The sequence below is a fragment of the Podarcis raffonei genome, chromosome 1 (assembly GCF_027172205.1).
Source record: "Podarcis raffonei isolate rPodRaf1 chromosome 1, rPodRaf1.pri, whole genome shotgun sequence".
Classification (NCBI taxonomy): Eukaryota; Metazoa; Chordata; class Lepidosauria; order Squamata; family Lacertidae; genus Podarcis; species Podarcis raffonei.
Genome location: NC_070602.1, coordinates 44,591,590 through 44,663,050, shown reverse-complemented (window position 1 = coordinate 44,663,050; position 71,461 = coordinate 44,591,590). Strand labels below are relative to the sequence as shown.

At 42.7% G+C, this 71,461-nt stretch overlaps 3 protein-coding genes and 1 long non-coding RNA gene across 6 annotated transcripts in view; 3 read left to right on the top strand and 1 right to left on the bottom strand.

Annotated features, from left to right (window-relative positions):
* The window catches only part of LOC128411401 (cytosolic phospholipase A2 delta-like), a 26,240-nt gene extending 13,449 nt beyond the window's left edge, over positions 1–12,791 (top strand). For all 3 annotated transcript variants that reach the window (XM_053383726.1, XM_053383729.1, XM_053383727.1), the window contains 7 exons: positions 728–845; positions 2,154–2,291; positions 2,875–2,982; positions 7,709–7,900; positions 9,183–9,349; positions 10,895–11,081; positions 11,244–12,791. In XM_053383726.1, the coding sequence (XP_053239701.1) occupies positions 728–845; positions 2,154–2,291; positions 2,875–2,982; positions 7,709–7,900; positions 9,183–9,349; positions 10,895–11,081; positions 11,244–11,476 (1,143 nt within the window). In that variant the 3' untranslated portion in view covers positions 11,477–12,791. The remainder of the gene's footprint in view (positions 1–727; positions 846–2,153; positions 2,292–2,874; positions 2,983–7,708; positions 7,901–9,182; positions 9,350–10,894; positions 11,082–11,243) is intronic.
* Positions 12,792–15,226: 2,435 nt separating this feature from the next.
* On the bottom strand, positions 15,227–17,461 carry LOC128411444 (uncharacterized). Its single transcript, XR_008329815.1, has 2 exons — positions 17,026–17,461; positions 15,227–15,758 (listed from the first exon to the last, which is right to left on the bottom strand). It is a non-coding gene; the product is annotated as an uncharacterized LOC128411444 (long non-coding RNA).
* A 17,697-nt stretch (positions 17,462–35,158) lies between these two features.
* On the top strand, positions 35,159–51,128 carry LOC128402938 (cytosolic phospholipase A2 epsilon-like). Its single transcript, XM_053367404.1, has 9 exons — positions 35,159–35,239; positions 42,289–42,420; positions 44,607–44,647; positions 44,921–44,963; positions 45,910–45,973; positions 47,275–47,438; positions 49,413–49,493; positions 50,329–50,366; positions 50,987–51,128. Exons 1-9 carry the CDS (start codon positions 35,159–35,161, stop codon positions 51,126–51,128), a joined length of 786 nt encoding a protein of 261 aa, XP_053223379.1.
* A 6,635-nt stretch (positions 51,129–57,763) lies between these two features.
* On the top strand, positions 57,764–70,807 carry LOC128411417 (cytosolic phospholipase A2 epsilon-like). Its single transcript, XM_053383738.1, has 9 exons — positions 57,764–57,894; positions 60,179–60,401; positions 61,057–61,171; positions 62,043–62,180; positions 63,040–63,147; positions 64,937–65,134; positions 68,229–68,395; positions 69,034–69,220; positions 70,431–70,807. Exons 1-9 carry the CDS (start codon positions 57,776–57,778, stop codon positions 70,649–70,651), a joined length of 1,476 nt encoding a protein of 491 aa, XP_053239713.1. The 5' UTR covers positions 57,764–57,775; the 3' UTR covers positions 70,652–70,807.
* The last annotated feature ends 654 nt before the right edge of the window (positions 70,808–71,461 follow it).

Sequence of the window (71,461 nt, the reverse complement as noted above, 5' to 3'; positions counted from 1 at the left end):
TGCAATATAATAATCCAAAGAAACAAACCATTTTGATAAAACTAGATGAAGTCCTGGTTTTTTGAAAGAGCCATCAGCAGCCTAGTTTCATTCTTTGGAAATTTTGCAGGACCCCCTTTGTTCCATATATTCACTCATCTATTTCATTCATACAGTTTATAACTGATTACATTAAACTAGTGATATTGTAAGGGTAACAAAAGGGATGCGGGTGGCTCTGTGGTGTAAACCACTGAGCCTTGGGCTTGCCGATCGGAAGGTCAGGGGTTCGAATCCCCGCAAAGGGGTGAGCTCCCGTTGCTCTGTCCCAGCTCCTGCCAACTTAGCAGTTCGAAAGCACGTCAAAGTGCAAGTAGATAAATAGGTACTGCTCCAGTGCAAGGTACACGGTGTTTCTGTGCGCTGCTCTGGTTTTGCCAGAAGCAGCTTAGTCATGTTGGCCACATGACCCGGAAGAACTGTCTGTGGACAGACGTCGGCTCCCTCGGCCAGTAAAGCAAGATGAGTGCTGCAACTCCAGAGGTGTTCGCGACTGGACTTAACTGTCAGGGGTCCATTACCTTTACCTTTAAGGGTAATAAAAGCACAAGTATGAAGCACTTAAGAGTATATTCACACAATTTTCAGAGATTTGTTTTGCAAAACCATATCTGATTTGTTGCAGTACGTGGCACACTCTTCTGAGCTCCAAGTCCTTTGCTTGCTTTCTGTTTTTCCTCCTTATTAGGTCAATGATTTCAAACTATCTGATCAGCAACAGGCTGTGAATCAAGGGCAGAATCCCCTACCCCTCTATTTAGCCCTTAATGTGAAAGAAAACCATATTTCTACTTTTGATTTCAAAGGTAATTCTTATAAAATTGTAATTGCAGTAGAGAATGGCAGGTGCAAATGTCAGCAATTTTTCTTAGCCTATTCTCCTGTGCAAGCTTTACTATGTAGCAATAATGGGCCAGAAGGGAAATTTCAGAACATCCTTAGGGGTTATTTGATCTGTAGGTAATTTACCTTGCATATTAATTATACAGGTCTATATGACAGTAACTGAAGCAGAGATTAGCATGTATGTGCCAGGTTTGGGGCCTGCTCAAGGACACTAAAGTTGCTTATAGACAGCGGCTTAATATTGCTAATGGGTCCTTGAGATATTGCAAATAGCTTAATGGCAGCAGGTTGTTGTTCTTGTTTTTTAAATGGCCATCTGTTTCCCAAGAAGGGAAAATCCAGATTAAATTGCAGGGGGTGGGGAATATTTGCTGGCATTTTGATGCCAACACCATTATGTAGATGCTACAAAAAAAAAACACCAGCCTGGAAGCGTCCAAAGTGTGAGTAAGTATGTGTGCAGAACTGGAGATTCCTTGTATGTTTCATTGCTGCAAATATGAAATGATCACTTTAAAACTGCACAGTAATTTGTTTCATTGATTGTTGTAAGCACAGCAAATAAACTGGGCTGTTAGTGCAGTTTCTTTACATAGGTATAAATGACTCATTTAGATGATGGCGATGATAATTAATTTTGTATGTGCTGTAAACTGCCCGGCCAGTCTGGGCGGCTTACTGCACAAATTAAAAATGGTAAAACACAAGAAATTTAAAACTTCCCTAAACAGGGCTGCCTTCAGATGTCTTCTAAAAGCCGTATGGTTGTTTATTTCCTTCACATCTGGTGGGAGGGCATTCCACAAGGCGGGTGCCACCACCAAGCAGGCCCTCTGCCTGGTTCCCTGTAATCTCACTTCTCGCAGTGAGGGAACCACCAGAAGGGCCTTGGAGCTGGACCTCAGCGTCTGGGTTGAATGATGGTCTTGGACCATTGAGCCATGTGCTTGTTTGATGGCTTTGGTGAAGTAACTCTCCTCTTTCAGCTTCACTTCCCCATCAATAAAATGAAAGTAAAAGTGACCTCACTTGTTGTTTCTTGTGAAAATGAACGAGATATGGAAATAATTGTATCCCACAGATCATTTATCAATATTACACAATGCATTTCCCCCTCCATGCTCCTTGGAGGAAAGGTAGAATGATAAACACAATGCATACACAAATTAGTATATTCTCATAGGAGGTTTTAGATGCAGAATTATTATGTTACCATGCTTCCATCAGCAATAAGATAGCAAGTATGCTTGTTGATTGTCTGTACACAGAATGGTGTGAATTCTCCCCCTATGAAGTTGGTTTTCTGAAATACGGTGCATTCATCCATTCAGAAGATTTTGGAAGTGAATTCTTCATGGGACGGCTAATGAAGAAAAACCTAGAGTCCCGGATCTGTTATTTAGAAGGTAATTGTATTAATTTCCTGTAAAGTGGCATGTTACTGTCTTGAAAGCTGTTGTGAACTGGATTTGCAATTACTAAGTTCATCAACCAGATTTGTAGGTTAGCTACCATAATTTGTGGGAAATGATTTTGAGGTGTAGGCTAGCCCAAGACAATTATGTGCCTGATGCTGCAATTTTATCACACCCAACATCAGCTGCCTGAGGAGGCCACCTCACTTTAAATATTCTCTAATTCCTTTTCCTTGGATAGATGTATTTGTTTTTCTCTTTTGTATTTTCTTTTGTTGTGATTATGTATGTATTTTAACTTGTATTGAATAAAATTATCTATAAAAAGAAAAAAGAAAAATATAAAATGCTTTTCTGTTGCAATACGTATGAATAAACAAATGTGTGTTTATGAGCAAATAGTACAGCCATTATCTAGCAGCACATGAAGTCCTAATATTTCAAAAGACCTAAATAAGGCAGGAGGAGTAATTAATTACTATTGAAGTTTTGATTAATGATAAACAGCTGAATGCGAAAGGATGGACTATGCAAAGAAGAACTGATCTTTCCCTAAATATGCTTGACTTTACAGCGTTGTGGAGCAATATTCTTGCTGTGAATCTGCTTGATGTCTGGAATAAGTTGAGCAGTACAGATGAATCTTGGCAGAAACTTATCAGAAGCAAAATAAGAAACATTGGTAGGAATTTTGTTGTTAGCTTAAAATAATGTGTACATAACAGCACACATATTCTCGTAAATAAGCCCTGCAGATGTAGCCTAGATGGTTTGCCTCCATTCACATGAACATAGTGATGGCCAGTGTGCAGTTCAGAAACTGGAAGAGATTTAAGGCAGCACAGTGCTATTATCTACACCAGTGGCGTAGCGTGGGGGGTGCAGGGGGGCCGGCCGCAGCGGGCGCAACATCGGGGGGCGCGCGCTCGCACTCGCAGCTCTCTGCCCCTACCTGGCTCACTCACTCTCTCTCAGCGCTGTCACAGATTTCGCAAAAATTTCGCTATTGTCACACGGATCCTCCTCCTAGCCAATCAGGAAGTGGGATCCACTTCCTCATTGGCCGAAAGGCGAATGCATGCAATTGGCTGAGCTGCCGAGCAGGAGGCGGGAGGACTCGAGGAGACGCGGGGAACTGAGTAGAAGCCGCCGCTGCAGGTAAGTCTCTCTGCATTGAAAGGGGGCACACTGGTCATTCTGCAATGAAAGGGGGCACGCTGGTCTCTCTGCATTGAAAGGGGGCACGCTGGTCATTCTGCATGTTGAGCTGACCAGATGGATTGAAGTTTGGTTGGTTCAACAGTGACGAGACAGATTTTGATCCATATGTAGCTGCTCCAGCTCAACATAAGTTGATGTAAGCCCGTGGGTCTAGCAACCTTTAATTTATTTATTATTATTTTTTGCTGAAAGAGTAAGGCAATAGGCATGAAGGTGAATAAAGATTATGTTAAGAGTAAAGAAATGGTTATACAATGAAGGGGTGCTAAAAGTGCAGCAAGGCAAGAAAGTGATTTTCTTTTTTTAGAATTTTAGCAGAATACTACACCTATATCATGCCATACAAAAAAGAATCTGGTGCACAAAGCAGGAAAAGGAGAAAGATAGAGACAGAGCAACAAGCTAAGTTAGCTGGAAGCCTTCACCGGTTTTTGGTGAGTACTGCTGAAATTACAGCAGGACCATCAGCAGCACCACAGGAGACTCATAATCCTGATCCTGTGTCGGTGGACATTCCTGTTCCTGCATTAGAAGCAGAGACCGTTTCATCTAAGGATGTTTATACTCAGCCAAATCTGCCAGAAAATATTGACCAAAAAGTTTTTACTGATATTGGCTATTGGCCTGAAACCATGGATGAAACCTTGAAAACTGAACTAGTCAGGCGAGGGACAGAGGAGCTGCAGAATAAGGATGCATGGTTTCCAAGAGACAGTAATGGCAGGTCATTTTCCAAGGATTGGTTCTACATACATTTGGGGAATGGTGAGACTATGTTAAGGACATTGTTGGTGTTTTCTCCTGTAAACAATGCTGCATATTGCTTTCCTTGCATGCTTTTTCAGAAGGCTAAAGGGAAAAGTTCATTTGGAAAGTCAAGTGGATTTAATGCATGGAGAAAGTTAAGCCTTAGATTACTAGAGCATGAGCGCAGTTCATATCACTTGAGTGCATTTACAATGTGGAAAGAATTAGAAATGCGGCTGCATAAACAGGAGACTATTGATGCTGCTGCCCAGCTTGCACAGCAGAGGTCATTTGAAAAATGGAAGGCAATCTTAGTCAGAATACTTGATTCTGTTCTGTATCTAGCAAGGCAAACCTTACCCTTACGTGGTCACTCTGAAGATTTAAATACAGATGGTAACTGTGGAAATTTCTTAGAAACTTTCAAGTTACTCGCCAAATATGACCCAGTTGCCAAACAACATCTTCACAGAGTACAACGCACAGATGGTTACAATATGTCCTATCTTTCTTCACAGAGCCAGAATGAGTTTATTAGCATGCTCGGCGATCACATTCGAACAGTCATCTTTCAAAATATGATAAAGGCCAAGTATTTTGCTATAATGTTTGATAGCACTCCTGATATTTCACACACTGACCAAATGTCCCAAGTGATTCGATATGTGCATATTGAAGATTCAGGAGTCCATGTGACAGAGTCTTTCATTGACTTTATTCAGTTATATGGGAAATCAGCTGATGTCATTACAAAACAAATTTGTGACAAGTTGCAAGCTGATGGCCTTAAACTAGAGCATTGCTATGGCCAGGGATACAACAATGCTGCGATTATGGCTGGACACATTAGTGGTGTACAAAAATGTATTTTGGATATGAATCCCAAAGCAATGTTTGTGCCATGTAACAATCACTCACTCAATCTTGCTGGGATGCATGCAGTTGGTGTTGGGACAAAGTCTGTTACTTTCTTTGGCACTGTGGAAAAGGTGTATGCATTTTTCTCAAGCTCCACCCACAGGTGGGATATCCTTAAGAAACATGTACCAATTCGTGTAAAGCGATCGTGTAACACAAGATGGAGTTCAAAGCATGAAGCTGTATGGGTACTTGCTGAACACACTGAGAAAATAATAGACGCTTTGGAAGCGTTGAGAGATGGGCCGGAAGAAACCTCTGAAACCAGGGGTGATGCAGGAAGTCTTTTAGTTTGCATAATGACATATGTTTTTTTCTCTTTCTTGCATTTTTGGAACCCAGTACTAACCGAAGTAAATGATACTCAGATCTACCTGCAGCAAGAAGGACTTGCGCTTGATCAATGCGTGCATAAGTTAAAAGCATTGGCTTTATTTTGTCATGAAAAACGTGATAGTCTAGTGCACGGGTGTCAAACACAAGGCCCGCGGGCCGAATCCGGCCCGCCAGACCTCGTCATGTGGCCCGTGTAGCCGCCGCCGGCCGCCAGCCTTCACCTTTTATTCTCGCTTTTTTTTTTGACACAAGAAAGCCGCCTCTTCAGCGCATGCGCGGCAGCCTACAAGCCAGAGAACGTCTGCCCTCTAGCGGTGCCGGCCATTCTACACAGGAAACCTCCACTTTACATGCATTCAGGAAACCTCCACTTGTTTTTATATTGAGCGCATGCCATCCTGTGATGTGACAGATCCAACGGCTGCCTGAACAACCGGCCCTTTGAGGGTGACCAAACTGCTGATGCGGCCCCCCGATGAATTTGAGTTTGACACCTCTGGTCTAGTGTCAAAGGCAACTGAGAAAGCTCTGCAGGTATGCAAAACCTATTGCATACCTACAGAGAGAAGAGTTGGAAGACGCAAGAAGATGGATGGTGAGAACAGTTGCGATGCTGGCTTGACCTTAATAGAGGAAACAAGCAGAGAACAACTGGAAGCAATTGATCAGCTTCAGGCAGAAATTAAAAAACGTACTACGCAGATGAATACGCTTCACCAGTGATTTGCTTTTTTGCAAATCCAAACGTTGGATACTGGAAAAGATGATTTTATTAAGAAACAAATTCAGCACACGTGTGCTCAGTACACAGAATTGAATGCTGCATCTATGCTCACCGAAATAACTCGACTTCGGCACCACATTATCTTGTATAAGGAGGTCAATCCTGATGAGCAGGTTGCAAACTGGTCAGCTTTAGATTTGCTTCGCTGGGTGTATAAGTGGAAGCTGCAAGAAAGTTTAACTAACTTTGTTGTCACATTAAGAATCTTTCTTACTATCACTGTTTCTACAGCGAGATGTGAAAGAAGTTTCTCTAAACTTAAACTAATTAAAACATATCAGAGATCTACAATGAGCCAAGAAAGACTGAGTAATCTAGCAATACTGTCCACTGAGAGAGACTTTAATGTAGATTTCAATTCTGTTGTTGAAAAATTTGCCCTAATTAAAAGCAGGCGAATTTAAATTAATCTGTATATACAGATTGATATCTTGCACTTCTATTAAAGAATTACAATTAGAGGTACAGGATTGAGGAAGTTGGCTCCATCTAGCCCAGTCTTGGATCATCTCCAGGGTATGGTTCCATTTTGATGTTTAGTTTTTGTTCTTGATAATTTTTGTCGTTTACGATGGTTGTGAGACGACATATAATAGCATGGCCCATGCTAGGTTACTACATTTGTAGATTTGTATTCATAGACCTGCTGAAAATGTGGAGAATGTGTAATGCATGTTCGCACTCAATAAAGTGTTTGAAAATAAACTTGTATTTAGATGCATTTTACTTTAATTACATCAGTATTTTCATAACAAACAATACATGTGCTTAGGGGGTAAGGGTTTCTTTAACTAATCTAGTGGAAGAGACTCGAGTGCTAAAATCCACGGGTTAGGGGGCGCAAATTACTTGCCTTGCCCCGGGTGCTGACAACCCACGCTACGCCACTGATCTACACTAACACAAAGCACTGTGGCGAAGAGATAAGACAGCACGTATTTGGGCGTGTGCACACACTTGCATGAACACACATGCTGGGGTGGTGTGGAAGGCCACCTGTGGAAAGTTATGAAATGGTCCATGAAAGCTTACACTGTAACAAATTGGTTAGTTTTCAAGGTGCCACAATATTATTTGTTGCTTTCACTAGAAGTGAGCGATATCTAGGTGTTAGCGAATGTAGATTAAAAATCCCTGTTAAAGGAACATTAAGGGAATTTCCCACTTTTTTGGTATCTAAATGGGGTTACCTGTATCTGTTCCAGGCATGTGTATTTGACAGTGTGTCATTATTCATAAACAATGCCATATATCTACTTTAAATTGTGCAGAGGAAGACAATTACATGATTTTTGAATAAGCCTTTTCATAGACATTTGCTGTTATGCTATAGTGGCATAAAGTAGCAACACGGACTGCTTCCTCCCCCTCCAATCCCCTTCTCTTCCTTTCCCTTATTCAGAGAGAAATCAAATTCCACCAGAAAGCTCTACTTACTTGGGGACCTCTTGGATGAGTCCTGATGGGAAGCTCTTTCAGATTATAAGAAATATTTTAACTGATCGTCCATTGCACCATCACATCCATAACTTCCTCAATGGTTTCCATATGCATAAAGACTATTACCAGGAGAGTCAGTTCTCTACATGGAAAGGTAACTATGTCTACTTAGACGTATAACCTATTGAATTCAGTTGGGCTTTCTCCAAACCAAAGGATTAGGATTACAGTTCTTTCTAAATAAAAGAAAACAACCCCACCAAAAATAATCATCATACCCTAGGGCTTTTTAGTGCTGATAATTTATTTACTAAGTTAATAAAATTGCTATCCCACCCTTCATCTGAAAGGACATTGCTGACACACTAACTATTAAATTCTTCTTTAGAACCTACAAACTTATATCTTCCCATAACTGGGCCTGGGATACTGGACAATAGGTGAAAATGTGGGTTTACTGTGAACATAGTGACTTTGATTTTACTTATAAACATATGCAAGTGTTGAACAGAGCTCATTTATCACTGTCTCTCTCTTGTCAGTTACAGAAAGGTAGCCGTGTTGGTCTGCCATAGTCAAAACAAAAATTTTTTTTCCTTCCAGTAGCACCTTAAAGACCAACTAAGTTAGTTCTTGGTATGAGCTTTCGTGTGCATGCACACTTCTGAAGAAGTGTATCTGAAGAAGTGTGCATGCACACGAAAGCTCATACCAAGAACTAACTTAGTTGGTCTTTAAGGTGCTACTGGAAGGAAAAAAATTTTTTGTTCTCTCTTGTCAAGTTGTCTTGCCTTCCTTAGACCTGGAGTGCTGTTTCAAGAACACATTTCATTTTATACACTTTTCTTCTTTTTAAATGGACACATGCAATGTTCTGAATATATACCTAAATATGAAAAATGTGAACATGATAAAAGTGTGTTCACCAACATATGTGTCAGATAGCAAACTTTATCAGCAAGATGGGATTGGCTGGAACACCAACTTGAATGTACGTTCTGATAAACACAAGTGTGCTGCCATGTAATGTGTGGCAGAGCCCTGAATTCTGAATGGTGTTTGGAGCCATAGACTGACTCCTTGAAAGTTCCAGGCTCAGGCAGAGGACTGGCTTCAAATAGAACTTCAAATGGAAATGTAGAGTTGTAAGGGACCCTAAGAGCCACCTAGACCAGTCCCATGACAGATGGCCACCAAACCTCTGCTTAGAAACCTCCGATGAAGAAGAGTCTACCACCTTCTGAAGGAGTCCATTCTACAGTCGAACAGCTCTTACTCTTAGAAAGTTCTTCCTGGTGTTTAGTTAGAATCTCCTTTCTTGTAACTTGAAGCCATTGGTTTGGGTCCCATATCTGAAAAGTTTTGTGAAAGACAATGGATGATAAAAATCAGATTAGATTACTAGATGGATTTTTATTGTATAATTTGCATTTCAGACAGCCGACTGGACCAGTTTCCTAATCAACTGACACCATCAGAAGAAGGTATCTGCCTGGTCGATGCTGCCTATTTCATCAATACTAGCTGTCCCCCCCTCTTGAGAAAGGAGCGGAAAGTAGATGTCATCTTATCATTTGATTACTCTCTGGACAACCCTTTCCAGGTCAGTGTTAAGGTATTCTTCTGCAAACAGTTTGCTCACAGTAGAGGAAAGAGGAACTCTCTCCTACCCTCCATGCCAGGGTCCCAATACAGATTCCTCCCCCCTCTCAAAAAAATCCTTCCCATTGTGAAAAAAGTGCAGTTTAGTATTTTGGTGATGCTTTGATTTGCAGCTGTCAATACACATTATGTTGTAATAGGCACTTTGCGGGAGTGGGGTGTTGATTACATAAAATCTTGAAGGTTTTGATTCTGTAAACCACCCTGAGATCCCTGGGTATAGGGCTGTATATAAATTCAATCAATAGATAGATAAATAGATAGATAGGAAATGGTACCGTTTTATATCCATCATCGCCATCATCCAACTGCACCAAACATAATCAAAGCCAATCATACACTAAATAATATGTGCGTTCCCTCAGACAAAATACCTTCGAACCAATGTAGTAATGGCTAAGGACCTAGAAACAAAGGAGGGCAAGACATGTCACAGAAGATGTCATTTCAATGGGTACTGTTTCTCTCGTGCTTGCCAAAATTTTCCATTCTACACAGCTATTAAAAGTAAAGCTCATTCCAGTCATTCCAAGCTATGGCCACTTGAGTTTCAATCGAATGAGGAGAAACTTGACAACATGAAACTGAACAAAAGTGTATCTGCTTTTTGACTTGTGAACAAAGCTACAATTGTGGATTTTCATTGGAAAACAGTTCTTATATCAGGTGTTTCAAAAAGAATTCTCTGTAGAACGTAGAGCAGAAATTAGTCGTAAACAACCCTCTAGATGGAGTATTAAAAAAAGTAGCCAGGTATTTTTTTCTTTATTGTTGCTCAGCTCCCACACTCTTTCTTTCTCTGTGACTAGGCACTTGTAGGCTATTTTATTTTAAATGTTTATCAGCATCATCGTTCAAACATACCCTTAGAATTGTGGCAAAGGATGGTCAAAATGGCCTGAATCCAGTTTGTGTCTCCAATAAATGTCTGCATGGATGTTTTTTTAAAGGCAAAATCTGCACTCTTTAAAAATGTTATTGATCCACACGCTTATGATGTGGTCTGAGAGCTTTCTGGTTCCTTTTTCTTTTAAAAAACATTTTCTAGCTGCTTGAAGCCTCATTGGGACATTGTACAGAAAAAAGATGGCTGCCCCCATAAGTACATTGGGGCAACCATCTTTTCCTTGGTGCAATTACACAGGGTCACGGCAGGGACTTTTTACGCAAAACATTTCAATGAGGACAGCAAGAGTAGCTGCTCCAATCAGCTAGAAATAATTTAGAAAGCCCTGCAACTATCTCGGTGTTGTTGTTTTTTTTAAAGAAAGTGAACCATACTCAGAAAGGTTCATAGACATGTAGCCAAATCCATATGTCTACATTATGCTCTGAGCATGATCCATTGGAATGTGGACTGCAGAGCTTAGCTCCAAATGGTGGAGTGATTTGAAATCCTCCCCCAACCCTAATTACGGCTACATAATTTAATGCCTGCTGATTTAAAGGACAGCCTTTAAAGTTACCCTAATTTCTTGTGCTACAGTCTATAGAACAAACCAGCGAATACTGCTTGGAGCAGGGAATTCCTTTTCCCAGGATTTCATTGAGTGAGGAAGACAAGAAAAATCCAAGAGAATGTTACCTATTTGTGGACGAGGAGAATAACAAATCCCCCATTGTGCTTCATTTCCCGCTTGTGAACGATACATTCCAGAAATTTAAAGAACCAGGTACATTTCACTTTCAACGTGCAATATTTTGTCTCAAAACAAAACAAAGGCAAGGTAACAGTAGGGGAGAGATGAGCAAATGATTGAATGAGGTCTGAACATGTTCCCAGATCTCCTAAACGATTTAACGGGGGCATATTTGTTTGTTTGTTTTATTTTCAGGTGTGGAACGTAGGCAAACCGAGATGGCAGAAGGCAGAGTCCCGCTATCTGGCTATTGCTCACCGTACCAGCTGATGAACTTTACATACACTAAGAAAGACTTTGACAAACTCCTGAAACTGACTGACTATAACATCCAGAATAGCAGAGACTTTATTCTTCAGGCTCTCTCCATCGCCATAGAATGGAAAAAATGTGGCCGGAAATGTGCCCAGCCATGTGACTCTTCTTAGGATCCCTTGCCTGCTTTTACCAGCAATGTATGGCTTCCTCCTCCTAGTAGATCATCAAGCCTTTTGCTTTGCAGAGGAGGAGGATTGGCAGGTCAATGGAGTTCAACCCCCAAACAGATGAAGGTTACTATCCTGTACACATTTATTAGAGAGAGCAAGTCATATTAAACTCAGCAGGCCTCACTTCTGAGCTAACATCCTTAGGACTTTCACTGTAAGAAATCTAAAAATGGCGATGCCTTGCTTCTTATCTTTACTTGTCCTTCAAGCACTTAAATCAGGTATATGGAGGCTGTGGACCTCGAGATGTAGATTGACTCCCACCAGCCACAGCCAGCAGGACTAATGCAAAGGACGATGGGAGTCTTAGTCCTGCAACATCAGGATAGTCGCAGGCTCCCCATCCCTGACATTTGAAAGGGATGGGAGAAAAGAGACCAGGGTAAAAGATACCAGCAAATGCCAAAATCAGGAATATTGTAGGGTCAGACACCCAGTGTCAGAACTTGGGGTTACTTTTTTGCTTAATAAATTGAGTACAGTGGTACCTCAGGTTACAGACGCTTCAGGTTATAGACTCCGCTAACCCAGAAATAGTACCTCGGGTTAAGAACTTTGATTCAGGATGAGAACAGAAATTGTGCGGCGGCAGCAGAGGGAGGCCCCATTAGCTAAAGTGGTGCTTCAGGTTAAGAACAGTTTCAGGTTAAGAACGGACCTCCAGAACAAATTAAGTTCTTAACCCGAGGTACTACGGTAATGATGATTGTTGTCATAAGCTATATGTGACATGAGCTTTGACTTGAGGGGAAATTTAAAGTGTGTGACATAGTTCAAATGTGTCCATCAAAAACCAACAACCGAGATGCTAGCCTTGTACTGGTAAGTTAGGACCAATTCTCAACGCTTTCTGGGTGTGGCAGCCACACTCCTTGAAGCCAAGCCAAACTTGATAGTGGGAGCCCTGCCTCTTTAAAGGAATATTTGCTGTTGTCACAGAATATATGATCCGAGGGCCAAACGACATGGGCTGTTAATGAAGTGATATGCCCCTGAGTGCAGGATTCTACTTGCAGAAGTTGTAAGTGTGGGTCCCTTATCAGGAATGGCACCTTAGCAAGGAGAGGGTGCTTTAGTCCTTTGCCTCCTACTATGGTCACAATCTGGATCACACCCCTCCCTCCCCACCCCGACAACTTTAGTTTACATGGGATTAAAAAAAATCCCATTGGAGTTAATTGGAACTTCTTCTCCAAGCAAATTGCAGGAATGCCCCTCTACCCTCTGATCCAGATTGGGACAACAATGGTGTACAAAAGGCTAACACACACACATATACACACAACAACAACAACAAAAACAAACCCCTAACCACCCCAGGAGCCCTGTCATGATTGGGGGGAGGGGGAGGGGGAACATGCTATCTTCTTTGATAAGAAAAATCTTTCAATAAATGGCAAATGACTTAATGAATGTCATGTCTTTTTTGGCCCTGATCTTCAAAGGAAATGGAGCACTCAAATCCTTCCCCAACACCCTCGGATTGCCTACACTGTGGGAAGAATAGGGTTTCTGCCATCTTCCATGTACAGATGTACCACAGTTAAAGAAACACACCTGCTGTTATCCTGTTTCCCGTGGGAGTCTTATTCAGGTTGTGATTGTGTGTGAAGCTGATCTGTGAGGGTTTCTACATGAGAAAGGAGCATGAATGCAACAAGGTCACTATTCTCTCTAGCTCATGTAATTGGTGTGACCACCACAGACATTCTAATGGGGGAAAGCCCTGTAAATCAGGCTTGTTCTAAACTTCTTGCAACATTAGAGTGGCCTGAAGTAATAGGGCTGGAAATATTATTACTATTACTATTACTATTATTATTAATTTATATTACTTACATCCTGCCCATGAGACTGGGTTGCCCTAGCTACTCGTGAGTGGCATCCAACATAATAAAACAGCAGCAACACGTCAAACATTTAAAATTCCCGATACAGGGCTGCCTTCAGATATCTTCTGAAAGTTGTGTAGTTGTTCATCTGTTTGAAATTGGGAGGGCATTCCAAAGGGCGGGTGCCACTACTGAGATGGCCCTTGGCCTGGTTTCTGGCAGTAGTCACACCTTCGAACAGTAGCAGGATAGTGGTTTTCTGCATGTGGATTCAGCCAGCTACATATTGTTTTGCACACTCCAATTTCCGATTGGGAAGAGACTCTTACACTTTCTCACGGTTCAGTTTCCTTGGAATGGTCAATGGGAACGATGGGGTCTTTAGGGTACATGGTTTTATTTACACATATATACCACTAAAGCATAGGTTGGAGGGCTCACAGCATTAAAACTCCAACAGATCTTCTTTTCCCCATTAGTTTTCCAGGAGAGTCCCATGCCACCATTTTGAGTTCAGCACAGAGGCATGCAAGCCTATGTGTCTCCAGCTTCCAGCATCAGCCAAAACTCTCCCACACAATTTCCCCCTTGGCCTACTGTTCCCTATTTTAGGATGATGTGGCCTCCAGCTGGGTGAGGGGGGCTTAGAGAATGCATACCCTCTTCCTGAAAAGCACCATCACTTAGTTGCCACTATGGCAACCTAGCTCAGTCTTTGTGGTGCTGATGAGAGCACTTAACTTGCCAGCTATGTCCATTACCTTACAAAGAGAGCCAGTGTGGTGTAGTGGTTAAGAGCGGTAGACTCGTAATCTGGTGAACGGGATTCGCGTCTCCGCTCCTCCACATGCAGCTGCTGGGTGACCTTGGGCTAGTCACACTTCTTTGAAGTCTCTCAGCCCCACTCACCTCACAGAGTGTTTGTTGTGGGGGAGGAAGGGAAAGGAGAATGTTAGCCGCTTTGAGACTCCTTAGGGTAGTGATAAAGCGGGATATCAAATCCAAACTCCTCCTTTTCTTCTCTTCAAAGAGACTAGTCTGACCAGTTTGGCATATTTCCTCTCATAGATTCTAACTTCACATACACAAAATCAGATTTGGAAGGGACGAAAAATTTGGAAGGGATGCATCCAGACTGACTCCGTCCTCAATAACTTGTAACAACACCCAATAAACTGTTGCATGGGAATATTCCAAATGCAGCAGTCAAATGCAGGGGACCCTCATCCTGAAATGTTGTGTGTGGAACACTCAGTCCTGCCACTCTCTGTCATCTCTCTTTGATCTTTTTTTTGGTGGCTTGTCACCCCATATATTCTGCTGAGTTTGTAGATTTCGAGATTAGAGCAACTTTGTGTAAACAGAAACGCCCAACCACCTTATTCCGAATCATATATTCATAACAACTGTGTTAAACCTAAAGACACTGGGAAGTCCTGTAGACAAACATCATTGAAATCCACTGCATGCACTGTGTTATTTTTACATAACACCCATTCATTTCAGCGGGGTGTAATAAACATTGCTTCTCAGAGGATTATGCCCTTAAGTGCAACCACTACTTCAGTAGAATACAATCTGCTATTAACTTGGTTATTTTTTTCACTGTGAGATATGGGATCCTCATAACAGAGGGTCCTGGTTGTGCTCGGGACCCAAGAGCTCACCTGACAGGGTTAAAATGGTGGTGGTGGGGGAAAGGAGAGGAAGTCCTGGCCATTCCCCTGGGATCACGCCAGGTGGTTTTAGCCAATAGCCAGTAGGTGGCATAATCCCAGGGGCTTTAAAAATGGTGCAGCCATTGTTGTGACGTGGGGTTTGTGATTTCAGCTCTATTGACATAATATGCTGGAGACAGTTCTGTAGTAACACTTCTTTATTAAAGCAAACAAGACTGAGACCTGAGGAGGGGAGAGCTACATTTATAGGGACAGGGAACTAGCTAGAAAGGATACATTTTGGAGGGAACAATATCAGGCAATCACAGTCCTGCCTTTTGGAGGAAACCAGTAAGACAGAGGATCCAAATACAGCAGCTTAAATGAACCAATAGTAGCTGTACCCTCTGGAACCAAAAGGCAGTTACTTTACCCTAATGCAAATACAGACAATAATAATACAGATATAAAATCCTTTGACTCAATACACAACACCCCTCCCCCCCTAGTGAGCACCGCAGACGTAATCTCTCAGGTACTGTGGGGTCCTACAACTTCTACTTGATCTCCTGACAACAGGTGTTGCCGGTTCTGGATTGGATGTTACCTGTGGTAGGGGGGGTGCTATAGGGGTTTCGTCAGGAACAGATGGAGTCCCAGACATCGCAGGGTCCCCTACCTGTACCTCGTCATCCTGAGGACTAGCAGACCCTGGTTCATTTGCTGAAGCCCCTGGTGACTGCACTTCTGGGCCATTTTCACTCTGGTCTTGCAGCTCTGCGTCGTTAGCCAGGGATGAATTATCTGACCCCTCCCTGCTGAGCGCCCGGCGCCTCAGCTGATCTATATGTCTCTTCCAAACTTGCCCATTTTCCAAGGTCACATAATAGGACACAGGTGCACTAGTCCGGGTGACCACACCAGCCACCCACCGCGAACCTCGTGAATAGTTCCTCACCCAGACCAGATCTTCAGGGGCGAGATACCTTGTTGTGTCAGCCTCAGCCTGGGGGGTTGCTCTTGAATTACGGTTTGGCATTTTATCGGGGTGGACATAATCCAGCACCGTTACCAGTCTTCTACCCAAGAGCAGCTCAGCTGGCGACTTGCCCGTCGCAGTACATGGCGTCGCGTGCTGCAAAAATAACATTCGCGCGATGCGAGCTGACCAGTTACCCTCCATTAAGTGCGCAATGGATTCTTTGGCTGTTCTTACCATGCGCTCAGCCTGCCCATTGGAGGATGGGTGAAAGGGCGCGGATGTGACCCCTCTTATGAAGTTATCAGCCAAGAATGCCCTGAATTCTTGGGATACAAAAGCTGCCCCATTATCTGATACAATGGTCTCAGGTAACCCGTGGGTTGCAAACAGCTGCCTCAACACCTTGATTACGGCAGCTGATGCCATGCTAGGGACCATCGCCACTTCTAACCATTTGGAATATGCATTGACGATAACCAAAAAGACCTTCCCCTGGAATGGCCCAGCAATATCTAAGTGCAGCCGGCTCCAGGGAGATCTGGACTGCTCCCACCAGTGAACTGGTGCTCTGGCCACTTCTGGCCGCACCTCTTGGCATGCCTTGCATGTTCGTACCCATTGTTCTATGTTCTGGTCCATTCCAGGCCTCCACACATAACATCCGGCTAGCGACTTCATCCTGACCATTCCCGGGTGTCCCATGTGAAGCGTCTGAAGAACCCTGTTTCTCAGTGGTGCTGGGATGATCACCCTATCTCCCCACAGGAGACAACCCTTATGCATGGACAACTCGTGCTGCCTTGTCGCATAAGGCCTGAATTTGTCTTCATGCGGACCACCTGGCCACCCCCTCCCCACCCAAATGAGCACACGGGAGAGAACAGCATCTTTCCTCGTTTTCTCAGCTATATCAGTAGCCGTTACAGGAGCCCCCGGAAGTGTTTCCAACATCATTATGTGCTCTGCTGGAGCAGGATCCACATTGCTCCCGCCAGGAAGAGGCAATCGACTCAGCACATCAGCGTGGCACAACCGTTTCCCCGGCACATGGGTCAAGGTGTACTGGAACCCGTTCAGGAATATAGACCAACGCAACATTCTGGGGGAGAGAATTTGTGGCGTTTGTTTGTTCGGGTTGAAGAACCCTAACAGTGGTTTGTGGTCCGTTTCAATGGAGAAATGGCGACCATACACATAATCATGGAACTTTTTGATTCCTGCCACAATTGCAAGCGCCTCTTTGTCAATTTGAGCATAGTTGCGCTCCGTGGGCGACAACGTACGGGAATAGAAAGAGATGGGCTTTTCCGACCCATCCGGTTCCCTATGACTCAGCACCGCCCCCAGGCCGTATTGAGAGGCATCACATGCCAGGACCAGCGGCTTCGACTCATCATAATGAGCAAGGACGCTCCTGCTACTCAGCATTCCTCGCAAGGAGTCAAAAGCCTTCTGCTGCCCCGCCCCCATCGCCACACATTCTTTTTCTGCAACAGTCGATGTAATGGTTCAGCTACCGAAGCTTTCTGGGGTAAGAACGAATGATAAAAGTTAATAAGTCCCAGGAATGACTGCAACTCCGTCTTGTTCTGTGGTCGTGGTGCCTCGATGATGGCCTTAATCTTAGCATCTGTGGGGTGGATGCCTGATGCATCAATTTTAAACCCCAAGAAATCCACAGTTGGCACCCCAAAACTGCATTTTTCCTTTTTCAGTTGCAACCCCACCTCCTTGAACTTGAGCAACACTGCACGGACACGCGCAACCAGTTCCTGTGGGTCTTTTCCAGCGATCAAAACGTCATCAAAAAATGGCAAGACCCCCGGCAGACCTCTTAACAGGCGTTCCATGAGCCCTTGAAAAATCCCTGGGGCCACACAAACTCCAAATTGTAATCTGTTAACTCTGAACGCCCCTTTATGTGTGACAATAGTCTGTGCTTCCGCTGATTGTGGGGTTACTGGCAGCTGTTGGTAAGCTTGTGCCAGGTCAATTTTGGCGAACACCTTGCCCCCAGCCAGTTTAGCCAACAGATGTGATACGACTGGAATGGGGTATGAGTTTCCCCTGAGTGCCTTATTGATAGTACATTTGTAATCTGCACAGATCCTGACTTCCCCATTTGCTTTAAGGGGCGTAACGATTGGAGTCTCCCACTTAGCAGAGTCCACGGGTGAGAGAACTCCCTGCTTGACCAATTTATCCAGCTCTGCTTCGATCTTGGGTTGCAGTGCAAATGGCACTCGCCTTGATTTGAGTCGGATTGGGGCCACCCCAGGGTCCAATTCGAAGTCAACTGGGGGCCCTTTATAACAACCCAGTTTTCCATTAAAGAGACCAGCAAATTCTTTGCATAATGCCGCGCTCATCTCAGGGCAGGTTTGGATTGAATTAAGCCCTGATATACTCAGTCCCAGGGCGGGGAACCAGTCAGTGCCCAGGAGACTGGGGCGACTGCCCTTCATAATCACCAGTTTGAGTACCGCCTGTTTGTCCCGGAACTGTACTCTCACGGCACACATCCCCATGACATGGATGCGGCCCGCTGAGTATGACTGCAAAGTTGCCGGGAAGGGCGCCAGAGGGGGCAACTTACCCCTGGGGAAGAATGTCCTCGCGGTCTGGTCCGACACGATAGTGAATCCAGATCCGGAGTCCACCTCCATATTGCACAGCTGACCCTCAATCTTCACCTTGACGTGTGCCTTGCTTTGCGCTGGAAACTGCACGACCCTCCCGTTGATCTCCGTTACGTAGTGGCAGTCCTTTAGAACATGGTTTGCCGTGGACAGTCTGCGATGCTCCAGTCTAGGTGCTCCTGTCGCTCCCAACGCCACCGATCTACAGACCCTGGCGATGTGACCTGTCTTCCCACACGTCCGGCACATAGCATCCCAGAAACGACAACTCTTCCGCTCATGGTTTCCGCCACAACCAGGGCACCTGCCTCGGTGATCTTTGTGCACTGTGCAGGCCTGACGCACTGACTCGACCCCACGGACTGGGCTTTGGCTCGAAGTAGCCTCTAGCTCGTCCATGGCATGCGCAACTTCTATCTGTGGCTTAGGGGCCTTGCGACTGGCATCAAGCTCCTCTCTTTCATAATTCTCCGTGGTGGTGGCCTCCTTCAAGGCTGAAGCAAGGGTAACCTCTTCTTTAGCCACGATGCGTCTTCTGGCTTTCTTGCTGCTCAGACCACCGATAAACCGATCCAGGAGAGTCTCTTCCAGATCTTGGAAGTCGCAGTGCTGAGCGAGCTTCTGCAGTTCAGCTAGGAATGCAGATACAGACTCCCCAGCACGCTGCTGCCTCTTATGAAACTCCAACCGCCGGGCCATCTTGGTCTCAGTAGGCGCCAAATGGCTTGTCAGGCAGGCAAGAATATCTTTGAGAGGTGTCTCACTTAGCTTCGCTGGAGCAAGCAATGCCTTGGCCAGCTTGAAGGTCTCAGTGTGGAGTTTGGAACTGACAGGGTTAAAACTCCGTGGTGTCCTGTATCTGGGAGGAGCTTGACGCAGGGAAGTGCGTCACAGTGTGTGTCTGCATTCAGTCTTGCTTTCGATTCTGACTGAGACACAGCTCAGCTCAAGCCTCAGAGAGGCTGCGTGTGTGCTTTTGGAGCACGGAGAAATGTCGGAAGTTTCTGACGGATTTATTGCTTTGTAAATAAATGCTTCTAGAGATAAGAACCGAACTGTCTCTGGACTTGCTTTATCCCTCATCTCACACGGACGCAGGACCGCTGCTACTCTGCTCTCCTGCCAGGTCAGCTCCCAAGCAGAGCCCACGCAGGGAAGCCTGACTGGACGCAGGATTTATTTCCGCAAAGGTTATGGAAGTTACGTGTTTCCTGACAAGTGTGAGAAGGGAGGAAGGCTGCCAGTGGTGAGTTGCTGTGATCTCCTGCCAGGAAGGGCAGTGGGAGATGCTGGAGAGAAGAGTCAAAGGCCAAGAAGGGCGGCTGCTGCAAAGGTCCAGCTTGCTGGCAAACTTGTGAGTACGCTGAAGCCCCGGGGGGAGGAAGATGGCTGCTGCACAGGCACAGCAGAGCCAAGACAGCTACCCCGGTGAGAGGCTGAATGGGGCCAACTGGGAGGCCTGGTCAAGAAGAGCAAGGGGGTGGTTTGTGGCCACAGGGCTCTGGAGTCCAGTCCAGAAGGAGCCGGCCCCACCCATGCAAGCTACTGCTCTGCTGAGTGAGAGAGAGCAGAGACAGCTCTGCATGTTGAATGCAAGTGTGGACGCTTTGCTGTTGCCCCACCTGGAGGGCGTTAAATCGGCTCAGGCCTCCTGGCAGGTGCTGAGGAGTCTGTGCGAAAGCTCAGCAGGAGCCAAGGGCCGGGAGGAAGCCGAGGGCCAAGGGAGCAAGCCTCAGGCCGGAGAGAGAGCCAGACCAGAGGGGGCTGGAAGCCCAGAAGGGGCTGAGGGATGCCCAGAAAGCCCAGTGGGGGCTGGGACTGTGTTGGGGAGCTGTTTCAATGCTTCGACACGTCTGTGTGATGGACTGTGTGCTGGAGAGAGGCTGAGAGCTGTGAAAGAGGGCACAGGCTGCACCCCAAGAAGGAGTGGGGGGGCAGGCCAGGCAGGCCATTCCAAGAGCTCTGAGAAAGCCAAAAGCTCAGAAAGTTGTTTGTGCTCTGAGACGACGTCCAACAGCGCTGGGAAGCATCCGCTAGAGGCCCAGGCTGCCAAGGACACCGGCCGGCGTGGAATGTCAACAAAGCAGGTTCCCAAGGCCAGTTCCCAGCAAAGACGTGGGAAAGCAGCAGGCCAGGAGAAAAACAAGGCGTCTTATCACCTCACAGCTGCGATGGTGTCTCTGAGAAAAGGCAAAAGCCTCAGTCGGGGGGAGGCTGTGGCCATGGCAACCGATGGGAGTGCGAGCAACGCCATGGCATCTTTGGAAAACAGCCAGAGACACTCTTTATCTCTTGTTATCGACTCAGGCACATCGCATTGCCTAGTGACCTCTAGAGGGCTCCTGAGGAACTGCAAGACAGTTAAAACTGGACGTTATGTCACCTTAGCAGATGGGTCTCAAAGACCACTGACTGAATCTGGGTTTCTTTATTGTTCTTTTATAGATCATTGGGTGCAAGCTTATGTGGTTCCAGAGCTTGCCCACTCTCTTTTAAGTGTGCCAGCTCTTATGGCTGCTGGGTTCGATGTTCTGTTCTCTAACAATGTGTGTTCCTTCTACAGGGATGGGAAGAAGATCTACAGTGTCGAGAGAAAAGACAGGCTCTTTCTGGTGGAGATGCCCATTGAAAATGGGACTGGTGGGATGGGGCTGGTGGAAAATGGGGCTAGTGGAGAGTCCATTGAAGACGCCCAAGGGCAGTGTGCTAATGTCCCACCACACCATGATTGTATACACTTATGGCACAGGAGATTTGGGCACGTAGGGTGGTCATATGTGAGGAAAGCCACAGGCAACACAATTGGATGTAGGTTCAAGGTATGTGACAAATACCTAGATTGTCAAGCCTGTAAGCAATCGAAGGTCACAACATGCACATACCCCAGGTCAGAGAGGAGAACCAGTAAACCCTTTGAACTTGTGCATGCAGATTTGTCGGGCCCCATGCCGACACCTTCTTTAGCTGGATCTAAATGGGTTCTGGTTCTGGTTGACGATTTTTCGAAACATGCTTGGGTCTTTTCGCTTAAACTGAAATCAGAGGCAGCTGCACTGATCAGGGATTGGATCACAGAGGTAGAGCTACGGTTCTCTACCAGGGTGATTTCCTTTCAATCTGATCACGGGGGGGAGTTCACAGGTTCTGCGCTGCAATCGTTTTTCAGGCAGAAGGGTATCAGTCATCGACTGACGGCCCCCCACTCTCCGCAACAGAATCGGGTTGCAGAGAGAAAATTTCGGACACTACAGGAATCAGCGAATGCTATGTTGGCAGACTCGGGTTTGCCACAGCGCTTTTGGGCTGAGAGTTATAAGACAGCATGTTTTCTGCAGAACAGGGTGTTCAATTCAAGTGTAGGAGACACACCGTACTTTCTGCTTCATGGGAAGCAACCAAAAGTGCATTTTCTGCGCACTTTTGGGTCTCAGGCTTGGGTTCTCATTCCCAAGGCCATGCGCAGAAAGGGTGAGCCAAGGTCTAGGAAGATGATCTTTGTAGGCTATGAGCCGGGTTCAAAGGCGTGGCGTTTCGCATACCCTACTGGCAACCAGTCCAAGCTGCTTATTAGCGGCAGTGCTGAGTTTTGCGAGCAGAGTGGGTGGAAGCGTCTTCACGGGAATCCGGATGTTCTGTTAGACTCAGATGAGGAAGAGGGGGAGGACGAGGCTGAACCTGTTGCTGAGGTGCACAGTCCACAGCCACAGAATCCAGAGCCGGGATCTCCAAGGGAGAGGCTCCGTATCTCTCCAAAAGGGAGTCCCAGGACCCCTCCACAGGTCTCTGTCAAGTCTGAGCTAAGGAGTGAACCATCCTCGCCAGCAGAACCAGCTGTTCGCCCTAAACGGCGCAGCAGGTCAGAGGGGGATGTTTCTGCCACAGAGGATAGTAGGGTTGATCCAGGTGAATCAGGCGCAGTTCCAGAACTCACGCTGAGGAGGTCAGCAAGATCAACCAAAGGGAAGCCACCTGAAAGGTATGAAGCCACGAGTGTCTGGGTTGGTGTGGCTAGATGTGAACCTGAATCCTTTGAGGATGTTCAGAAGTTGCCTCGGGAAGAAGCCAGCAAATGGCATGAGGCGATGCAGAAGGAGATGAACTCAATGGAGTCTCTTGGTGTATTCTCACTCACACAGCTGCCGGTCAATAAGCAAGCTGTTAGTTGCAGATGGGTTTACCGACTTAAACCCACAGAAGCAGGAGAACCACAGTATAAAGCGAGGTTAGTGGCCCGAGGATTCACACAGAGGAAGGGTGTCCACTTCACAGAGGTCTATGCACCGACCTCGAGAGCGGAGACTTTGAGAACGCTTTTGGCGATAGCAGCACAGAGAGGTTGGAAGGTGAAACATTTTGATGTAGATGTCGCCTACCTGAACTCAGATCTCCAGGAGGAGTTGTACATGCTTCCTCCTCCAGGGTTTGAAGTCAGTGAGCCAGGCGTCGTGTGGCGATTGCACAAATCCATCTATGGATTACGCCAATCTGCCAGGAATTGGAATATGTGCCTACATGAAGCCTTAGAAGAGCTAGGTTTTAAGAGATCTCTTGCAGACAGTTGTCTTTACATTAGAGATTCAGGCTTGCAACAGCAAGTGGTTCAGGTGTTTGTTGATGATATCTTGATCATGGCACAGACAGGTGAACAGGTGGAGAAGTTTGCTAAGGAGCTTGGAAAGCGGTTCAAGCTGAAGCAGCTTGGAGATGTCAAATCCTATCTAGGCGTAGAGATCTCAAGAGCAAGTGATGGAAGCTTTTTGCTTCGCCAGAAAGGTAAGATTGAACAGTTGCTTGAGAAGTTCAGGATGTCTGATTGTGCAGGTGCCAGATCACCCATGGAGGCTGGATACGTGAAGGAGTGTCAGCAAGTAGAACGCGTGGTGTTCGAAAATACTGAACTCTTTCAGTCAGCTCTGGGTAGTCTGTTGTATCTGTCACAGTGGAGCAGACCAGACATAGCGTTTGCTGTCAATCTGCTCAGTAGAGAGGCTTCAAGTCCTAGTGTGCAGGCCTGGAATGGTATTAAGCGGGTGCTACGTTACCTGCAAAATACCAAAGACTTTTGCCTCAAGATGTCAGCTGAGGGTGGTGTCAAGCTGACCGCGTGGGTAGATTCGGATTGGGCTAACCTTGAGGACCGCAAATCAGTGTCAGGCCTAGTGGTGAAGTTTGGGGACTCAGTGATTGGGTGGAGGTCCCGGAAGCAAAGTCTCATAGCGCTTTCATCTACTGAAGCTGAGTTCAGTGCGCTATCAGAGGTTTGCAGAGAACTGGAGTTCTATGTGTGTTTGGTTGAGGAAATCTGTGGAGAGAATTGTCTGCCCGTTGTGGTGCATGAAGACAATCAACCATGCCTCAAATTGGCTGAGACGGGGCAATTCAAGGCGAGGACCAAACATTTGGACATACGGTTCCGGAATGTATGTCAGAGCGTTCATGAGGGGCTAGTTGCTCTGAAATACTGTCCCTCAACCAAGAACCTCGCTGATGGTTTCACAAAACCATTAACCTTCCAGAAGCACGAGGAGTTCTGTGAGGGTCTGTGTATGGGGAAAGCATTGTTGGCTATTGTCCGCAGATGCAGGACAAGAGGGGGTGTGGAGTTTGGAACTGACAGGGTTAAAACTCCGTGGTGTCCTGTATCTGGGAGGAGCTTGACGCAGGGAAGTGCGTCACAGTGTGTGTCTGCATTCAGTCTTGCTTTCGATTCTGACTGAGACACAGCTCAGCTCAAGCCTCAGAGAGGCTGCGTGTGTGCACGGAGAAATGTCGGAAGTTTCTGACGGATTTATTGCTTTGTAAATAAATGCTTCTAGAGATAAGAACCGAACTGTCTCTGGACTTGCTTTATCCCTCATCTCACACGGACGCAGGACCGCTGCTACTCTGCTCTCCTGCCAGGTCAGCTCCCAAGCAGAGCCCACGCAGGGAAGCCTGACTGGACGCAGGATTTATTTCCGCAAACTCAGGCCCACAGTAGCTCAGGAATGTGGCCCTTCTTTTGCTGGCATCGGTGATCCCTGGAGCCACTGCGAAGAACTCGAAGCGTTTGACGTAGTCTTCCCACGTGTGGGGCTCTGATGGCTGGAAGGGCTCCAATACCCTTGGACTCTCCATTGTCCTGTGGGCTGGGTCGTCTTCTCAGCTGGCCAGTGAGTCTTGTTCTTAGCTACAATCCGGACTCTGAGGCAGGGCTGCGTTTAACCGCTCCTCAGCATTCCGGATCCCACCTTCGTCGCCAGTTGTTGTGACGTGGGGTTTGTGATTTCAGCTCTATTGACATAATATGCTGGAGACAGTTCTGTAGTAACACTTCTTTATTAAAGCAAACAAGACTGAGACCTGAGGAGGGGAGAGCTACATTTATAGGGACAGGGAACTAGCTAGAAAGGATACATTTTGGAGGGAACAATATCAGGCAATCACAGTCCTGCCTTTTGGAGGAAACCAATAAGACAGAGGATCCAAATACAGCAGCTTAAATGAACCAATAGTAGCTGTACCCTCTGGAACCAAAAGGCAGTTACTTTACCCTAATGCAAATACAGACAATAATAATACAGATATAAAATCCTTTGACTCAATACACAACAGCCATCACCTGCCCCTCCAGGAACTGAGTATTCTGTTAAAGGAATCTGGGGGTCCTGGATTTCGTCCGAAGTCCGCTTGAGGGGCTAGGGCCATGCTAGGACCACAGGAACCCCGGGGTGAGCTTAGGTTGGTCCTCATTGACCCTCGTTTGGTTTACCCCATCAGACGATCATCCTGAGAGGTGGAGTCAGTTATAGTAGGGAGTCAATGCCTAAGCCAATACCGCTCACGTGATTGTATTTCAATAAAGTTGTGGCCAAAATTTGCCCCAAAACTTAAACTAATGTAAATGTCCGTGTGTATTTATTTTGGGAGTGGGTCTTGTCCCTAGCCTGCTGGAGATTGCCAACTAGTGCAACCAAGGCGGTTTCGGTCCCAATGATACCTGAGTGTCAACTAAAACATACACTGGGTGAATTTTATGAGTTGTATAAATATCTCAGTGTTTTCCCCGATCGCCAAAAATATTCCAGCTAAAATATTTTAATAGGAAAAGAAAATCTACAAAGCACACTTAGTGCAGTTTAGATGTTCTAATGAAGCAGATTCAAAGATTTAGTTGGAAATTATTTTTATCAGGGTGTTTGTAAATACTGTATGATAAAGCACAAACTTTCTAACATTATCTAAATAAAACAAAAGGGCAATGGATAGCTTATTTCAGAAGGCTGTGAAAGCTATGTCTTTATTTCAGTTATACATGCATGCATACTTCCTAGGAACAGTTGCCTTAAAAATAAAAATAAATCAATTGATAACAATTTACAAAGTTCACACTTTGGCTAGTATTGCAACTATTCGTTGTATTGCTAATTAATTGTATACAATTTTAATTGTATTAAAAATTGATTTTTTTTCTGTAGGAAAATACAGCAGAGGAACAATTCTGGCTGTCAGTGTGAATAAAATATATTAATTCTAGACTGCCTGGGATATTCCTTTCATTCAATATTTGCACTAACATAAAAAAACTCCACCCCAATTTCCATGCTGTTCAGTAAAAAACAACAACCACTGATTGTATGCATGCTTGTATTAATTTATTTAAAACCTGTTTCTTTCTCTGAATCAGAAGAAGTGCAATCTCTCCAAACGATCTTCCCACCGTTGACTCCTAGTGGTATCATAAAAAGGAGACTCTTTGTACCTTCACAAATTTTAAAGAAACACATGCCCTCATGATTTCAACATTTAGAATTACTTTGTATATTTTATTCAGACAAGTCAAGAGCTGGTAGGAATCCAGTTTCCGTGGTCCAAGTTCAGAAGAACGCTAAGGGCAACATGCAGATTTCTTTTTAGATACGCTTAATTGCAGTGGTGATTCACGAAAGCTTAGGAATCCAGGAATGAAGGATACCTTCAAACACACCGTATATGAGCAGTGATTTCGTGTTCTTAATGAAGTAACAATGGAAACCTGAGCTATACGAGGCATCCTCTTTTGTGATACTAGACTTGGCACACCAGTTATTCATGTCACTGCAGAATTAGTAGCACACACACATATCCAGGCAGGAATTCTCTGAATTAGTCACACCCAATGGATTAATCAAAGAGCATCTAAATTGCATTAGAAGTAAATGATTGAATAATAGTATCTGTTTTGAAATGGATATGAGTGCTGCCATGCTTAGACATTCACCCGCAGATGGTCCATTTGACTGACTTCTCACCCCACCCTCTTTGGTTTATCACCTGCCTGGTGGTAACAGATGAGCAATGGTGGAGTTTTTTTTAACAGATCTGCCCTGCTCTTGGCTGCATTGGGATTTCTCAGTGGTGAACTCCTTAGTGAAGCCAATTCCAGTGGAGAATGCTGTCAAGTGAACCCAGGTTGTCAAAGGACAAACAGGAGCTCATGTGGTTGTGGTTTCATTTTATTTATTACCCACCCTTTACTGGCAGGTCCCAGCAATCTAAAACCCAGGATTAAAAACAGTGAAAACAGGTTAAACTCACAGCAAAAGGGTGAGCCCTGGCAACACACATGTCAGATGTCAAAGGTCAGAACAAAGGGGTGTGTCTAAGCTCCCACTTGTACATTCTTAGATCACCCATTTCCTGTCCCGATGAGAAAACAAGGTCCTAATGCATGTCCATGCTACATGTGTTGGACCGATGACATGTTGAGACATCCCTGTAGTTGTAATAGTAGCCATAATGTTCTGATCTGCCCCAGAATTAATGTCCTTATAGTGTGAACATCAACGTCCCCCAGTATCGATAGCCTGGGGGTGCTCAATATCATGTCCAAGACCAGCTCCGTACGCTCAGGGTATTGGACAAAGGGAAGGATGGTATGACAACAGAATCCTTAGTGTGTCCCATTGGCTCAGCACAAGGTGCAAACACTCTAGACACGTACCCATCTGGACAGGAAGCAAGGGGGGGGGGAGAGATCAAATTCCTATGGTCCATGGCAAGGCTTTCAAATCTTTCTTGATGCTGGACCAAGTACCTTGGCATACCAGCTGAGGAATACTAACTCCTTGCTGCTCACCCACCGAGGTCTTGGTTATATATGCCAGATCAACCTTATCCATAACTGAGTTGTAGATAGGAGAGATTCGACCCAGTGAGGGCTATGGCTGAAGGAATTTCACTCCCAGCCCCGCTAATACTCTCTTCCTTTCTGCTTCTAACTTCTAAAGCCCAGCTGGTTGCATATCTCTCCTCTACATGCCTTATTTATGCTTGCAAATTTTACTGGATTAAGAGCCCTGTTCAATAAGGTTGGTGGTAACCCTGGGGCTGTTTCACAAATCAGAATTTTAACAGGAAACAGATTTGTTTCATGCTATCATGGTTCATCTCCAAGTCATCAAATATTCAGGTTGTTCTTTTTTGAAAATGTGCAAGTTTTGAGCATGATATCCTTGATTATCTAAGGACTGTTCTAGATGGCCTGTTTAGACCTTTTTAGAGGTAATTCCAATTTGCTTGTACAAAGTTTACATGGTGACTAATGTCTGGGTTTTATTGAGCATCCGTTCTGATTATTTCACAGGGTGGTTAGTTATGTGACAACAAGCATTCATTCTGATTTGCTTATGGTGTATTTTACATGTCTTCTTGTTAATCATATATTTATTCCACACTTTTCAGTCTATTCCCCCCTCACTTTCTTTTTCTTTTTAAAAAATATTATTACAAAGAAAAATACTTTGTGTGTGTGGAGTATGGCCTTATAACATCCCCTACTTTCACATTCCAAAACAGGATAAAACTCACCTAATTAATTAATAACAGAGTTTATGCATTGTAGCAAAGTCTCAAAACCTGAAAAATTATTTCCCCCTCACTTTCCATACAGCAAAACAGCAGGTTGTTTTTTTTGTTTTGTTTAAAGTGGATCTGGTGTTCTGGGGTGACAGGGCACTTTCACTCACTTTAATTGTGCAAATCTAAAATTCTGATGTGGGCATGAATCACTCCTGGAAAGAACTGGCAGTCTGGAAGAGGCATGCTAAGGATGGTACAGGGTAATTGTTTCATAAGCAAAAAACCTGACAGATTTGCCTGGATAGAGAGTGGAATGTAGGAGGAGACTTCCTGGAATTTGTCATGTAAGTGAGGGGTGTAGCTCTGAGTCACTTTTTATACACTTGTTCATCTTCCTTGGCTGGTTCAAAGTCTCTATGTATGCTTCAAGGATCCTTCTCCGTTTTGGACTCTGAGGTCAAAGCACCACCTGCAGTGTACACATCCGAGATTTATATGGGTTCACCAGTCAATATTCTTCTGGTAAGGAAAGTCTTCAACATTAGCTTTATTGTATTGGTTGAGACAAACAAAATAATAATTATTGTGACTGTGATGGAAGAGGGACTGCAAACTCAGTAAGCAAAGTATACCTAACTGTATACATTTATCAATTTTGCATCTCACAGACTGGTAACCAACAGATTTCATGCTTGAAGGGTATTCTTTTTCAAATATGTCAGAACCTACATACTGCAAACAAGGATGGTGTCTGGCAGGCAGGCATCTCAGTGCAGAATCACTGTAGAATTGCTGTGCCTATGTTACAAATCTTTCTATGTTGGTTCTACCACAGGTATGTAATATAGCGTAACTAAAAATAATGTGTTTGTAACTTAGATCCATTGAGATTCTGTTTTGCCTCCTAGGACCCAAACACTAAAACAAATACATATGGAAATGGAGAAGCAAAGAGGAAGTTTTTTGGAACTGAAAATTCATATGGGGCTGAAAGTCAGGTACCAGACAATGTATGTCTTTATTGCATGCCCTAACTTTGTCATTATACCTGATTGAATCTTTTCATATAATCATTCTAGGGCTCTTAATATGTGAGTATAACACACAGTTTTGAGGGGTCAATATCTCAGCTAACAATATATTACCTAACATCCCTCAGGAATTTTATTGTGCAAGTAATTTGGTGTGTTGCCCATTGTTTTGAGGAATCTAGTTTCTACCTACATATCATAAGTATATTGTTGTAAGAAGTATGATCTCCTCCCTTGCTAGCAGGACCACCTGTGAAATAAATGCTGTGTGTGTTACACAAATTCATAGTGGAACGTGCCTGTGATACCACTGATGGCAAAGCTACACAGTGCTCCCATGACCTCTGCCTGCTGTGACTGTAAAACTAGCGGCTCATATTGCCAAAAGGGAACTTAATAGAGGATTCGTAGTCAAGGCAAAGTGCAGAGAAGATCTAAGCCATTTTTATCCTCAACATTTCCACTTTCTTCTTGAGACTTATTGCTAAGTGCTTTTCAAACCTTTTAAAAAGGTTTGTTTTTATGGTTTTTTAAAAATGAAAGCTGGTGTCTGTTAGTGCTCATGATAATGAACTAGATGGACCAATTATTTAATTTGGTATAAAGCACCTTCATACGTGTGTGTGCTTGGGAACCCTGCAAAAAGTTAGGTCCTCTCTCATGCAGAGAGAGCTATCAGCACACAAGTTATACATGTGTGGGCTTGGTGGTGCCTGCAGGCCCACTCAGTCTATGGAAGTTGGGGAGATAGGGGCAGTGGGTGCCAGTGGTGTGCAGTCAGTTGACTAGGGGACTAGGCTAATCACCTAAATGGTCCAAGAGCCCTCCCGCCATCTTCCCAAAGCCCGCCTGGCTTTAGGAAGGAGGTAGCAGGGCTCCAGCATCCTGTCAGAGCCCTGGCATCTCCTTTCCAGTGTCCAGAAAGCTTCTGCCTGGCTTAGGGAGCTGTGATGCTCACATGCACAACGTCAGGGACATCGTGACGTCACCCCCCATTGCCCTCACAAGCTGGCACCTCTGCCCCTGTTTCCCTATGAAACAATTCACCGCACACCACACACTGGTGGGTTCAATCTTTTGAATGGTCTAGAACGTGCTCTAGAATTCTTACTGATTTGAAACTTTGTTAGGGCTTCACCAGACTTTGCTTTGAAATTAGTTTCAGGTTGTATGCAAAAACTCTCTTGGCAGGCCTAATGCTCTGATCTTTTCTTTGCCAAAATCACTGAATGGGGGAAACAGCTGTACAGCAATTCCTCTTTCAAATTATGTTGCTGTAATGCAGCTGACCTGTTTTTTTCCTGGGGTGTGGCCACTGTTGCTTGGAGACAGATTCTAGGAGCCACAAGTGACAGCTGAGTGCAGGGTGGGGACAAAAGGTGGACAAACTATCCCAGAAGGAACATGACATGTCCCGCACCAAAGGTTCTATCCTGCTAACATAGTGCTTTGACTTCACCCCCAGAGGTGCACTCCATTGTCTCTCAAGACAGATGGATGCCAACTATGCTAACTTGTTTGAACATCAAACAAAGGCTAAAATTTGGGTCACATGGTAACTGCAGAAAGAATTCAGCCCATGCAGAAATGCTCGTGCCAAAATTACTTTCATGACCAATTTTCTTCACAGCATTTCCATAGGATTTCTGTTAGTCGTTACTCAATACAAGTGTACACTGTAGACTAATGTTGTTTGCTGGTATCTTTGCGTACTTAGATGGTATCTCCACCTCTGAGCCCAGATAATGTGTTTGGGGCGTAGTATTTGGTATGGGGCTGCTAATTATGGCTGGGAGTTATTCTCAAAATACAATCTGGATACTCATTTGTGTAGGGAAATGAGACCACCCATGATACCTGAGTACAGTAGGAATGAAGAACTGGATTACTTGAATTCATGACAAATCTTTGTTTAAGAAAACATGAACAAAAACTGTTCCTAGATTTTAAAAAAAGTTGAATCATTGTATGTGGCAGCCACATATTGTCCAAATAGGGATTTGTGTTTTAAAGAGATGGGCCCCAACATTGTGAGTGATAGAATAGCATTTCAAAAGGAATGAGTATCAAAAAAAGATGCAGGACACGACACAGCATAGGTTTAAGCACTGAATAATGAATGCAGCTAACTAAGCTCTTTTCTTTTGAGATGTTTATGATAAAGTGGTTGTTGTTAACTCTGCTGTGTTAACAACATTCTTTAGTTGACCTCTTTTGTAATGTTTCGTTCTGAAATATTTTGAAATGGTATTTTAGCTTCCTGTTAATCATGTTGCTTCAAATGTATGCTGGACTTTCTTCAGTGATGTTTTATTGCAGATTGTTTTGTTTGATGTTTTAACATAGGTTTTAAACTGCTTTGAGATTATTTAAAATTAAAAATAGAAAGCAGTATAGAAATGGAATTAATATTAATATTATTGTTAATAATGTAGGCAATATGTTAGGGTGACAATGGAGTGGTGACTAACCATGGCAGTGTAACTGCTAAACAGGACATTAACTGTAACCCTAGTGGACCATTAGATCTATCTGGTTGGTTGTGTCCAACTTTGTGGCCTGCAGGTTGTGTTAACTCAGCTTAAGAGCAGTTTTTTTTATTAGTTACCTGGGGAACAGATGGAGTGTTGAATAAGCTGATAGCCAACTGTAAATTGACACAGAGGACTGGGAAAATAGGCAGGACAAGTTGAATGACTTAATGAACTGCGGTTAATAAAACACATGTAATTACACATGTAATTCAGCATACAAAGAGCATAATGGTTTAGAGAGAAATAACTTCTTTGTCTTTGCTCGGGGAATCTTTAGATGGAAATAATGGGAGAAGAGAGATATCAGGGAACATTTGTTAAGCGTAACATGAAGGAGAACCGTGTTTGTGCCTGTTGGACCTTGCATTTGACCGAGCTCCTCCTCCGGTCGAGTCCTCCGACGTGATAAATGACCTGAGCCTTTGATGAGGCTCCAGGCATGTTCCCCCATTACGCAGAGTATCCAGCACACAGGGAAGGATGAGAAATATGAGCTACATTGGAAAGAGTTTTATTTCTAACTATGCAGACAGAAAAGAAAAATGCATCCTCTCTCTGTGAAAGCAGAGAGGCAACTGGAACAAAGGAACAGGAAACCAGTAATATAAACATCCGTCTCCCGTCTCCTGTGAGACTTCCAACAGTCTGGAATCCCTGGAATGTAAACAGAGTTCTGTGACTCCAAGCACTGCACCAGTGGCACAAACAGAAACCTAACAGTGCCAACTTTCGAAATTCACACTAATCTGAATTTTGCAATGCATTTCTTCACCCAAGCAATGTGTAAAAAAAATGCATTTGCTAAGATAAAAGTATACATAAAAATGCATATGTCTGTAAAAGCAACATGCAAAAAGGCATTATATTAGGAGGAAATATATATGCAAAAATGTGTACAAAATTGCGTATAAAATGTGTATATTAGGAGAAATTAGCACTAGAATGGGAAAGAATCTTAGAGGGGACTTTAAAAAAATCTCAAACTGATGTGGAAATGTGAAGCTCTGAAGATTGGAAAAGCTGAAAAAGTGAAATGGACATATTTTCCCATCCCTAGTTCCATGCTTATATGAGTTTTTGATTAATTTATTGCTTCTGCAAGATTTATACATATATCTGGATATCTGTGTGTAGATTCTTCCTCTTGCTGGATGTGATCTCACAAGTGTAAAACCACCAGAATCTGGAATTGCAAGTGCTGTTTAGTGACAGATAGGGCTTTTATTGGTGTAATAAGGGTTGGTTTAATAAGTTTTGACAGTATTCACCATCTTTTTCAAATAACGTATGGTGCAATGTCAATGTGCTGCATGTACTGTATGCCACTGAAATTGTAGGAGCTTCATTCTGCTCCTGCTCTTGCTGCAGTGCCAGGGCACTTGGCATGGTTTGGCTTGTTATGTTGTCCTAGCTCAGGGTCGTAGTTTGTTTCTTACCACACAAACCACAAGAGGAAACTAATGTTTGTTATTGTCTTGCCGTTTGTGGTTTGTCTGGGGAAGAAGAAGAGTTTGGATTTGATACCCCGCTTTATCACTACCCGAAGGAGTCTCAAAGCAGCTAACATTCTCCTTTTCCCTTCCTCCCCCACAACAAACACTCTGTGGGGTGAGTGGGGCTGAGAGACTTCAGAGAAGTATGACTAGCCCAAGGTCACCCAGCAGCTGCGTGTGGAGGAGCAGGGAATTGAACCCGGTTCCCCAGATTATGAGTCCACTGCTCTTAACCACTACACCACTCTGGCTCTCTGGGAAAACAAATCATGAGCCCTGGTTCGGATGACACAGCAAGCCAGACCATGTCTCATTTTCACAGAAAATATGGTTTTTAGACTTCTTATTTAATTGCAAAAGTACCTCCCTTTTCATTTCTTTACTGAAAAACAGTTATAGGATACTTACCACCAAGGCACTTAATAAGGAAGTCACACAAGTTGCTTGACATCAGAAAAGCTACATGAGAAGAAAGTAATAAGGATTGTGAATGTTGCTAAACCAGCTTTGAAAGTAGTCAATAATGTTTCTAGGTGCTGAAAAAGCATTCCAGAAAATGGAATGGATTTTGTTTTGTTTGTTTCAAGCATTTTCAACTTTAGAGCTCAGTTTTTATTTTTAATGAATAAAAATAATGTAAAACATAATGTAAGAATCCAGCCTAGGACAAGTACAAATCAAAATTACCTTCACAATGTAATTATGTAGTACAATAAGTTCGCACTTAAATGGTTATTAATGTTCAGCTATTCATAATATGAGCAGCTTGAGTAATAAAGACCAACATATTGTACTCTTCAAAGACGCAGATCAATTCATGATCCCATGACTTTGGAGCTCTCTCAGTGATTTCATAGCATTTCTCCAGTGTCAGTGACTGCATGTAAGTGTATATCTCCATTTATTTAGATATTGTCTCCAACTGTGAGCATAACAAATGTGCTCTGGGCATGGGGCTTGGTAGGGGACTGCTGAATGAGTACCTTATACAGCCAATAACCATTCCCAAAGTGTGGACTGCATGTTCCTTTAAAACAGGCAATGGACACGAGCTCAGAACCTGCAATTTCAGAAGGAAGAGCAAGTGCCTGTGTTCAAGTTAATGAGTTTTAAAGAGATGGGGCTCAAATTTCTGAGCGACAGGGTAGCATTTCGAAAAGAACGACTAGTGAAAAGATGTGGGACTCCATCCAGCATAGATTTAAGCATTGGGGAATGGATGTGGCTAATAAAGCTGAGGAAAATATGATGGGATATGATTCTGCTAGTGTGCAGATGTAGGCAACAGGATGGGGAGTAACTGTGGTGATATAAATAAATAAATTTATTAATGTGAATGCCAGACAGGCAGTAAAAACAGGGGGTTGGTTGTGGCTCCAGTGGAACAGTTGTGTACAGCTTTGTGGCTTGCAAGTTGTGTTGACCAAGTTTAAGGGCAGTTCTTTCATTAGGTACATGATCACCTGTTGATTAAACTGGCATCCAATTATAAATTGACACCAAGGCTGGCCCTGGACAAAGTGAACAACTTCAAGAAGTGGGAGCAATAAAAACATATGTAGTTCAGCATTCAAAGAACAACAAAATGACTCTCTCTTTTTTTGCATTGCTTGGGAACTTTTCAGGTCACAATCATGGAAGATGAGAGAAAACATGGCATCTTTGTTGAACCCAACAAGATGGTGAGCCATGTTTGTGATGCAGCTTCAATGAAGGTCAGTGTAATTCTTGAGTGGATCCGGGTGTGGATTTTCAGGTAGAATTATAACTACTATAATTTTCAGTCCCAGATTTCTTCCCTGTGCTCCTTCTCTTTGCATTGTAGTTATAAACACTGTAAGGGAAAACACATGTTAATTTTCTTAGAGGGAAAACACCTTGGGAAGGACAATTAAAACAGGCATATGCATGCTCTGTAGATTGATCATATCATCAATATTGCATGTGGGTTGTGTAGGAAATGTTGTAACTTTTAAGCAGGAAGTTGTAGACCATAATCAATCAGCTACTTGTAGGAATCCTTTGTGTGTGGTGTTCAATGAAAGATGATGCCTGTGGTAACATTTTACATTGCACAAGGCTGGGAAGCCTTAACAAATGCAAGAGTGAAGTCACTGGTTTCAAAACCTTGGAATTTGAGTACTATGCAGTTTGCTTCACCTGCTACATGACTAAGCTCAGGAAGCAGAAATACTTAGTAAAAGATATCCATTCGGGTTCCTTCTATTGTATGTAGAGACCAGTGATCTCAGTTATTCCATGCTGAAAATGTAGAGGAGTTTTCATTTTAATTGATGAAACATTTTAATTGATGAACCCTGCGTTATGTTACATTAATGCCCACTTGGGAGGAAATGGGTGAGATTTATGTTTTCTAATTTTTTCTTTTAAAATTTTAATTAATGGTTTCCTGCTGGGACTAGTATCATGGCATACCCTCCCATTTTTCCCTAACAAAAATCCAGGACATTTCCCACCCACTCGCTGCCTCCAGGCCTTGCCCTTTCAACCAGCCCTCCCCACCCCCACCCCCCTCACCCTCAATGCTTGCCATCTCTGCCTGCCATATGCCCCACTCACCCTTGCCCCCCTGCCTGCTGCATGAAATTGGGGCACCCCAAGATGAAAACAGAACCCAGGGTGTCTTCTAAAAAGTGGGGCCATCCCACTTACAATGGGACACTTGGCAGGTGTGTCATGGCACTTATGGAGGGGGGGACAGGACCTGTACACAAGCCTGGAATGCAGCTGGAGGTTATCAATAAAGGTTAAAATAAATAGAGACTATCTTTGGCAATTATTAGAATTGTTCGTATGAACAAAGGATTGGTACAACTCAAATGGCAATGAGTTGGTTTAAAAAAACACCACAAAACCCACAGCAAATCAGTGTGCTGTGTTTTTGTTTTGTTGCATTTGCGTGTTCAGACCCAGAAACCTTTCCCCTAAATAAATTCACACATGACTCAAAATTTTGGTTTGGTTTTTTGGAATAATTTAGGCCACAACTTTATTGATTACAGAAAGTGACTGGTTGCATAGGCTCTGGTTCGACTAGCTCCCTGCCATGCAAGTAGCGCTGACCCAGGGTTCCAGCATAGGTCAGCCAAGGATGAACACCTGGATAAGCGGAAAGCCGGGAACGGGCTAACTCTACCACCCAAATGTCCCCCTGGACTCAGGCACGGGCACAACCCCCTCTCAGGGGTTGACCAAACCATTGAGTCCCTGGATTCCTTTAATAGAATACATAGGGATGGCGAGAGTGTTCTCCCATCCCTATCACCTGAACCAGAGCCTATCCACAACCTTACAAGTTGTGACGATTTGCTATGCAGCAGGCGAAACCGAAATGGCAACAGCCAATCAGCCAAGTGGGGAAAATTCCTGCCAAGCCCCTGTTCCAATGACAGACAACACACGACGGCATAGCAAGGTCAAGTAAAAACCCCTAAAAGTAGGGAGAGGTGGGTGGGTGTTCCGAATGCACGCACTGAAAGAGGAAGCTCTGGGTCACGTGCATGGGCATAAATAGGTCCCTTGAACCGTTTGGACTGCGTCCCATTGGCCAGATTGCACCCAGCTTCGAGGGACCTACCAATCGGGTGTTGTGGCTTACCAATCATACCCACCCACAACACAGGGGGTCGGTTTTCCAGGTCTCACCTCAATATGTGTCCTCTTTAAGCATGTCAAGTGCAAGTAGATAAATAGGTACCGCTCCGGCGGGAAGCTAAACGGTGTTTCTGTGCACTGCTCTGGTTTCACCAGAAGCCGCTTAGTCATGCTGGCCACATGACCCGGAAAAACTGTCTGTGGACAAATGTCAGCTCCCTCAGCCAGTAAAGCGAGATGAGCGCCGCAACCTCAGAGTCGTCTGCGACTGGACTTAACTGTCAGGGGTCCTTTACCTTTACCTATTTTATCTTTTACTACTGTGCTCTTGTGATATCTGTTACTTTTTCTTCTTCTTCATGGTGAACTGCCTTGAGCGTTGCCCAGAGAAAGGAAGTAAATTCACTTTAAGTGTTCCTTATATATTTCTCCTTTCTCCACTTTGCCTTTCAGGTACAGGTACCTTCCTTTTGTTTGCTCTCTGTACGTGTTATAAGAATTAGAAATCTCCAGCGAGCAGATGTGTGTGAGTATCTGGCAGATCCTGAGTAGCTATAAATCTGTCTCACAAAATGCTGGCATATAAATATGGATTGATTTAATATTAAGATCCTTTTTAAATATTGATTTTAAATTTTTATGTATTTAATGATATTTAAATAAATTTATTTAGTGAAAAACATTTAATGAATATTTTCATTCATTTTATGTTGTTACTGTTTAATGGAAGCCACAGTAGTCATTGGCACTGTAGGCTCTGTTGACATGTTGGTGTTGCTTGGCCAGATTCAGTTAGACAGATGTGCTAGCAGGAGACAGTGCAATAAGTCACCTTTGCACAACAGGGCTTTCCCCCATCTCCTTCCACCATGCACCCCCCAGACCCCCCAAAATTGGCTCTGAAAGGTCAGAAGAACCCCCAAACAGTGTGCAGGGGGAGAAGAGAGGAGATTGCTCTGTGTGGGAAGCAGAAATACTTGTGCTGCCATAACACAGCACAACAACGTGGAATTCCTCCCAAAATTCCTTGCCTGCCTATGCTGTCTGTTGAGAAGGAAAAGGCAGATGCTACTCTTTGCATTATGAAATATAGCATTTAGAACACCGATTGCAATAGCCACTAACAAGCTTTCCCATGTTATCTGTAGTCATAGTATCATTTCAAAAGAACATGATGCTGTAATTATTTATTTGCCAGAAGAACAGGCTGTTATTCAACAGGATTTAGATAGGAAAATGATTAATAGGACTGACTTGTTTGATATCTTGATCCTAATACCGTGAACATGAGATATTCCAAATTACAAGGTGTATGTTAGAAGGACAAAAACCTTCTTTTAATTCACAGGTGGCTAGGCTGTGGCCCTCTAGATGTTGCTAGGGCTTAACTCCCACCATTCCTGACCACTGGGCAAGCTGGCTGGGGCTGATGGGAGTTGGAGTTCAACCAATCCACTCACCTTCTATGGTGGGCGGTGTTGTGGCCAGACCACAGTGATCCAACCAATGGCTGGTTGGATTGCCCTGCTGGCAATTGGCCAATGCCATCAGTCTTAGGACAGTTGTTCCCTGGGGAGCGGGCCCAACTGAGCAATGAGCAGCACTTGGGCCTGCTCCCGGGGGGTGGGATAAATTGTGGCCTGCCTGGCGCTCTTCCTCTGCCTTTTAACATCTGGGGTGGAGGACACAGGTACACCAACCATGTTTTAATTGATAGAGAACACTATATTTCTAGATATAGCACTTTGTAAAATAAGAGAGTCTCTGTCTTTCTGAGACTAAATGACTTAACCCCCCCAAAAACAAACACATAGTAAGACAAATTGATTGTTATGTAAGTACTCAATTCACAGTCAAGAGCTTCTTTATTGCTTGACACAAGCATTTCTGTTACTATTATATACAACTTATTTACATTCCTTGTTTATCTCTCCAGCACGGTATAATCTCAGTCTAGTAATTAAGAATGCTGACACAGCAAAACTCACAGTATCAGCAGCACACATTGTCTTACTTCTAAACTTGTTGTCAGTGTGCGTGCTGACAGTGTGTGTGTGCTTTCCTTGTGCGGAAATTGCAGCCTGCAACTTCCTCCCTTTATTTGCACCTCCAGCTGACACCAATCAAGCCTAGAGTGCCACTCCTACACACTAAAGAAAAGTTCTGGAACCCTCTTTAAAGCTTCCAGGAACTTTTATCTGTTTCGTAAAGAATGTTTTCCTAACATTATTTGCTAGTGGCCAGATAAAAAACATCTCAAATAGCAGTAATCCAGCTTGAAATGAAACCTTCTCTTTTAGAATACAGAGTATGGTGAAGGTGAGGTGAGAATACATTGTAATTGGTTTTAACTGGTTGTTGTTGTTTTTAAAACATGCAGTAAGTCCAAGTGATTGTTACATAAGTTTGAGGTTACCGACAGCTTCCTATGGTAATACCCGGACGAAAGCCATCTCAAATAGTAGCGATCCAGTCTGGAATGAAATCTTCTATTTTAGAATCCAGAATGTGGTGAAGGTGAGGTTTTCACTGGTTGTTTTTATTGATTTTAGTAAAAAGGAAAAAAAAACCCTACCATGTCGATAAGTACAACAGCAGGGATCATTTAGTATGTAAGGGTTAATTCTGTTATCAGTAAGTCAGCTAAGCCAGAAGGGCTGGAGGAGGAGGTGTTGCTTAGCAACCAGAGAGATCTTCCCTGAGGGAACATGGCTCCTGGGTGTATAGTTCTGAGTGAGTTTTCCTCTATATGTTTTGCTGACCGCCTCCCTGCACTGCACAAGGCCTTAACTAAGAAAGACAAAATAACAGAATCATAGATTTGTAGTGGCATCACAATTTCATGAGGGGCCTCCAAGTCAACAATAAATACTTGGAGAAAGATAGGTTTTCAATGTGGAAAGGTATTTCCCTTGTGCTCATTTATCCAGATCTTCCCCCCCTTTTCTTTTGTATTGGATATGTCTTATGATCCTCTCCCCATAGAAGACTGTGCGCACCATACACCTGGATGTCACATGCTTCTCAGTTGTGGAGAAACAGCTAATCCTCTGCCTCCTTGGTCAACAGTTGCCAGCTCCCAAGTTAGCCTCCACTTCTTTTTCCATCCACATTTCAGTTAATCAGCCTCTTTGCCCAGTAGTGGTGGCAGGGCAGAAATAGCCTCAAGATGGTGCTGGGCATATGCAGTAGTGCACAAATGTTCCCTGATCAAGGGCCACATCCTCTTCACAGAATCATAGAATTGTAGAGTTGGAAGGGATCCTGAGGGCATCCAACTCCCTCAGTGCAGGAATCTCAACTAAAGCACTCATGACAGATGGCCATAGAAGCTCTGCTTAAAAATGAAGGAGACTCTACAACTTCCCAAGGGAGTCCATTCCATTGTTAAACAGCTCTTACTCTCAGAAAGTTCTTTCTGTTTAGTCGGAGTCTCCTTTCTTGTAACTTGAAGGTATTGGTTTGGGCCCTAGCCTCTGAAGCAGGAGAAATCTTGCTCTATTTTCATGACAGCTCTTTAGATATTTGAAAATGGCTATCATATTTCCTCTCAGTTTCCTCTTTTCTAGGCTAAACATATCAAACTCCCTCAACTGTTCCTCATAAGCCTTGGTTTCCAGACCCTTGATCATCTTGGTTGCCCTCCTCTACATATAAGGGACACGGGTGGCGCTGTGGGTTAAACCACAGAGCCCAGGACTTGCCGATCAGAAGGTCGGCATTTCGAATCCCCGCGACGGGGTGAGCTCCCATTGCTCAGTCCCTGCTCCTGCCAAGCTAGTAGTTCAAAAGCACGCCAAGTGAAAGTAGATAAATAGGTACCGCTCTGGCGGGAAGGTAAACGGCGTTTCCGTGCGCTGCTCTGGTTTGCCAGAAGCAGCTTAGTCATGCTGGCCACATGACCCATACGCTGTACTCCGGCTCCCTCGGCCAAGAAAGTGAGATGAGCACCGCAACCCCAGAGTCGACCATGACTGGGCCTAATGGTCAGGGGTCCCTTTACCTTTACCTCTACATATGTTCCAGCTTGTCAATATCCTTCTTAAATTGTGGTGTCTAGAATTGGACACAGTATTCCAGATGTGGTCTGACCAATGCAGAATAGAGTGGTTCTATTAATTCCCTTGATCTGGACACTATACTTCTGTTGTTGCAGCCTAGAATAGAATTGGCTTTTTTTTTTTTTTTACTGCTGCATCACAATGTTGACTCATGTTAAGCTTGTGCTCTGCTAAGACCCCTACATCCTTTTCACATGTATTACTTGCAAGCCAGGTGTCCCCCCCAACTTATATTTGTGCTCTGGTTCTTCCTGCCTAAGTGCAGAACCTTACATTTGTCCCTGTTGAAATTCATTTTGTTAGTTTGGTCCAGTCTGTTAAGGTCCTCTTGAATTCCAATTCTGTCTTTCATGACGTTAGCTACCCCTCCCAGTTTGGTGTCATCTGCAAATCTGATGAGAATCCTCCCAATTCCTTTGTCCAGGTCATTTATAAAAATGTTTCTATTTCATCTGTAAGCTGTCTTGAATTCCTGTCATGGAAAAAGGCGGGGTATAAATAAATATATAGCAATAATAATTACAACAGTGATGTGTAATTTCTGACGTTTCCAGTATCACTTTCAGGGGGAGCAGAGTTCTAATTAGTTTAATCAATGTAAACATGAAGCAAAACATGAAGCAAAAGAAGCAATCTAAGGCTTTGTTTTGAAGATCTAGGTGCTGCTATCTTGGGATGGATTTGGGAAGATTCCTCCTACACAGGGACACAGTGAGCTTTTTAAAGTAGTTAAGTGATGGTTGAGTATCTGTCGTATGTTTTAGCAGGGTTGTGAGTCATGTTACCATTAAATGTTCCTCCTGTGCCTAAAGCAACCAATTATTTTACTCCCTCTCTTCTTCCTGAACCAGCTGATTGTCACTCACTGCCACCATGACCCATTTTTCATTCCTTATCGTCATGGAAGAAGAGCAGGATAAATTTTTATGATGTGTCAAGAAGAGGTGCTTGCTCTGGTGCTCAGAAGTCAATACTACAACACCCACCATTCCAAAGACTCCTTTGAATACCCCAAGCATACACTAATGCTGCCTGTCTTCAAAATGGTTTTGCCCACCACACACTGACTAATTTTCCCTATTCCCTAGAATGTACTAGAACTGAAAGTATGTGATGAAGATACTCCCTTCAGGGACGACCAGCTTTGCACAGTTCTTTTTGATATAGCTCAGCTCCAGCCTGGTGAAACAGTCTGCAGGCATTTTGAACTGAACCAACAGGTGAGAGACAAAATTATATGTACAGTTTGGGAGGATGGGATGCAGACTAATAAGGGCTTCTTTGAAATATCCTGTAATTTATAGTTAATTAGTTTAGTGTATACTATTGTTTCTCATTCTTTCAGTGTCCCTATTTAAAACCTGCCATGCAGAGTAATTGTCCAGACTTTTTATCTTTTCATTATATATATTGTACATGTCTATAGTTTATATAGTTTATACATGTCTGTCGTTTCTGTTCTCCTCTGTAATTCATTCTGTGATATTTGTCAGAGTGGTTTTCAAAATGGCTTATTGTAGGCATCATTTTCTTAAAGGCTTTTTTTAATAGTTTGGTGCCTTGTTTTAGAGATTGGTTGGAAAACCCAACTTTGGATTCACAGCAATGCATATAGGCAAATATATCAGTTACTTATAGAAATTTTCAATCAGAAACCAACTAGGCATGCCAGCATACCTGTCAACTTACAGATTTGAAAATAAGGGACCAGCAGCCTCGAAAATAAGGGATCAGCAGCCAAAATAAGGGATTTTGGCTTAGCTTATGCATAAATCCGCCACTGATGGAGCCATGCTGCTTTGGCTGTGACTGACTGTGTTTTGCAGGGGGTTGGACTAGATGATCCTAAGGGTCTACAACTCTGACCAAAGAAGGGTGGCAGACAAAACTGATGAACGACGTCGAGATGGCAAAGCTTACAGGCAGAATTAGAAACCAGGAAGAGGACCTCTTTAATAAAGAATGGGGAAAGTTTATAATTTAGTTGAAAACCTATTGTAAAGAGTTACATACATTGGTAGGATTGACAGAAAACTTGTAGTAAAAATTTGAACTATGGATGGACAAATGATTTATAAAAATAGAGTTATGAAAGGGATGCAGAGGGGGAAATCACTACATTAAGATGCTGCACTGGTCGGAGGGTATGCTAAGCAGCACGTCGGGGCTGCCGTCGTCCTGGCGCGAGGAGTTCCATTGGCCCTTCCCCACCTGAGGGGGGGGAGGGAGAGAGACTCTCACCCACGCCGCCCGCTAGCCCGGCATGAGCCGGTTGCGGTCCCACAGTGGCCGCTGAAGCGCCGCCCTTCTGCGTCCCTCCCCATCCCCTCCTCTTCCTCCTCCCTCAGGCCGCCTCCTCAGCCGCCGCCGCTGCCTCCGGCTTCCCCTGGCAGTGTGGCGGAAGTCTCGCAAGAGAGGGGCTGCCTGCCCGCCCGCAGCCACCCGTCTCCTCACGACGCGCCCCTGAGGGGGAAAAGGGAGAGACGGAGACGCGGCAGCTCGTATGCACGCTCTCTCTCGTGGTGGAGGACCCCGAGCCACTGCTTGCCTCCCGAGCGATGCATGCCAGTTTGACAAATTTGCATATGTATAAGGTCACACCTTCATGTAGCTTCTTGGAATTCTTCAATAAAAAATTATATATGGAAATTATTTAAACGTATGTAAAATGTAACTGAATTTCTTATGTCTTTATCATATGCCTCAGTTTTTGGACTATTGAGTTTATTGGGGTTTAGGATTCTTGTGTTTTCCCATATGAATTATGTAAGGGAGCCAGCTAGAACATCCCTAGAGTGGCACATTTACTCACCTTACCTGTTGTGTACAAAATATGTTCTGGTGCATTATAGAGGAACACAGGATTCTGCTTTGCTGCATGTAATGGAACATCATCATCACCATCATCATTTTATTTGTATGCCGCCTTTCCATAGTTAAAACAATGCTCAAGGCGGCTTACAACATGACAAAATTTACATAATTACCAATGTAAGAAAAATCATAAGCAATAAATAAAACACATCAAAAAGCACACAACCAAAACAATTTCCACATAAAACATAAAATCTAAAACTAAGAATACAGCATTAATATCAATTACAATTTAAAACGACAGATAAAAAATAAAAGCAATTTAAAAAACAAAAACAGAGCCCAGATGGAAGGAGGCAGGCAAGGCCCTCAGCGGCAGGAACATACCTAAGCACATTGAAATAGATATTTGTTGCCAATGTAACAGGATACACATACAATTTTCAAAGGGGAAGGAATATCTTAGAGGAAAGAGTTGCTTGCGAAGGAGCTCCCAGCGAAGTAGAACAGCATCAGTTCAGAAGTATATTTTTCAATGTTATTATTTTGAACATTTCCTTTCCTTTCTTTATGTTCCCTTTTCCAATGTCAGAAGGATGAGGTGCTGGAAGTGGAGTTCACTTTGGAACAGATGTGAGTAACACCTGAGATGACAAAGGGTATCAGTTTAATTTATTAAGTGTAGACCCAATGAAATTAATACATGCATCATAATGGACGCTGTACCCTAGTAGGGGAAAAGGGTGGGTATTTGGCTCAGTTTGCATTTAAAGGCAAGTCTACCAAATTCACACTTTCTGAAACAATACATGAGCTGAAGCACAGCTGTACTTCAAAATTTTCCAAATCTTACAATGCAGTTCTATAGCCAAATAATGCATCCAAACTTTTCTTTCTTTTAATCAGGCCAGATTTGCCTGAAAGCCTTGCTACAAATGGAGTACTGGTGGTACGTTCTTTTGTATTCATACCTATTATACCTCTTATTTCTGAAGTTTTATATGGAAAGGTGGGTGTTTGAAATAAATAAGCAAATACTTCCTTGCCCAGGACGGCCGATCCTACCACTAGACAGAGTGAAGTGGGCACCAATTCGTGAGAGGCCAACACATTTGCTGACCTGTGTGATGGCCTCCCTTTTGCTCTCAGACAGCTGTTTGAGTTCCATGCACAGACAATTCATCCAAAAGACAATTTTCCTCTGTTCCTGATCACCTGATGGGAAGAGAAGAGAGGGAAAGGGTGCCTTTTGGAAATATTAGCTGCCTGGGGGAGATGTCTCTTGAAGCCTGTACTCTCACCAATTAACTGATGTAATGAGTGGGTGTGGTTTAAGGAAAATTGCCTTGTGGGCCAAATTGGACCCCTTTGGGGGCCAAGATTGACCTGTGGGCCGGAGGTTCCCCAACCCTGTTCTGTAGCATCCTGGCTCTGACTCTATGGGCCTCAGTGCTGTGGGAGCTGCTTTAGGGGGCTCCCGTTTGCCAGTTTAGTAGTCATCTGATCACTAGCACCAGACTTAGAGTCAGGAACCTAGTTTGGTGGTGACTCTGGATTAATAATAATGATAATTTTATTATTTGTACCTGGCCCATTTGACTGGGTTGCCCCAGACTTGGTGTCTTCGTTACTTCTGGACTCTGGGGTCATGTCAGTGAGGAGCCTCCGAGGATAGAACAATCTCTCCACTTCAAACTGTAGTTTTCCAGGACTTGGAAAGGAACTATATTGCCCTAATTATAACACCTGTAAAGAGCTAAGAGCATTCAACAGTTTGTAATAAAGGACACTGCCAGGGCATCTGGTGTGAGAATAGAGGTGTATGCTGACAAATGTAACCCTATTTTTTTATATGAAATGTTGGAGGTCTGCAGTTGCTGTATTTTACCTTGCAGTCTCGGGAACTTGGCTGTCTAAAAGTAGAGGTGTATGGAAGAGAAAAGAAGAAGAAAAATAGAAGTAAGTTTATTAATTATTTTACCTAGCTAGCTATCAGGCACACAGTCCTCAGAGGACTTCAGTGCAGTCAGGATTGAAATTAGTATCAGGTTCGTTGAATAAGGACTCAGTATACTGGGATCCGGGTGGGTGGCGGATGCGGGTGGCGCTGTGGGTAAAACCTCAGCGCCTAGGACTTGCCGATCGCATGGTCGGCGGTTCGAATCCCCGCGGCGGGGTGCGCTCCCGTCGTTCGGTCCCAGCGCCTGCCAACCTAGCAGTTCGAAAGCACCCCCGGGTGCAAGTAGATAAATAGGGACCGCTTACCAGCGGGAAGGTAAACGGTGTTCCGTGTGGTGCGCTGGCTCGCCAGATGCAGCTTGTCACGCTGGCCACGTGACCCGGAAGTGTCTTTGGACAGCGCTGGCTCCCGGCCTATAGAGTGAGATGAGCACACAACCCTAGAGTCTGTCAAGACTGGCCCGTATGGGCAGGGGTACCTTTACCTTTTTATACTGGGATCCAGCTTTAAACTCCATCTCCATATCATGGGCTGATAATGTGCATGTTGAACACGTTTCATCAAACTAACTCTCCTCCTTTCCTTACTTAGCACAGAACAGGTGGTGGTACCCTTGATTCCTGGCATTTGCTGCAGAAAGTCTGGAAGCATAAGACAACATGTAAATGTTGCTCATTTTCCCATTAGCTCTGCAGACAGATCCTACTCTTGCTCCAACTAAAAATATGCTTTCTGTGTGCACGATTGCTTTCCACCCTCTCTCCTGAAACTACCAAAATCCACCTTTTTTTTTTGCTGCAAAATTTTGCTGCTTCCGCATGTGGGGAATTGTATTCCCCCATCACAGCCTGCCAAACTGCAGCCCCCCTGCAGCTGCAGTGGGGAAGAAGGTATTATGGTCATCATTGTGCAGCTTTCTCCCCATGAAATCCCCACCCCCATCCCAGCTCTTCAGCTGCTTCTTGGCAGGCTGGGTGGCTTTGAGCAAGTTGGTATCTCTTGACTTGGCTTAGCTCTGTTGTAAGGATAAACTAGGATATGCTGCCCTGGTCTTGGTGGGAGTAGTTACAAATATTCTAAATAAAGATGTACTTCTGTGCAGTGCTTTTTTCTGGGGGTTCGCAGACGTACGCATACCCCTCAACATTTTGTGGATCTAAGTTTGGCCTCATTGAGGGGCAGTATTTCAATATGAGTAGGAAAATGAGAGTACCCCTAAGCATTTTTTTTAAAGAGAAAAAGCACTGCTTCTGTGTACTTTAATACTGAAGTTCTTTTGTGTTCTCTGCTCTGCACTCAGGAGAAGAATTCACATTTACAGTGAAAGGATCCCTTGAAGATACTCAGAGCATTTTACTGGGCGATGGTTCTAGATATGCCCCACCAAACTCCGCAGTGTTCCACTATGTCAAGTACTGTAACCCACACCTGGAAGTGGAATTCCCAAAGAAATGCTGCATTTGTGTAAGTAGTGGTCACCCATTTCAAATGCCAAGTTGAACACCATCAATAAAATCTTCAGGCTGTGCTGGCCAGAATACTTAGCGCAAGTCAAGCAAATTTCATGCTCTTTGCTTGTTTCACAATTTAGTTCTGCTTTTACAATTTGGTTTTTCTAAGGAATGTAGCTTTTTTTTACAAGGACAAGGGGCATGGGCAAGTTATGAATGACATTAGAAACCATAAACTGAAATTAGGAGAGAGGCAACAGAAGCCAAGGGAAATAGAGAGGGAGGAGGGCACAATAGTGAATGCCCCACTAAACATGGAAGCTGCACCCTATCCTGCAATGCCCAGCTCTGTATCTGGCAAAAATGTCACCTCCAGGTTACGTATTTGTAATTAGTTTTATGCAGTCATAATGAGACCATAGTGGTTGGTTTAAAACAAACAAACAAATGCAAAAGCTGGCCTTTTAAGAATAGCATGTTCCATTGTACTGTACTTAAGAGATTCCCTGTGCAGGTGTCACACATTCAGATGTTTGGAATGCAGCGAGCTAGGTTTAAAGGACCTAGTATCAGGTGCTCCCATATCAGTTGCTTATCAGTCAATGCAAAATTTAATGATCAGTTACACTTGATCATAGAGATGGAAGAGAAATTCAGTTCAGTTTGTGTTTAATGAATTTACTTAATTTGTGGTTTCTGAAATAGTACACAAACCAAAGCACAGTCATCCTGCAAAAGGTGTGCTTCTCTGAATTTTGCAATGCAGTTTTCCAGTCAAGTAATGCGTACCAAGAATGCATCTGCAAGGGTAAGATGTGCAGACAAATGCATATATTCGTGAAAACAATATAGAAAAAGGCATTATATTAGGGGAAATGGTTTTGCAAAAATGTGTATATTAGGCAAAAATGCACTAACATGCTATTTTAAAAATGCAGACTGGTGAACTATTGAGAACTGAACTAAATATGGGAATAGTGAGAAACAAAGAGAAAATGATATTGACAAATTCATCCATGCTTAGTCATGACCCACTAAAACGAATAGAAGTTAGTTGTCCTAATGCTTTTGATGGGACTTAGTTATGAATATTTAGTAAAATCTTAAATACATCTGGGCCCTATTATTTCTAATAAAAACAAATGATAACTCCCCAGGAAGCTGACAATGATTCATTCTGGCGCCTCACCACATTGCTGGTGGGGCTTGTATTTTTATGCTGTGAACCGTCCTGAGATCTACAAAGGGTGGTATACAAAATGAATGAATGAATGAAATCTCCACATGTGGTGGGAATGTACAAAAATCCAGCCTTTCTGGAATTTGATATTTAAAGAAATTAATAAAACAATTGGAACTCAAACTAGAATGAGCTTTATTAAATATATTTCAAGGCAGCAATCTGGATTTACATAATAAAGAATTAGTAAGCCATTTATTTATTTATTAGTAAGCAACATAACCAGACACTGGAAAGACCTTTCTGGCACAACATTAGACAATTGGTACAAAACAGTTTTGGAAATATCCCTCCTTGAGAGATTAACAAATAAACTACAGTTGACATGTTTCCCCATTGTTTTTGTTTAAACAAATTCATTAACTTAGATCTTATACATTGAACAGTAATAATGAACCATATGCTGTAGATATTACTGCAAATTTAATATGCTATTTTTGTGATACACAAATGACATGCAAAAACTTGGTCTATTTATATGTGTCATTCATTATTCCTATGATTCTTGTTTATGAAATCCAATAAAAAGGTATTCCAATAAGAATAATAATAGGAAAAAATGATGCAAATGGGGAAATTCGGCACAGAATTATGTAATTTAATTTGTGCTGTTTACACAATATATCCATTACTAGTAATTCTGCTCTCTAGTCATTGCAGTAGGAAACAGGCAACTTTTAGGTAAGCAATATGCCTTTTGGTTTTAAAAACATATTGTGTTGTGATCATTTGTTTTTCCTCCTTCAGTGTTCAGATAAAGGGCACACCAACTCCCTAACTTTGCCCTTGAATCAGCTTCGCATAGGAGAGAGAGTGGAAATATCAAACGTGAGTCCTGATTGCAAACAATTTTATTTTGTTTTCTATGTGGGTTGTAGTCCAGAACATCTGGAGAGCACCTGGTCAGGAAGGTTGAAGAAATGTGCATGCACACGAAAGCCCATACCAATAACAAACTTATTTGCTCTCTAAGGTGCTACTGGAAGGAAGTTTTTATTTTGTTTCGACTATGGCAGACCAACACAGCTACCTACCTGTAAATGGAGATAGGGGCAAAAATGCAGTGTACAAAGGTGCAGAATATACACAAAGATGGAAATTGTGGGTGTTACAGGTTTGAAATCTGAAACATGTCAGGGAATGGATAAGCATTGAACCTGCATCTGCGGACTTATTCTTCATAACCTGAAGTTAACTCCCTGAATGGTCTGTTGCATGAATGTTGTAAGTTACTGTTACAGTGGTACCCCGGGTTAAGTACTTAATTTGTTCCGGAGGTCTGTACTTAACCTGAAACTGTTCTTAACCTGAAGACCACTTTAGCTAATGGGGCCTCCCTCTGCTGCCGTGCCACCGCTGCGCGATTTCTGTTCTCATTCTGAAGCAAAGTTCTTAATCCAAGGTACTATTTCTGGGTTAGCAGAAGGGTATGTAACCTGAAGAGTATGTAACCCGAGGTACCACTGTATATGCATTTTGTAAAGCATACGTCCCTTGTGTAAACTGAACTGATGGAGTCCGAGAGCAATGAATTGCAAGACATCACGTTAGGATGGTTCAACTTATTATTTATTATGATCATCAGGTTGGACTAATAAAGGAGGAGAACAAACAAAATTCTTTTGAAGATTATGGAAATCATAACTTTTTATTTTTATTATAGGACAAAGCATATAATGTATTTGTGACAGCAGAAAACTGGTAAGCATTTTTCTCCTTGCAGTGACTTTGCAGTTCAATCTTTGCCTTGTGTGTGTGTGTGTAAAATTTAACAGAATTTGCAGCTTTCTGAAATTGCTTTAAAAGTAACCTTCCCTTCTGATCATCCTTCTCTACTTGCCTTTTATAGGTATGCATGTAGTGCTAAAGCACTTTGTGTAGGAATGGGGGAAGGCATGGGTTCAACTTCTGATGTTTCAAGCTGGATCAGTGACAATATTTCAAAATTTGACATAATTTCTCTTTTTGTCATTTGGATTTTGAACACATTTTTTAAAATAAAAAATAAACAAACTCAGATTTGAATCTAGGATTTGTACTTCCACCTTCTAGAGTCTTTAAACTGGTTGGCAGTTCTTCATTGTTTTCAACTTTGTCAGTTTCCTAATATGAAATATTATAAACTCACCAATCAAATGTGAAATATTGTTCCAAGTTCTTTATCAACTGCTGTTAAATACTGCATACCTTTACATGTCAAATAGTGCCAAATACAAATTGTTGACAGCAAACATTGGAGTGCTGGAATTTCTTCAAATCATAATGCATATATTATGTGTATTTAGCTGCTCAGGTTTATGATATGAGTTTGTATCATTTAGCCAGAATGACCTAGACATGCGATTGGGATTTGATGTATGCCCAGAGGAGCAGGACTTCATTTGTAAGCGCAAGAAATACGTTGCTGCTGCTTTGAAAAATGCTCTTAATCTTCAAGATGATCTGCAGGATGATGAGGTATAATGTCCATCACAATGTAAGATGAGCAGAGAAAACGGTGGCAAAGGGATTCATATATGTCCATGCCACATGTTCATCCATGCATACTTCTTCTTCTTCTTCTTCTTCTTCTTCTTCTTCTTCTTCTTCTTCTTCTTCTTCTTCTTTATTTATACTCCAACCATCTGGCTGGGTTTCCCCAACCACTCTGGGCGGCTTCCAACAAAGATTAAAAGTACATTTAAACATCAGTCATTAAAAACTTCCCTAAACAGGGCTGCCTTCAGATGTCTTCTAAACATCAGATAGCTTTTATTTCCTTGACATCTGATGGGAGGGCGTTCCACAGGGTGGGTGCCACTACCGAGAAGGTCTATTTCATATGGTCTAATTCATGCATAATATCTTACACATTCATGTGTTCTATTGTAACATAAAATAATTGTTTGACTTACACATCTTTAAGGTTAATCCCTAGTGGGAGAAGGATGTGTGGCGAGTTGGGCCCTGAAGGGAGAGCTCTGGAAGTCTAAAGCTCCCCACACTGTGGGGAGGTGTATGGAGACAGAAAAAGAGCGAGAAACCTAGATTGTGTGAGCAGAAGTTGATAAATGATTCCGTTAAGATTTGTTTGCCCTAGTGTGCATTATTATACACTTGCCTGCATTCACCATTGTCAGAAATAATCTTCTTTAGGTCCCAAGGATCCTGAAAGTCCCAGGACTACCTGGGGGGACCTGTACCACTAGCTCTTGGAAATCCCTTTTCACCACAGGACACATTTTCTATCTCATATCCCATAATGTAGAGCTTTCCTGCCTACCTACACCATGTGGTTTCCCCCCTGTAGTGTATCGGTTCTCTTCACCAGCCTATGTTATTATACAGTGTTTGCTTCCTGGTTTGGCATAACTCTGAACAACCCAGAATTGCTCTTAATCATTCTTTGCTCTGGCTGTGCTTGCAGCCGACCCACTTATCCTTCTGCCTTCACTTTTTCTCTCTCTCCCTCCTTCCGTAAGAGTATTGGCATGTCCTTTTTACTCCTTCAGCTTCTGTTCACTCATTAATTTCCTAGGACCCTCACTTCAACACTTCAGTGCCCTGCGTTTTGGGGATGCTGTCAGCATCTGTGTAATGCTCCGCAGCTGTTGCCATCTCCCCCAACTCACCTGTGCTTTCATGTGAGCAAGCTGGGAAACAGACAACTTAGGAGGCAGCCCAAGCAGCAGCAGCAGTTCCTGCACCTTCCATTTTGATGCCCCCTCATGAAAGGCCAAAATGAAGCATGGTGCTCAGCAAATGGAAATGGGGAGGGCATTCCATAGCCAAGGTACTAGAACCAAAACCAAGATCCACATTTCTCCTCATTTTGTGATGCAGTTCTTCAACAAAAACTGTGTATCTTTGGCAAAATTGCATATAAAGATGTGTACTAAAATGCTGGCGAATATGTGAGAACATTTTATTTAAATATATATATAAGTGGAAATGTAGTGAACTCAATTTAAGACTGAGGAAAGTGAGAGAAGCTGAAATTGATAGACTCTTCCATCCCTGATGAGGTTTTCGGCACTTTAAGCATCAATAACTTGGGGCAGAAGGTGAACTCAAATACAGAATCTATTGAGAAACTGCTGCAGGAATCTACTCCGAATCGAAAGACAGCTGAAGAAGCAAAGGAAAAAGTATTGGCTGTAGAGGAAAAGATACCACTGATATGTAGGCAGCTCGAGGATCACAGGTCATTGCTGCCTATGATTGAATTAAAAGAAAAACAGACAAATCTAAGGATCAGGGCTGTACCTGAACTTGAGAAAGATAGTTTGAGTGACTTTCTTACGCAGGAATTTGCAGACTTTTGGAACTTAGATTCAGATAAGTTAGATTTCAAGATAGTAAGCGCTTTTAGACTTGGAAGAGGGGGGAGAAAGAACAGGGTGAGAGACTGTTTGATTACCCTCCGAACAAAAGAGGAGAGAGACAAAATACTGAGTCTGCACTTCCAGAAGACCTTGGAAATAAACGAATCAAGAGTGGAGATATTTAAGGACATCCCGAAATACCTTTTGTATCTTAGGTCTAACTACGAAGATCTGGTGGCCCTGCTGAGAGGAAATAGAACCGTTTTTAGGTGGGAATTCCCCCAAGGCCTATCCTTTACCTTCAAAGGGAGAAAGTTTAAAATAAGATCAGTGGAAGATAAAGAAAAATTTTTGAGAGAGCACGGAGAAGACCTGCAAAAAGAAGCTGAAGAAGAGCCAAGAGCTCTAAAACCAGGAACACAAGACATAGTACCACTACCTTTGGGACTGGACAAGCTAGAGAAAGTGATACCACCGTCAGAACAAGAACAACTATTGGGAGCAGTTGGAGGAAAAGCAAAATAAATACACCATGTCTCTGCAACTATTAAGTTGGAATATTCATGGATTTAATTCCCCGGAGAAAAGGAAAAAAGTCTTTCATTTATTGAAAAAGGAACAATTGGACTTGATTTGTTTACAGGAAACACATGTGATAAGGCTACATAGGAAAGTATTGATGAATAAAAGATTGGGTCAAGAGTTTATTTCATCGGACAAGGTCAAAAAGAGAGGAGTAGTAATCTATGCAAAAGAGAGCCTATCACCGAAATTTATTTTTAAAGATGACCAAGGAAGATTTGTGGCAATTGAAATCCAAACACAAGGAGAAAATTTTTTGATAGTAGGAGTATATGCACCAAATGAGGGGAAATCTGAATTTTTTAAGAAGTTGCATGAGACATTGTTAGACTATATGGATTACAACATTATCATGATGGGAGATATGAATGGAGTGGTATCTACAAACATGGACAAGTCACAGAGACAGGTAGTTACCAAAGATGGCAGACTACCAAAAACCTTTTTTGAGATGACTGACAATATGGACTTGATTGACATTTGGAGAATAAAGAACCCCTTGGGTAGAGAGGGAACCTTCTTCTCTGAAGCCAAGATGACATGGACAAGAATTGACCAAATCTGGATAACTAGAGGACTGGCACCTAAGACTCGAAAAGTGGAAATTTGCCCTAAAACTTGCTCCGACCATAATGCTGTGAAAATGGAGATGAAATTAACACCAACCGGTTCCTTCAGATGGAGGATGAATGACACCTTGTTTAGAGACCAAGAGGTTACCAAGAAGGCCCAAAAAACCTTGAGAGACTATTTTGAGATAAATATGAACACCATTATCGAAAAAAGAGTAATCTGGGACGCAAGCAAAGCAGTTATGAGGGGGTTTCTAATTCAACAGAATGCAATAAAGAAGAGAACTCAAAATGAGAAAAAAGACAAAATTTTGGAAAAAATAAAAGAGGGCGAGAAGAAACTGAGAGCGAAACCAAAGTCACAAGAGATTCTGAGAGAAATAAAGTTATACCAAGTTCAATACATGAAGATGATGAATCAGGAAATAGAATGGAAAATTAAACAGATGAGACAAAGGACATTTGAATCGGCCAATAAATGTGGAAAATTGTTAGCCTGGCAAATGAAAAAAAGACAAAAACTAAACACCATTACCAACTTGGAAGTGGAAGGAAAGAATATTCAGAATCCAGTGGAAATTAGAAAATGCTTCCAGAGGTACTTTAAACAGCTATATACACAAGGGCCACAGAAAGAGTTTGATATAGACCAATTTTTAAAAACAAATGGACTACAAAAAATCTCTCAAGAAAATAAGTTAATGTTGAACTATAAAATAAAATAACAGGAGGTGGAAGGTGCCATCCAGAATATGCAGCTGGGCAAATCTCCAGGGCCGGATGGCTTAACCTCAAAATATTATAGATCCTTGAAAGATTGGATAATTCAACCACTAAAGGAGGTTTGTAATGAAATTTTGGAGGGGGAAAAAGCGGCAGGGTCGTGGAAGGAGGCCTATATTACACTTATACCGAAAAATGAGTCTGAAAAGACACAATTTAAGAACTACTGCCCCATATCCCTGCTTACTGTGGATTACAAAATTTTTGCAGATATTTTGGCTAAAAGGTTAAAAAAAGTATTAGTGGAGGAGATACATAAAGACCAAGCTGGCTTTCTCCCGGGTAGACACTTGTCTGACAACACGAGGAATATAATTAACATTTTGGAGAAGTTGCAAGTGAACATTAATACTAAAGCAGTCTTAATTTTTGTAGATGCGGAGAAAGCCTTTGATAATATTTCCTGGAGTTTCATGAAGAAAAATCTTCAGGGGATGGGGGTTGGTCAAGGGTTTGAAAATGGTATAAGTACAATTTACTCAGAACAAAAGGCTAAACTAATAGTTAATAATGTGGTGACAGAGGAATTTAAGATAGAGAAAAGGACACGACAAGGCTGCCCAGTTTCCCCATTGCTTTTTATTTCGGTCCTGGAGGTTTTGCTAAATATGATCAGAAGGGACTGTCTGATTAAAGGTATACAGGTCGGAGCCAAACAGTACAAATTGAAAGTTTTTGCAGATGATTTAGTACTGACGTTACAGGAGCCAGAATCTAGTACTAAAAGAGTATTAGAACTGATTCAAGAATTTGGTCATGTGGCAGGATTTAAGTTGAACAAGTTAAAAACTAAAGTTCTTGAGAAAAACTTAACACCGATTGAGAAAGAGAGGTTTCAGAAGGAGACAGGTTTAACATTGGTTAAGAAAGTAAAATACCTGGGGGTTAATATGACTGCTAAGAACTTAAACCTATTTAAAGACAATTATGAGAAATGTTGGTCAGAAGTGAAAAAGGATCTAGAAACATGGTCAAACTTGAAGCTTTCCTTGTTAGGTCGAATTGCTGTTATAAAGATGAATGTATTGCCAAGAATGTTATTTTTGTTTCAATCATTGCAAATTTTGGACAAAATGGACTGTTTCAAGAAGTGGCAGAGAGATATTTCTAGATTTGTCTGGCAGGGCAAGAAGCCCAGAATAAAATTTAAAATATTAACTGATGTAAAGGAAAGAGGTGGATTTGCCCTGCCAGACCTTAAACTTTATTATGAATCAGCAGCATTCTGCTGGTTGAAAGAATGGCTGCTTCTTGAGAACACAGACATTTTGGATTTAGAAGGTTTTAATAATGTTTTTGGGTGGCATGCATATTTGTGGTATGACAAGGTCAAAGCACACAAAGCATTTAAAAACCATATTGTCAGGAAAGCATTGTTTAATGTCTGGATAAGATATAAGGACTTACTTGAAAATAAAACCCCAAGGTGGTTGTCACCGATGGAAGCAAAGGCTCAGAAAAAGCTCAATATGGAGGCTAAATGGCCGAAATATTGGGAAATTTTGGAACAAGAAGGAGACAAATTGAAATTGCAGAGTTTTGAGAAATTAAAAGATAAAGTGCGAGACTGGCTTCACTATTATCAAATAAGGGAGGCTTATAATTTGGACAAAAAAATTGGCTTCCAGGTGGAAAAATCAAAATTGGAAACAGAACTGTTAGATTCCAAAACAAAGACACTTTCAAGAATGTATAACTTGCTGTTGAAATGGAATACTCAGGATGAAACGGTTAAATCTGCTATGATTAAATGGGCACAAGATGTTGGACATAACATTATGTTTGCTGACTGGGAACAGTTGTGGACCACAGGTATGAAATTTACGGCATGTAATTCCTTAAGAGAGAATATTATGAAAATGATATACAGGTGGTACATGACACCAGTCAAGCTTGTAAAAATCTATCATTTGCCCGATAATAAATGTTGGAAATGTAAAGAAAATGAAGGTACATTCTTTCACCTTTGGTGGACGTGCCCAAAGATTAAGGCTTTCTGGGAGATGATCTATAATGAAATGAAAAAGGTATTTAAATATACCTTCCTGAAGAAACCAGAGGCCTTCCTCCTGGGCATAGTCGGCCAATTGGTGCCAAAGAAGGATAGAACCTTCTTTATGTACGCTACAACAGCAGCAAGAATACTTATTGCAAAGTATTGGAAGACACAAGATTTACCCACCCTGGAAGAGTGGCAGATGAAGGTGATGGACTATATGGAACTGGCGGAAATGACTGGCAGAATCCGAGACCAGGGAGAAGAGTCGGTGGAAGAAGATTGGAAGAAATTCAAAGACTATTTGCAGAAACATTGTAAAATTAATGAATGTTAAAATGATGTTGGATTGAAATTGAGTGGCCTTAGCAACAAGATCAATAAGAATATGTAAAAATGGATTGATAACGGATGAAAATATATAGTTATAATATGTTGAGATATAGAGTTAAGATAAATGAAAGAGGGTAAGGATTTGCTGAACTAACCATGTGAATGGGAATATAAAAAAGGGAGGTGTGAGGAGGTCAGGGAAATAAGCAAACGAAATTTAAGATATGAAAAAATTGATTTGTTTTTAATTTTTTCTATCTATTTTTTTTCTGTATTTTGCATTTTTTTCTATGTTTTTTGTATTTTTTGTATTTTTCTCTTTTTTCTTTTTTTTAATTCTGTAATTTTCTTCTTTTGTAAAATTTCAATAAATGTCTTTTTTTAAAAAAAAAGATGAGGTTTTCGGATATGTGATTAAGCTTTTATGTAAAACAAAACAAAAAAAGTCTGTGTGATTTGGCTCATTCCTTCAATCTTCCCTCTTCTGCAAATTTGTGAATAACTGCTCTCAAATTTATTCAGGTTCCCATTGTGGCTGTGATGACAACAGCAGGTGGCGTAAGATCCATGACTGCGATGTACGGCAGCCTATTAGCTCTCCAGAAGCTGAATCTCTTAGACTGTATTTCATACACCGCTGGTTTATCTGGCACAACATGGTAAGGAGAACATGGAGCAAAACTATTAGGGATGTATCCAGACCTGCAGAATTTCCCTATAACCTTCTGCCATGGGGTAATCACATGAAGTGACGGCACATTTTATGTGTATCCCTTCAGTTGTTGTTTAGCATTCAACATCCATGGAAAACTTTGTATCACATGAAATAGAAGCAAACCTTTCTGTATCTCCCCTGGATAGCCCCTGCCACTCCTCCTTTGTTTAGCATAACAGTCACTTTATAAAACCAAACAATAAAAAAATTATTTATGCCGAATTTGTGCAATTTTACCAAGGATTTTTTTTTTAAAAGCACAAAATAAGCCTGGTGACTTCATGGTCCTGATTCAATGGAACCAAGCCTTGTCACCACAACTACCTCCCTATTTTTCAGATTTATTAATTAATGGAAAATATACTCAGTGTGATTAGAAAAACAGAAATAAAAAACTGAGTCTGTAGTTCTAGGGAAATGAAGTACTGTATATATACATTTCAAACATTGTCAGACGCTGAGACTAAACTGCAATGCAACACAATACAATCAGTTTCCTAGTCTTGATATGACCATAGGCAACCCTTTTGAAAAGCTTCCGACCTAAGCAACAACAACTTACATTGTTTAGGAATCTTTAGCAACTTTCAAATCAGTTAAGAGTCAGATTATTATTATTATTTTGAGGAGAGGGTGGGTAACATGACCTTCGTTGCTGTTTGCATCAGATTTGCAAAATCCTTTGAACCAAACAGTATTTCAATGAAAACTTGTTTTATATATGAAAGTGATGTGGAAACTTATTATGAAAATTTGTGAGGATAATTTAACGGGTCCTTTGCTTCCCTGGATTGTTGATTGGGTGCAGATATGTGATAAAATGCTCCTAACTGATTGGCAGGATGTTCTAGATGAGTTGCTCATTGAGTAGTCACATCAACTAGGGATAGACCAGGCATCCCCAAACTTGGCCCTCCAGATGTTTTGGGACTACAACTCCCATCACATGTGCGTGGGCTCGATTCTGCATGTACTCTGCTAGGTCTGGCTAAGGTCCTGCAACTAGTCAGAAAGTTGCAAAACACCTTGTTTTGCAACTTTCTGACTAGTTGCAGGACCTTAGCCAGACCTAGCAGAGTACACGTAGAATTCACGGAAGCAATTGGCAACTTGGCTGCAGACAGGACAGACGAAGCAGGAACCAGGAACTTGCAGTTAGGTGTTTATTATATACAGTGGACTATTTACAGGAACAGAACACGGATCTTTTGCTAGCTCTCTCTGACACGACTCACAACTCCTACACTGACACACAGAACTCTGAACTTCTGAACCTAACACATTCCAGTTAGTAGGCCATTAATTATCACTCCTTTGAGAGAGCTTGACCAATCAGGGAGCTGTCTCCATGTCTCTGTTATCACCAGGCAGACTTACTCCTTCACATGACCTTCTGGCTTTCTGCCAAACCTTAATTGACTCTGTGTGAGTAGCTGCACGTACACAGTTTCCCAACATACAACTCCCATCATCCCTAGCTAACACGACCAGTGGTCAGGGATGATGGGAATTGTAGTCCCAAAACATCTGAAGGGCCAAGTTTGGGGATGCCCGGGATCGACAGTTCAGTCTAATTCACTTTCATATGTATTCATTTTAATTCCATTCTGTTCCATTCCTGTTTAATTTGAATTCCTGCCCCCATGAGAACTCTGAATAACATTCTAACCCAGAAAAAAGTCATACAGACAGACAGTTGTGGGATGGCCCTAGGCCTGCCTTTTGACATTTATTTTCTTCTTTTTAAAACAGGTGACAGCATGGCTTCCTCTGAGTGGATTGAAAAGGGGGCTGCAAACACGCCTGAGAGCAAATGTCTCTGGGACCAATATGGGTCCTTGAGAGAAATGGGATGTCCTTGTATCCCATTGCTCCAGGGGCATTTACAGTCTCATTTTCAATGTGCACAGTGGCAGATGCTGTGCTTTCCAGCTGCTTGGAGTAGCTATTATTACCTTTTTCAAAAGTTGTGCCTTTTTAAAAAAGCACCCCCAGACCACCTCAAACAATTAGCTTTCTAAGGAAGGCCACATTCTGATCTGCACAATAGTCCATGGGGTGCAGATCAGGTGAGTTTGCCTTAGAACGTGGTTGCAAAAAATTCCTTGAGCACCCCTAACACGATTAGCTGCCAGTTGATAAGTGGCCATTTGTATTTGCCCAAAGTCTGTGGCCAGTTTCAATTTTAGCTTCTCCTTTTTTCTCCTTTTAAAATTTATTTTCCTTAGGACCATGATAAATTTATATGAAGATGCCAATTGGTCTCAAAAAGATTTGGAAGCGCATATCAGTGATGCTCGGAAACATGTCATGAAAAACAAGCTTTCCTGTTTTTCTCGGAGGCACTTAACATACTATGAAAAGGAAATCTGTCAGAGGCACCGAGATGGATATAAGCTCTCTTTTATAGATCTCTGGGGGCTCATTATTGAATCCATGTTTAATGATGAGGTATTGTATTAATACTTTTTGGGGGTGGGTGGGAAGCATAATGTGGGCTGGCATATGGGGAAAATATGAAACAAATTAAGCATAGAAAGGGGAAAGGGTGTTTGCTATTATTTCTTTAATTTACATTGACAGCACACCTGTTGTGAAGAGTTGGGATGGAAACAACAACACAAGCTTGCATCTAAATATATTAAAATATTGGGCAGTATCCATTGAACTGTTTTCACCACCACAAGGAGATTTAGCTGGGCAATAGAGCTTTTCTGCCCTCTCTCTGTATGTCTCCTGTGTGCCCCATACATTTGATCTGGAAGGTTGTGGGGGACCCAGAACAGATTTATGGGGTATGCTTGGAGAGGAGAGGTCAGGAAATCATAGAATTGTAAAGTTTTAGGGAACCCAAGAGTCATCTAGTCCAATCCCCTGCAATGCAGGCATCTCAGCTAAAGCACCCATAACAAGATCCCCCAACACTGGAGTAGTGTGCGAGGTGGTACTGGCAACTGCACTGGGAAGGAGGAATTGGCAAACATTGCCTCTCATAGGTAAGGACCAAAGTCTGGGTCTGACCCAAGATGGGGATGCCATGACATGTTCTTTGTGAAATTTATTTGGCTCAATGTCTCTTCTGCTGACTGCTGTTTTTCCCAAACAGCCCAATCATCACAAGCTCTCAGATCAACGACAGGCTGTGAATCTGGGTCAGAACCCACTTCCCATCTACCTTGCTCTCAATGTCAAAGAAAGATACAGCACTCTAGATTTTAAAGGTAGGGACAAAATTATTTGAGCTTGCTTCGAAGGCAGGGGGCCAGGTGAAGACTATTGGTTGACATTTCCCCACTAATAGATACTAAATCTCCTGGCGGTGGTGCAGCACAGATTGTGTGTTGTGTACATTTTTATACAGAATTATACCTTTGTTTCAAAATCCTAAGAGAATTCTTGGATCTTGAGCAATTAAGTCCTGTCAGTCTTTGATACCACATTGAGTGCTCTTGAGTACTCATTCGCCCTCCTTTTAGGCCTGCTCTTTACTTGAAACAATAATCGCATGGAAAGTGCTCCCATACAGTGATAGCTCCGAGTACTGGCTTCCTTTGTAAATTACTCTTGTTGCACAGAGAGTTTCCACTTCACTGTCAGCTACAGATGAAGGTGACCCATTTAGGAGGGTGTAGTAACACATTATGGCTGCCATGTGGAGCAGTTGCTGCATGAATGCTGTTAGAGAGATATAAAAGAAATATTTTAAAAATTGTCCAGTAGCACCTCAGAGACCAACTAAGTTTGTTCTGGGTTTAAGCTTTCGTGTGCATGCACACTTCTTCAGATACACTGAAACAGAAGTCACCAGACCCTTATATATAGTGAGAGGGTGGGGAGGGGTATTACTCAGAAGGGTGGTGGGAATGGGTGATTGGCTGATAGGTGTAGAGCTTCTGTAAGAGGAATGGGGAGTTGTGATTTCCAAATCCATTGAAACTGTTAATTATGATTATCACAGAGAGGTAGAATGCAGATTTTATTGCAGTGTTCCCTACAGTGTAATTATTACATCATTCATTTATTAGATTTCTTACCTGTCTTTCGCAATAATTATACTGTACTTAACAAATATTTTTATATGGTTGTTTGCAGAGTGGGTGGAATTTACTCCCTATGAAGCAGGCTTCTTGAAATATGGAGCTTTCATTAATGTGGAACATTTTGGAAGTGAGTTCTACATGGGCCACTTGACAAAGAAGCTGCCGGAATCTGAGCTCTGTTACATGCAAGGTGACGTGTTATTATTTATGAAATTTGAATACCACCCTTCATCTGCAGATCTCAGGGTGGTTCGCAACATAAAAATACAATATAAAAGCACAAAATACAATATGCAGTATAAAAGCACAAGATAAAAACAAGAACAAAAAAACCCACAAAGAAATAACCCCTCTCCCACAAATACATTTAATAGAGGTATAAAATGTTAATCAGCCAAAGGCCTGGTTAAAGAGGAACATTTTCGCCTGGCACCTAAAGGTGTATAATGAAGGTGCCAGCTGAACCTCCCTGGGGAGAGCATTCCACAGATGGGGAGCCACTGCAGAGAAGGCCTGTTCTTGTGTTGCCACTTCCTGGACCTCTTGTGGAGGAGGCACACGAAGAAGGGCCTCAGATGCTGAACACAAAGTCATATGGAGAGAGATGGTCTTTGAAGACCTGAACAGAGATACCAACAAAATCTATATTGTTTTAGTTCCCTGTATTTTGAAATTGACTCCTTACCACCCACACAGGTTTTTTTTTGTACTATATACTCATCTTTCACACATTACTGATGGGAATGAGAACTGCACTACAGGCTTTTTTTAGTTCTGGCACCTCTCAGATGGGCACCATTGCCATTATAAAAGAATAAGGGAGGCATTTGTGGTGAGTTCTGGCACCTTTCCCCCCTAGAAAAATAGCACTGACGACAGGAAATAGTAAACACAGTAATTAGTAAAATATTAGTGAACATGATATCCATTTCAAAACAATAAATGAAAGAAACAAATGCAACACCCTCTTTACCATCATCTAGAAATTACATCAAAGCTCTGAGATTAAATGGTTTTTATTTTACTTTTGCATTTTCTATGTTTCTCAGGCATGTTGAGTAATATATATTCCCAGAGTTTGCTGGATGCATTGTATTTAGCTGACTGTTCAGAAGACTTCTGGCACAGGTGGACAAGAGACAGAGTGGTGGATATTGGTCAGTAGAACATCATTTCTTCTTTGGCTAATGTACCTTGGGCTCTGTCATGAGGCATGCAGCACTGTTGGGATCAAGCTTGGGTTGGCTGATGGAGGCTGATGGAGGAGGAAGAAACAGGGAAAGAGCTGAATTTGTGGAACATGGGTTGGAGGGGGGGGGCAAATATCTCCTTTCCACTTCAGTCACTTTGGAAGGGAGAGCAGGATGCTGGCCCCCCCTCTCTGACCTTCCTGCAGAGCAGAAAGCCTTAGCAGAGACTGGGGAAGACTTTGATCAGCTATGGCAGGAGCCTGAACAGGAGGCTGCAGTCTTGTTGCCTATAACCGGGCGCCACCTTCACAGATGGGAACAGATATAACCACCCCACAAGGCTAGAGAGTCTCAAATGACCACTCCATACCTCCTTTTAAAAGCTTGGGGAACAGGGATGGGAAAGTTCATTGGGACACCTGTTTCTGAACACCGGAATTGTGACTCTTGAGCACTGTGTCTACTGCTGAGCCTGTGCTTTTACCTGCTTAAATAAAGATATCTTTCTTCCAAGTAAGACATTCTGGGAAGATCCACATTATACATTTAAGGAGCATGCAATGCACATTTAAAGTGCACAACTTCCTCTCAAGGAATCTCAGGGACTTTGTTAGGAGGCAACTCCTAGGCGCCAAGGTCCCTTTGCCCTCCCCAATAAAATATTTGAGGGGACCGAGCCCCCACAAAGTTAATGGCCATTGCCCTTCAAATGGTACAGTCATGTGATTGATTATGCAGGGTGTGGCTTACCTGCCCCTTGCAATTTTTTTTCCATGTTGGCACCCCTGGGAACAGTAGTTTGTTAAGGTTACTGGGAATGGTCGGTCTGTGAGGAGGAAACTACATTTCCCGTGGTCTTTAGCAAACAGTTGGATCTTAGTTTTGTTATAATTTATAGTTAAATGCCATGATTTATAGTTAAAGGCCCAAAGCTAGTAAATTATTTTGGCCTATTTTGGATCATTAAAGTAGAGGATAATTTAACCTAATTGTTGCTGTTAATAGTAAAGGTAAAGGGACCCCTGACCATTAGTTCCAGTCGTGGCAGACTCTGGGGTTCTGGTGCTCATCTCACTTTATTGGCCAAGGGAGCCGGCGTACAGCTTCCGGGTCATGTGGCCAGCATGACTAAGCCGCTTCTGGCGAACCAGAGCAGCGCATGGAAACGCTGTTTACCTTCCCGCCAGAGTGGTACCTATTTATCTACTTGCACTTTGACATGCTTTTGAACTGCTAGGTGGGCAGGTGCTGGGACCGAGCAGCGGGAGCTCACCCCATCGCAGGTATTTGAACCGCCGACCTTCTGATCAGCAAGTCCTAGGCTCTGTGGTTTAACCCACAGCGCCACCCGTGTCCCACAGCAGTTAATAGTAGCAGCAGTAAAAAGATAAAAAGGTAAAGGACCCCTGGATGGTTAAGTCCGGTCAAAGGCGACTATGGGGTTGCAGCGCTCATCTTGCTTTCAGGCAGAGGGAGTGCACAGAAACACCATTTACCTTCCTGTCGCAGTGGTACCTATTTATCTACTTGCACTGGTGTGCTTTTGAACTGCTAGGTTGGCAGAAGCTGGGAGCAATGGGGGCTCACCCCATTGTAGGGATTCGAACCGCCAACCTTCTGATCAGCAATCCCAAGAGGCTCAGTGGTTTAGACCACAGTGCCACCTGCTTCCCCTAGTAGCAGCAGTAGCTATATTGGTACTATCAAGGTGCATTTTGAGTAAGGGATCTAAACAAAATTGTCATGTGTTCCACAGAAGATGGTACTCTGCCCAGCATGCTTCACCGGCCAGATGTGCAGCCAACATGCCTCTTCACCCCCAGCGGAAGCCTCACCGCTGTGCTTAGAGATGTTGTAACAATGCGGCCAATTGTTGCAGAATATGGCAATTTCATGAGGGGCCTCCAAGTCAACGATAAATACTTGGAGAATGACAGGTTTTCAGTGTGGAAAGGTAATTCCCTTGAACTCATTTACTCAGATCTCTTCTCCCCTCTCTCTTTTCTTTTGTTTTGGATATGTCTTATGATCCTCTCCCCACAGAAGCCTGTCCACAGCATACACCTGGATGTCACATATTTCTCAGTTGTGGAGAAACAGCTAATCCTCTGCCTCCTTGGTCAACAGTTGCCAGCTCCCAAGTTAGCCTCCACTTCTTTTTCCATCCACATTTCAGTTAATCAGCCTCTTTGCCCAGTAGTGGTGGCAGGGCAGAAATAGCCTCAAGATGGTGCTGGGCATATGCAGTAGTGCACAAATGTTCCCTGATCAAGGGCCACATCCTCTTCACAGAATCATAGAATTGTAGAGTTGGAAGGGATCCTGAGGGCACCCAACTCCCTCAATGCAGGAATCTCAACTAAAGCACTCATGACAGATGGCCATAGAAGCTCTGCTTAAAAATGAAGGAGACTCTACAACCTCCCAAGGGAGTCCATTCCACTGTTGAACAGCTCTTACTGCCAGAAAGTTCTTTCTGATGTTTATTTGGAATCTCCTTTCTTGTAACTTGAAGCCATTGGTTTGGGTCCTAGCGCTATGGTTACCAGAATTTTTTCAATGAATCCGGGGACACTCCCCCCCTTTTTAAAGCTGAGTAGCAACAGGGAGTCAGAAGTGGGGATAGTGAGGCAAAAGACCCTGGGCCCAAGCACACATGCATATTGTATAAAGGTGCAAAGCCCTTCTTTTGCACCCTGTGAAAAATAAATGCGCAGAGTTTTTTTTTTAAAAAACTGGGCAATGGCACGCCGCCTGCCCGTGACTCCCGAGCCTTCCCCGATCTCCTTCCCCCTTTGTTTTGACAGATCAGGGGAGGCTCAGGAGTCATGGGCAGGCGGTCATTGCCCAGGAGGGGCCAGCCTGGTAGTGCATTTGGCTCTGGCTGGCTTCAGGAGATGCTTGCTGCTGTGGCGCAGGAAAAATGGCGGGCGCCATGGCAATGAGCAGCGCTAACAGCCTGGCTCTGGGCTGCTGAGGCTGCTGTTGCTGCGTTTCCCAGGGACAGATTTGCAAATCTGGGGACTCTGGAGTAGGTGAAAACAAGCTTGCTTCATCTTCAGCGCTCTCCTTGCATTGTTTATTCTGTTATCACCAGTTTGGGCCCTGCTTTCCTTTTGAGTGAAGGCAGAGGCAAAGTAGGTGTTGAGCAGTTCTGTCTTCTCTCTGCCACCTAACAGCATTTCTCTGTCTTCTCCATGCAGAAGACCTAATACTTGCTTGTGTCAAGGTATTAAGTTTTAGGAAGGCAGAAGCTGCCAGTAAATGCTGGAATATGCTAGAACATTCTAGTGGGGCTGTAATTTTCCAAATTGCACAAAGCAAACACAGCTGTTGTTTTGTGTCTTATATTAGTGTCTTATCTTTGTGTCAAGGCCACTGGGAAGGGTATATCTGCTGCCCAGTGAGCAGTTTCTCATTCTTCTACTGACTTCTATTCCTTACTTTCTTTATATATTCATGCAGTGTTATTTTTTATGCTGTAACTGGATTTTTCTCTAAAGTGAGATAAGTTGAGCCTTGCTAGTGACCTAGCAAAGAATTGTAAGATTTATGCCTGTTGGCTACTCTTGTATATGATTCCTTTGTGATTTCCCCTTTCTTCCATTTTTTAATAAATGCCCTTCTTAAATCTCAGTTCTCCTTATGCAGCCACACTGATTTTTTTAGATGCCTCCCAATTTTCTTTCTTATTGGAATTGTTTGCATTTGTGCCTTCAATGGTTCACCTTTAGGAACTCCTATCTTGGACTCCCTTCTGTTTGAGTATTTCTAATCATGGGATCTCACCCAGTAGTTCCTTAACCTTTTTGAAATTAGCCTTCTTAAAGTGCACATCCGACTACACTCAGCTTTCCATTGCCTCTTAAAATGAAGCTCAATAGGACATGATCCCTTCCTCACAGATTTCCCAGTACTTCCACTTCGTTGATCAGTTCCTTCCTGTTGGTGAAAGCCAGGTAAAAGATAGATGATTCCTTTGTTGCTTCTTCCACTTTCTGGGAAATGAAATTCTCATAATTACAGGGAGAGTATTTGTTGAAAACAGATACAACAGAAGTGAGATTAGACTGGGAATGCTAAAACAGAGCATGTTTGGAACCTGTGCAGCCAGTCATTCTTCATTTCTTCCTTGACTGTTCTCCCTTCTTGTTCCTTGTACACCCAGAATACATTATGCAGATACATTACATTACATTAACAATTATTCTGAGGTTCAGGCTTTCCAGAAACACTTCATGCTTGTCTGTTTCCAAGAACTGGAGTAGCAAAAGAAGAAACGTAAGGGAGGTTTGTAGGAATGGCATTACAACTACGTTGTTTTAGTCATAGTGACCTGGGGTCCTTTTTGGTTATTTAAAAGATGAACCTAGGGAGTGGTGTAGTGGTTAGAATGTTAGACTAGGACCTGGGAGACCAGGGTTCAAATCCCCATTCATACATGAAGGGTGGCCTTGGGCCGGACACTCACTCTCAGCCTAACCTCTTGTTGTGGGAATTAACTGGGGAGGCAGTGAACTATGTACCCGACCTTGAGTTCCTTGGAGGAAAGGTGGGATATAAATGCAATGATTCTTTAAAAAGAAATTATTAAGCATTTCAAAACAAATATTTTGTAAATGTATTAACAGAAAAACAATCATAAGGCATGGGGGAAAGAATTGTTGTTGATAACATTGCTATACTAATAAGCACAATTTAAAATGTTTATCTCTCCCTCTCCACTAACCCTACAGCAGGATGCATTCTGGTTTCTTTGAATTTAATCTGCTAGGATTTAGTATGAACTATACTATACAGTGGTACCTCTTTGTTGGATCAACTGAAATTTCAAAAGTTGAAGGAAAAAATGAAAGTATAAAAGGTACCTGTTATCAAAAGAGGCATCTATGTAGAGAATACAAACTATGAATAAGTAAATTAAGGCTGCATTGTAGTATCATTCGCCTGTTAATGATACATAATTAATTGAGTCCTCCTGGTCTTTAATAGCATATATGAGTTTTCTTTGCAACATTGCATATAAAGCTAAATAATTTGCCTTTCAGATACTGTACTAGATAATTTCCCCAACAAGTTGAATGAAACACCAGAATATTTGGAACTGACGGACACAGCTTTTTTCATCAATACCAGCTGCCCACCGCTTCTGAGGCCAGAGAGGAAAGTGGACCTTATTTTGCATTTAAATTATAGTGGAGGATCACAGACATTGGTGAGAAGATTCTTTTTATTATCTTTAGCAACTTGACCATAACCATTCGTCTTTTCATTAATTTTTTACTTCAAATATTAACAGAAGACTGGAAGAGCTTGAAAAAGAACTTGTGCTATGCCATATAGTTATTTGGTGTAGCTTCACATTTGATATAAAAATGGATTATTTTCTTCTTCTTCCAAGGACGACTGAGTCATATGGAGTAATGCTGGGGGGCAGGCAGGTGGTCCCCATTTCTCCCTCCCACCACAGAGCTAGCTTTAGCTTTTTACATAGTCTTCTTACAAGGGAAGTAATGCGGAGAAAGATGGCTTTGCTTTCTGATCCTCAGTATTTTCATGGAAAGAGAGAGCAAGCAAAAGAGAAACAGCCCCTGGGAGAGGACAGTGGACATCCTAGACAACTGGACCTTGGACAATTATTATTGTGTCCTCCTCCTTCATCATCACCATTTTATATACTCATAGTGCTAGAAAATCTGATCCACCTACCTATGCCAAGACAAGAGTACCCATACCCCAAATATCCCTGATAAGTGCCATATCATCCTTCTAGTGCAACTACTAGCTTTTGAGAAAGGAAAGCTGTAACCATATCTCTTTGGGTTCTGATGTTGTTCATGTTTAATGCTCTAGCCATTGGATCTAGCTACAAAATACTATGAGGAGCAGGGCATTCCATTTCCCAAGGCTGTGCTGACAGATGAAGACAGGAAGCATCTCAAGGAATGCTACCTCTTCGACAAAGCAGAGAGTCCAAAGGCTCCCATATTGCTGTATTTCCCCCTGGTATGCGATACCTTCCAAAAATACAAAGCTCCTGGTGAGTAAAGAAGAGCAATAGTCTTCCTGAAGACAACATGACTTTCTTATCTGCTTATTTTCATGACTGACACACACACACACACACACACACACACACACAGGCTGGGATCAAAAGAGAGGACATATGCAGGAGAGAGCAAAAAAAGCTCTATGCATACCCACACTTTCCCTTTTTGACAATGGCACTCTATGCTGCCCAGGTGAAAAGCCACTGCTCAATTTGAAAAGTGTGTTGTCACTTTGGCAGTAGCAAGTGCTGCAGTGGAAACAGAAGAGCAGCTCTGGGTGTGTGAGCTGCTGTCCTCCATCTGCATGGTGGCTCTTTGGTTCATGGACCCTGGGTTCTATGTTCTGACAGCATCCTCACTTCAATCTGTCTTTTGTTCCACTGACTCATCATCTTTTATCCCCAACCCAGTCTACTTTTTCAAATCTTCCTTCTAGCTTCTAGCCTTCAACTTCTAGTCTTCAACCCATTCACTCAGCACTTGTTGCACTGCTGCATTAAAAACCGAGATGAATGTGGCAGATGGAGATCTTCTCCCCTTTATTATAAATATATACAAATATAGACCATAAACACAATTCCCCAACCATCACAACCTCAAATTGGTTTCAGTTACCTTCAAGATTTTCCTCATCTCATCCATTCTGACAGCGTGTTTTACCAAGATGAGGTTGTGTCAAATAGCCTAGTAATAAATGGGCAGAGATTTCTTGCCAGTTTCTCACAGGAAACTGAAGTGGCTGAGCAATTAACAAGCAGTGATGAATATGCTCACACTCTCCTCTCTGACTCCTTGATAAGAATGTGAAGCTTGGCTGCTCTTGCGAGGCATTGCACCCCCCCCCAACTTATTTCAATGTTCTAATGAAATTAGAAGTTATTGACCAGGGATGGGGGGGGGGGGCTTGTGGCTCTCCATATATTGTTGGACCCACAAGCCCCATCCAACATGGTCAGTGGTCAGAATAGTAAGAGTTATAGCTCAACAGCATCTAGGGCGCCAGAGGTTCCCCAGCTCTGGTTTATTTAGGGGCGGCATTTGCTGAAAATCCTGATGTTGAGCTTATCCACACACATTCCCCCCCCCCCAAATCTTTCTCCTTGATCTTGATGCGAAGTGATTCTATTAAAATGGCAAAAAGATAATTGCATATCATATGGATTATAACACACATTATTTCCTTCCATCTTGTTTCCATAGGTGTAGAACGCAGTCCTAGTGAGATGGAGGAAGGCCAAGTTGATGTCAGCAGCACTGTATTTACCCCATTTGCTACTGGCGCGCTGCAGTATTCAGAGGCTAATTTCAACAAGCTGTTAAATTTGAGCAACTACAATATCCTCAATAATCAACATATGATTCTTCAGGCTCTGCGTACAACAGTACAACGAAAGAAGCAGCAGAAGCAACAGTCTCTATGACTCTCTTCTTAACCCTCTCCAAATGTATTTTCTGCATTTTCTGCCACTTGCCAGTATTACAGAAATGGGAACTTGCTAATTATTATTTGTGATTTATGTGCCCCAAGTGTACCAAGGTGCTTTGTTATTTTGTTTGGATACAAATATGGTAGGAAACAAATTGGGAGATAGTGACTGAGAGATATAGTGACCTACTCACAATTACTCACCAATGATGGGCTGGAACATGGTCGTCTTAGGCTTAAGTCCAGCACTACAGAGGCTTTGCTAAAATATAGACCTGAGTTATATTGCCTCAGCAACCAAAGCTTAATGACAAAAGCCATTGACAAAATGCGAATATCTATAATAGGCCTCTAAGCTTCAGGTCTTAGGTTTTGTTCATAAATGCATGATTGTCACTTGATGATGGCAATATGAAGCAGCCATTACTGATCAAACAAACCAGAACAGAACTCCCCTTTCACTTAATATTAACCCAGATACAATACCTTTAAATGGAGAAAGTTTACACGTTCAGCGCGAGCTCATTGACTGAGACCAATATGTTATCAAGTGATGTACATACAATGTGAATTTGTTCTCAGTATCTTCTAGAGATATGATATTGGTTTTCAATACTATAAACTATCATGAAGCAATGGAGTGTTCATATGTGAATCAGCCTTCCCTATGTGAAAATTCAGATCGAGAAATACTGTTATGAGTTTGGCGGTGCCAGACCTCTAAATTCCTGAATCCAGTAAGTGCTAAAAGCTAATCAGGCCAGGCTAGTTTCCTGTGTTCTGGTAATTGCCTGGGTGAAGGGCC

Bases quoted from the DNA above. Each gene is read 5' to 3' on its own strand.
- LOC128411417 (XM_053383738.1), top strand. From the start codon at position 57,776: ATGACAACAGCAGGTGGCGTAAGATCCATGACTGCGATGTACGGCAGC. The intron at 57,895-60,178 runs GTAAGGAGAACA...TATTTTCCTTAG, and splicing joins GGTTTATCTGGCACAACATG to GACCATGATAAATTTATATG. The intron at 63,148-64,936 runs GTCAGTAGAACA...TGTGTTCCACAG, and splicing joins AGACAGAGTGGTGGATATTG to AAGATGGTACTCTGCCCAGC.
- LOC128402938 (XM_053367404.1), top strand. From the start codon at position 35,159: ATGGAAGATGAGAGAAAACATGGCATCTTTGTTGAACCCAACAAGATG. The intron at 42,421-44,606 runs GTGAGAGACAAA...TTCCAATGTCAG, and splicing joins ATTTTGAACTGAACCAACAG to AAGGATGAGGTGCTGGAAGT. The intron at 44,648-44,920 runs GTGAGTAACACC...TCTTTTAATCAG, and splicing joins GAGTTCACTTTGGAACAGAT to GCCAGATTTGCCTGAAAGCC.